Source organism: Apodemus sylvaticus, chromosome 16 (genome assembly GCF_947179515.1).
Source record: "Apodemus sylvaticus chromosome 16, mApoSyl1.1, whole genome shotgun sequence".
In the NCBI taxonomy this organism is placed as follows: domain Eukaryota; kingdom Metazoa; phylum Chordata; class Mammalia; order Rodentia; family Muridae; genus Apodemus; species Apodemus sylvaticus.
The window spans coordinates 54517019-54589107 of NC_067487.1; positions in this window are offsets into that span (position 1 = coordinate 54517019).

Below are 72089 nucleotides of genomic sequence, written 5' to 3' on the forward strand. Positions count from 1 at the left end.
AGGAGACTGGGATTTGAAACGATGTAGTAAATCCGATCCCGCCTCTAAAAGCATCCTGGGGCTCACTTCAACATGTCGCAACACCCAGCACTACACATTTCATTTGAATTTAAATATCATGTTTTAGCAGATCTTGGCAAAAACAGTTTCTTGCTTTATTCCCCAGCACATTTAAGATGGAAATTGTGGAAGCTCACATGTTGCTTTTAGATAATACTGCTCAACACATTGGACCGAAACAAAATCCTGAGAAAACAAACAAAGTTATAGCAGAGGGACCCTGGGCTCTATAACTCTGCCCTCAAAATATGTAATGAAACATTCACAGGGAAAAAGGGCACTCCAATTAGAACAGTGTTATTTTATTCCTAAACTTCAACACAAAAGCTTATATGTTCAGGAAGTGTGCGTTTTGCATTCTGGCACACAGGTAGCTCCTGAAAGACTGGAAATAAATACCAGATTCTAAAAACAGCACTTAGGTATTATCCTATTCCTGCCTACTTTGAAGATTTTTTTCTGTTGACATTTAATGATTCTGGATATTTACTGTCTTTTCAGCATCCTGGAATTCAATCATATTGAGCTGAAATCTTTCAACATGTCAGAAATTCTTCTGCATGAACATAACCAATGGGTTGAGGATGGTTTTATTTTTTTTATTATAACGAGTAATATCATTGGTTAATATTGAAGTCATAACTAGAAGAATTTGGGGAGATGCTCTAGTTTTACTGGCAGTTCTGGTATAAACTATCTAAAATTTTCCATTTTTGAAAGATTGTTGAAAAAAAAAAGATATCTCTGAAGCAGTGGGTGTTTGTGGATTAGAGAGGAACCTCAGAGGCTGCAGAAACTATCTGAGAGAAAAGCTGGGCACACTGGGACAGTCATTTGAGTGATTTATTGAACATACTGCTGCAAGGCTTGAGTTAGCAGAGACTTCTGTTTACTCCAAGCAACCTGCTCAGGAAGCCATGCTCCACTGTGATCACATGTGCCGTCGGTGGGGCCTATTCACCTCCTTAGCACATTGGTTGTCTCCAAATGATTTCTTAGAACATGCGTATTTTTTAAAGTGAGGAGTGCTGGCACATCTTCAAGCTAGTAATTGAGGAGGTTGGAAAGGATGTAGTAGAAAATAGAAACTGCATTTTAAGAGAAGATTTGGGAAGCAACTATAGGCAGTTGCTTGGGACCAAACTTTATTGAAACTATTTTTTTGATTTAGCATTTGTAGATTAACTGGGATTAAAGAATTAGCTTTTCTTCTATGTATTGCATGTGTCTAGTTTAATATACTACTTCATGATAATAGAAGAATACTGGCTGTGACGTTTTTGATTCAATGTTAAAATTGTTCTCCTAGACAGTCCCCTTTTAATCATCTTTGTTCTTAATATAAATATCAATGAATGAATACTACATAACATGTAGTGACAGTGAAGACTGGTGTGTATAAGGGTGACATTTCTCTTTTCCTTTCCCTTGCCATCTGCTAGGCATGGCAGGCTGTGTTTAATGATGCATGTCTCAGGGCAAAAGTGCAGTAACTGGTCATAAGAATAACTCAAGGCAAAAAACACTTTAATCCCATACTATTTCATACATTGCCTGTCACGTAGATGACTCCCTTATATGTATAGACAGGCATGCCAGCCCCATTGATTTTGTTTAGAATCAATAGCAACTCATTGTTTGAAAGCAGTTGAAAAACAGGAACATTGTCAAGTTCTAAAGTATGCCTGCTTTTCAGCTGCATCAGCTAATTGAGAAACACTATTGCTTTAAGCTCAGAAATGTCTAATTTATACCCGAAATCATCAAAATTATATTAGCATCCTGGAGTTTCACCTCCAGCTTAACACCATGCTGCAGCTATTTTTGGAAAGCAAAAGTATCCCTTTAGAGATAAAGGGGAGGTTATCTCACGATGCAGAAAGGAGATAAAGTAACAAGTAGAGGTCAGAGGAGCACCCCAAGACTGAAACTGGGTCTGCGAGCACGGCTTCTTGACTTATTGGGAGAAAATGCTTTTATCAATAGGCACATTCTCAAATAGAAATGCTAAAACAAGCTGACTGTAGAATTAAGAAATAAATTAACTCATTAATTCATCATTAAGTATTGATTAGTACCTGCCATATGCTATTGCTCAGAGCACATTAACAAAGATCGGCAATCTGTGCAATTGTGTAACTTATTATTAGTTATTGATAGAAAAATCCTCAATTAGATTAAGTATAAGATGACATATTTGTCAAGCATCATGTGGAGGTCATCAGCTCTGTACATCATTCCCATACAGGAACACAACATAGTAATTTATAAGTTGAAAGTTCTACAGCCATATTTATTAGGAATAATTTATAGCATTGCTTCTGAGAAAATTGTAAACAATGAATATGTTCATGTAAAATGCAAGCAAAATGTAGAAATTAATAACCAGAAAATGGAAAAAGTGCTAACCATTGTATTTCTATATTTTACATAATTAATTCACACTAGTGAAAATTTTTACTTCAATGATCTATATTTCTGATTTCAAGGGGTTAATCTATTCTTAAATGGATATAATTAAAGATTAATGACCTAGTCAACATGTGCAACAAAGCCTTATGAGGTTTTAGAATGCATTAACAAGCTATTATACTTAGGTTGAAAATATCACTCTCCTAATATTTAAAATATGATCTGTTTAAAAAAATTCTATAGAAATATGTTTCAAGTTATGATAGCAACTCTTGCTTATAAGTAAAAGGTTCACCTTGAGTTTGATTTCAAGTTTGAGATATTTATTCCTTCTCATTAAAATACAAAATAAATGATTCAGATCTAGAATTGTATGAAGTAAACTAATATGTTTCACTTAGCTAGGGCTGAAATTTACATCAGTTAGAACACTGAAAGGGGTGATTTTGATTAGTCCCCAAGAGAAACAGCACTCCAGCATCTGTGTGAATGCTCACATTCACATTTGCATATGTGTTTACATTAAAATTCATAGGTTTTTTCTGACTCCCTGCAGTGCAAGGGATTTAATAATGATGGGGGCTTTCTTTTTGTAAAGGAATTAGAAGCAAATAGGGAAGATGAAACTGTGCTTGGGATGTATTGTAGGAGAATAGGATATATTTCCAATAAGTAAATAAAATAAGAAAAAAGAAACAAATAGTAAAGGCATACATTAAATTAAACAATTTCCCACTAGCATATCACCTATGATGAATGTACAAGTTGAAATAAAATGTTATAACCCAAGACACACAGTACTCTGTTTGCTGATACCCAAAAGATTATTAAAATGGTCAAAGGATTTCTATCAATAATGAAGGTCATTGACCTCTCCCATTGCCACAAACATTCATGTTCTTCAGTGAGAAAAAGATTTTGGATTAAAGCAATTACTACTGAATTGCTTTTTTAATGAAATAACTATCACACAGAAGATCCCAAATTAAGAAACGAGCCATTCATAGTTGTGAAGGTAGCTCAGGAACTAAAGTTCTTGTCAAGCACATATGTGAATATGTACATATGTATACATATACATGCACAATAGATATTTCATCTCCCAGAACGTAAAACTTGGCTATGATAAAATGGATATATTGCTAGTAAGTTCATGTAGTCTCCATATGCTAGGTAGTATGCATGTAGCTGGATTTAAAAATTGACAGCAACTTGAGGGTTCAGAAGATGTTGTTTGTTTATAATGTAGATTTCACTAAGAATGGGAATTAATCCAAAAAGTCTGTTGTGTAAAAATAAAACGCCTGTGATGATCTACCAAGTTTAAGAAATACAGGCTTATAAGACTCCACAGTAGAAAGTTTGAGATAGAATGGTGAGAAAACTTATCATTTGTAAAGTAGCATTTGAAGTGCCCCACAAAGTATATATTTACTTATCTTTGAAGTAAAAACTAGAAGGAATATTGTTGAGTATGATTAAGGAAGGCAGAAAGACTCAAAGATAAAGGATTGAGAGTTAGTCTGGTTACAACTGGAGCAGAGAAATCTATTTAGATAGTGGAGTATAAAATGATAGATGTGATATGAGTTTTGATTTGAACAAATGAAGTTTGCCACCTCCTTTGTAAGAGATGGTCCTTCAGTTTTACTTTCTCTACTATACTGGCCAGTTACATGATATCTTCAGAAATTAAGAATGAGGACATCCTGAGTTTTGCAAAAAACAATGGATGGAACTAGAAAATATCAAGATACAGTCCACAGAACTCAGAAAGGTCAACAGGATGAAGGACCCAAGTGAGGATGCCTCAGTTCCACTTGGGAGGGAGAAGAAAACAATCACAAGTGGGGAGGAAGGGAGGGATCTGGGAGGAAAAGTGGACAAGGGTAGAGTAGGTGAGGGGAACCTGGTCTAGTATTCGGTGAGGGAAAAGGACTGAAGCCCTGAAAGCCAGCAGAAAGAATGGAAACAGGCAACTTCAGGAGGTAGGAGGTTGGGGGAATGCTCCAAAATGCATCAGAGACCTGGGTGGTGAGAAACTCTCAGGACTCAAAGGATTATATGAAATGCCCAAGAGTAGGGAGAGGGAACTTATAGAGCTCCCCTCCAGCAGGAAGAGAGGGCAGCCAATGAGGGAGTGGGTTGCCATCCCACTCTTAAAACTCTGACCTACAATTGTTCCTGTCTGAAAGAACTGCAGAGATGGAAATGGAGAGGAGCCTAAGGAAAAGAAGTTCCAGCAACAGGCCCAAAGTGGGATCCAGTTCAAGGGGAGGTCCCAAGGTCTGACACTATTACTGAGGCTATGAAGCACTCACAAAAAGGGACCTAGCATGACTGCACTCTGGAAGACCCAACGAGTAACTGAAAGAGTCAGATGCTGGTATTTGCCCCCAACCAATGGACAGAAGTTGCTGACCCCTGTGGTTGAATTAGAGGAAAGCTGGAAGAAGCTGATGAGGAGGGCAACCCTGTAGGAGGACCAGCAGTCTCAATTAACCTGGACCCCTGAGAGCTCTCAAACACTGGACCACCAACCAGGCAGCATATACTAGCTGATATGAGGCCCCCAACACATATGCAGCAAAGGACTTCCGGGTCTGAGTTCAATCAGGGATGATGTACCTACCTGTCAAGAGACTGGAGGCCCCAGGGAGTTTAGAGGTCAGGTAGGGTTGGAGGTAGGGGGTAGAGACATCCTTGTGAAGACAGAGGGTGTAGGGGAGGTGTGGGATGTAGAACAGTCGGAGGGTTAATGGGGAAGGAATAAAATATGGAGCATAAATAAATAAATGAACGAATGAATAAATAAATAAATATTTTTTTGGTTGAACTAATAATAGTTTGAAACTAGAGATGATGATTTGTTATTTATTCCTTGCTTGTCCTTTATCACATTCGACCTCTGCACCCAGTTAAACCTGACAATCTTTCTACAAGGTCTAACCCCATGAGACAATCTGACTTCCCTCCATGCACCTTCCCCTGCCTGTAAGATCTGTCCTGGCCCCCCAGATCCAATGCCCTACCTATATGATCTAGCCTGGGCCCCACATCCAGTTCCTTGGCCTAACTGGCCACCCCTTTCTGATCTTTGAGTATACTGTAGGCTTCCACCAAGACCTACTGTGTCTACCTCACAAGTTCCGTTTGATCTTCTAATCCAGTCAGATCTAACCTCAATAATCCAAGTTTGTCAAGATTGCACATCTGCACAGCAACCCAGTCTGCTTTATCAACCTGAGTTTATTCACCAAGACTATTTCCAACCATTAAGTCCATCCCTCCCATACATCCTCTCTTCTGCCCCAACCCACTGTGTCTGTGCTAGGTATAGATCTAACAAAAGAAGTTCATATGCTCAAATGTTATTGCAAAAATAAAAAACAATATTATGATGGTTTGAATGCTTGGTCACCAGGAAGTGAGATTATTAAGAGGTGTGACCTTGTTGGAGGAAGTGTGTCATTGGAGGTAGGCTTTGAGATTTCAATTGCTGAAGTAGACAACCCTCCTCTGTCCTTTCTGTTGCCTGCTGATCCAGATATAGACCCTAAGACAAATATGAGAAATCAAGCCAGCATTTCACCTTTAAAAACTACCAGTCATATGAAAATTTCTGCAGAGGAGAATTACATAGATGAACTAGGACACAGAATCTAAAGACATAATCATCAACTTAATGAAAACATTCAAGGAGCTTAGAGAAGGCACAAAGGCACAACTCAATGGAATCTATGTCTACATGGTCTAGCCAGAATATAAACAGTATAATATCAGTATATAAACATCATTAATTTCTAATAATGAAGATAATGTTATTTTGTAGAAGTAATCCTTTATGTTTGTGAGCAATAGAGACAGACAAAGTGATGAATCAGAGAAAGATTTGATAGAATGAATCAGAGATAGGATGCACCCAACTCTCACAAGAACAACACAGGAAAAAGAAGCTATGTTAGAGCAGTGCAGAGTTAGGAGTTGGGTCAGTTAGAAGTTAGTTTACTTGAGTGGAGTCGAGTTCAGTGCAGTTGAGTGAATACAGTGCAGTGGAGTTGAGTTTACCTCTGAGTTCACACAGAGGCAGTTGAAGCTAGACAATAAGAAGGAGGCAGAAGATTAGAACAAATTGCCAGAGTTAGTGTGAGGAATTAGCAGAGCAATTCTGTGAGAAGCCAAGGGAAGCCATATGGAATCACTCATCTTGGAGAGGAGTTTAAGCCTGAACAGCTGAGTTGACACCCCCTCCCCCAGAATTCAGAAAACTAGAAAAGTTGGTCTTATTCAGCAATAAGCCTCCAATATGACAATTACATCTGGTGAATAAAAGTTAATTTTGCATTTTTAAAACGAATTTACATCGTTGGTTAATTTATTTCATTTTCATGTTGTTTCTGAAAGAAGCAGAGACATTTACAAGAAATCTCGTATATTTAACTGAATGTTTCTGATACTTCTCAGTGGATCTTTACAGACAGGTTTCCATGCATTCAAGAGAGTTGGGTTTAAACCCTAGTGTCAAAATTCCATAGTTTACCTTATTACCTTTTGTCAGACATTTTTATTACTTTTGTTAGAAGTATTAGTCAGATTTCCATGGCTGGGGACAAAATACCCAAGAAAATCACTTTTAGGGAGGAAAAAGTTGCAATAACCTCAGGATTTAAAAGGTTTTAATCTCTGGTAGATAGGTAATGTTGTCTTTGGACTTGTGACAAGACCAAACATCATGTCATTAAGCATGTACTGAAAGAAACTATTCATCTCATGGAGGCAAAGAAACAAAAAGAAAGGAAAGGACAACTGTTCTAACATACCTTTCAAGGACCCAGTTCATTAATGCATCTGTCTTTATCAAGAGTCCTAAGTCCTAATGATTCCACCAGTTCCAAAAAGCACCGCAGACTAGTGACAATCCTTCACATGAGAATTTGTAAAGGGGTCTCCCAAAATCCAAGCTACATTATTGAAATTTCAATAGACTAGCTCATTGAAAGTTAGCAAATTACAATAAAGCAGTATTCTCCTGTTGATATTTGAATCATTATTTTCCCTCTTGAGTGTCATACATATGTCTAACCCCATCTGTTCTCACCATCCACTGAGGTCAATTTGCAGGCCAGGAGGCTTTGTGTGTTGTACACTTAGTTTAGTGAAGCTGTAATATGACATAGAAGCTCATGCATGTAAGCAAGGGCACTGTGAAACCACTAAACTGGATGATTCCACGAACGATTCCATGGTCTAGTTTTGGGGGAAATGTTTATTGGACATCAAACTCCTAAGGATAGTTCATGGGGAGTGGGCAGAGAGAAGAATAAAATGTTGAAAAAGCAAACAGAGGAAACGATTCCTTACCTGAGCAATATATTGTTAGGTCAAAGTATCAATGGAGTTGGGAAAGAGGAAGACAGTTCTAAAGATTGGGATTTATTTTGTGGAGAAATAGGTTTTTACAAAGATAGAATAAGGAAAAGAATTAAAGTAGGACTTTAATTTGTAGGAATATTTCCTCATAATTATCTTGTCATTGTTACTATCTTTTTTGCTTTGTTATGTATTCATGCGTTTCTAGACATGTATTCTATAACATTCTTAGGATATGTCCTAATGATTTATTATTGTCATAGCACTTTTACTTAAGTCTGTTATCAACATTGCAAGCCTTCCTAGTATGTGCAGTAACTCAAACTTTGTAAGAGAATATTTTACATGCTGTCTTCTGCCTTCCAGTTGGTATCACGAGGGCATGTGGAGTTCCTGTCTGTATTCTGTTTGTCTTTCTTGTGTATTAAAAACAGCCACTAATCTGCGTACAATGTACTTAAAACAGAGTAACATAGAGGTTCATAATTTAAGGTAACTATTAGGACAAGTAGGCTGGAGTGTAGTGGCTTTAGCATATACAGATTCTAAGTAGAAGATACCCTAGAAATGTGAGAAAGGAATATGTAAGGTTGAATACAAACCTTATCATCAAAGTGCAGAGCACAAGTACTTGTAGACCAGGGGAACCGTGCCTAAGTTATCTTTTTATCCTTGAAAACATTGGACATGTTAGATATTCAGTAATTGTAACAATGAACAAATAAGGTATTAATGAGGCACATCTTGATGTCAGAGCTATCCCAGAGCCCAGCTATATGGAACTGGGAGAGGCTAGGCAAGAATGACAATTTAAATTTTTCTTAGCATAAGGTATATAGTTATTACTCCAGGAATGTTAGCTTATTCCTCAAGGTCCTCTTGCCCTTGTTGATGATCTGTAAGGACAGTTTTACTTGCAGCATTAGTCATTTTATTTCCCTTCATTTTAAACCATGCTCCAATAATTTCCTTAAATGAGACATTTACACACTGTCTACAGTGGGTGCTGTGTCTGGTCAACATCCATTTATACATTAAAACAGAGAGCATTCTAAGTGATGGATAGATTAGGATATAATTAAAATATGTGTTAGAAAGGTCATCTATTTTATTTATTACAGCTTTCGACTTTGCTTGTAGTTTACTAATGTTGTTTAGTGATTCTTGTACCCCAAGGCTATTTTAATGAAGGACACATTTTAGAAATTCAAGAAAACAAACAATCTAATAAATTGTCTTTGTATGGCTCTCCATCAGAATAAATGCTCATTGCTAGAAGTTCAGTTCTTGCAGGAAGCAAATGGAGTGTTCTTAGTGCCACTAGTACAAAACAAGGGTAGAGTGTGTATCATCAAAACAAAGGAAGTAAAACAGCTGTTTCTTCTATTCAGCTTTTACTGTTTTTTAAGCTAATATTCATTTATTTGCAAAAGAATGACATGATATAGCAGACTGTCTTCCCTATTATTAGAACAGTTTTAGATACCAACTTCAATGGGTTTTTGCAGTGTGTTGGAGAGTGTGCTCAATTATAAATCCAACAATGAAAAGTGGAATTTAATACCCAAAGATCATGTTGGTGGAGATAGTGGGTAGAAATTATAGTGTATGGGTATCAGGGAGGGATTCTGGCTAAACAGACCTAACAGAAACCTTCCTGCCCATGGCAGGCCAGGGTGTATGACTTCACTTGGAGCATGGGAGTAGATAAGAAACCCAGTTATATAGACACTGATAGTCAAATACTAGAGGTGAGAATTTGGATTGAATTGACTGACTTGGCAGGATTCAGACTAAACTGAGATAATGCACAAACTGTTACAAAGGACAGAAGACATGAGCTAGTTGGAAGGACTTAGTTAACTGAAGCTCAAGAGGGAGTTTTTCAACAGTGCCTGTCTTGGGAAGACAAAATTGCAACATTTTTATTCCAACCTAAATCTTCTAACAATCTTACTAGTCAAAAATATGTGTGTGATAATTTTTGGATTAACAGAATTGGTGCATCATTTACAATAATTTCTTTCATATTTTCTCCTCTAGCGTTTTGCACAAAACCCAAGATCAATAGCCTTGCTCACTCAAAGCCATACTGGAATGCCATTAATTTGAGTTTGCCCATCCTGTTACTCTCTTACCTAGAAGAATTAATATAGAGGATGTGCCTCACACAAACACTTTATCAAATTTTAATAGGCAGAACTAAATGAGATGAGTCGAAATGAACGGGAAGGAAAAGGTTGTCTGTGACAATTTCTTAAGTCACCCAGTGTTGATAAGTCCCACAGTGGCAGTCTGTGGGCATATCCGGTTCCACACTTCACTTCCGTAGTTTTATCATTCTCATGTGGCGTTCAAGCTGAATGTCACGTTCACAGGCTTTCACATTGTTCTCTATTTTAGGTTTGAGTTAGTCACGCTGTGACATTCCAATATAGCAGAACAAAACTTTCTCATGTAACTATATAGTTTAGATGGGAAGGAGTAAGATGAAGTTTTAACCCAAACAGAGAAGATTCTGTATTCAGACAGACAGATGGGCTCTATGTATATTTGTATAGAAAGCAATTAAGGTGAGAAGTTCTGAGTCTGCTTCAGATTCTTGAAAGCTTTGCTTAGAGCTATAATTACCTTCCTTGTGGTTCTTTTTGGCTTCCCTCCGTCTGAATTGTGCACTTCAAGCAGGTCTAACTCTTATGCGCATCCCTCCAATTCCACTTACTAATCAATAAGTTCTTGTAGAGCATGGCTATTATTTTCTTTAAAATTACTCACTTTTCCAAGTCGGGGAATGATTCTGTCAAATAATCCACCGATGCTTAAAATCATGTTTTGTGCATTGGTTGTTAATGGAAGCCCTGAAACCCTGTCCAGAACAAAGTACTTGGCTTTATTTCTCTGACATCAAAATGTCAGGCCAAGGACATTGTTGTACTGTCTTTATGCTAGCAATTTGGTTACAATATCAAATAAATGTACTCATTGTAAGTGTTCCTTCTACAAAGAGTGCAAAGACAAGAGCACATGAAGACTCTCTTTAATGTTGAACAATCGTGTTTTAAATTATAACAGCAAAACCATGCTTACTGTCTCCCCACAAGGCTGTGTACCCCCTACATTGCTTTGTCCTTGGGACAGGATCATGGGCCTTGCTAGCCACTGGCAGTGCTTCTGAGACATGCCTCTGAAATATTTTGACAATTAGTTATTAGATCTAGAATCTCTGACCTTATAGGATGGCTATATTTCAATTTAGAATTGAGAAAAGGGTCACTCTGCAGCTCTGCTTGCTCCTTTGGTTTCTGGGATAATCGTGTAGGGGGAATAAAGGACATCTCAAGGTGTTTTTCTATTTGGTTACATAAGTGGAAAGATGAAACACAACAGGCATTGTCTGAGAGCATTTCTCCCGTTTATAATCTTGCCACTTCGAAGTGTTTATGCCTGGAGAGATAGCACAGCTATACTCAGCTTTATCCCTATGATTTACATTGTGTTCAGTAATTTCTCAGTAAATATTTACTGAACGGAGGATAAAATTATGATGATGATTGCATAGATTCTACCTGTGAAGATCAGTCTTTGTCAAGGATCCTATTGTTTTCTTCCAGCCATGGTAGCACATGCCTATAATCTTAGCCCTAGGGAGGCAGACATAGAATGGTAAGTACCAGGTGAGCTTGATCTTCCCATGGAGACCTTGTAGCAGAAACAAAAACAATTTAATAAAGGAACATACCATTAAACTGCCCCCTAGGTACTTATATTTATACCCCCAAATCAGTGCATCTCTCAACCCTCACTCAAAAAAAGTCTCTTTGTTGTAGATAATCATTAATATGAGGCTTAAGACTGAACAACATGAAGATAATTAGAGACTGGGGATTTATCAGTCCTAAATGGAATATTTATATCACATCCCTTCTTCCCAAGGCTCAAGTATCATTGTGGAAGGGGAGGCAGCCAGAAAGATTGCAAGAAGCAGAGACAGTAGATCAATGAAGCAAAAGAGAGTTTTCTAGACATAGATCATGTGAACTTACAAGAGCTGTGAGTGCACTTTGATGATATGCACAAAATCAAGCTAGAGGAAGTTAAATGATGGGGAGGACAGAGGGAGTCATGTTTGTCCCATTCCTAACTGAGAAACCATTGGCAATTAATGCCTACTGGTGTGGGAAGAAGCAGTTTCACTCAAGGATGTGGTCCCTGAGAGACTACTTGTTCTCCAATAGATCACCTTACATCCATGTACACAGGCAACACTATGTCGAAAGTGTGGGTTTAAAGGAAGTGCACATAAAATGGGAAGGAAAAAGTGCTGAGGTAGAATAGGGGAGTATTGAAAGAGAGAGAGTGGAAATGGGGGCAGATTAGATGATTTGCTTTTAAAATAAATAATAGATAATCAAAAATTAAAACTGTTCTGACCCAAATGAACATGTTTACTCTTTGATTACTTGAGAGAAATAGGCATGTGAAGTTTCTTGGATGCATTTCAAAGAGTACCAGTACTGGAAGCTCTCATTCCTTACAGTTCACTATACATAGTTCACTACAAGTCAAATGACTGATACCTATCATATGAAAGAAAAATGACAAGAGAAATTCTTTACAGTTGAACAAAATTACATTTCTTCCAGGTATATTGACGCACATCTTTAATCCCAGAGTACAGGAAACAAAGGCAGGTAGGTCTCTGAGGGTTCAAGGCCAGTCTGGTCTACATAGTTACTTCCAAGGAACTATGGTATAGGACAGCCAGGGCAACGCAGAGAGAGCCCTGACCCAAAACAAAAACATAAAACAATTGCAAAAAGAAAAACTTCAGTGTGTGTATATGTATTATATTTCTTACCTATACATTTTCTATATAATCTCATAAAACAAATTATTTCTCTCACTTATATCTCATTTTCTCCTGCTTTTTCCCTTATATTTCTAACACTTTACATTCTTGGCTCTATCAATTATGCCAATTCTTGAATATCTGTCTTCTTTTCTTCAAAGTATATAAGATATCATAATGGTATTGTTCATTTCAGATGCTCAAAGAAGCCAACGGTTTGTCTATTGGAGTTCCTAATAGCACGATGAAGAATCTCCTATGGTTATACTTGGGCTGTGTTTCAGAGACACAATAACTAGTGAGCAGGAGTAATTCTTCTTAGGTAGCATCTCCTTATGATTTTTAAAATATGTAATTAAAATGAAATTTATAGGTATAATCTTAATATACATTTGTTAATATAATATTTATTAATTTATACAGCTGTGCAACTATCACTTGTTAAAGTTTGGTCTTTTGCTATGCTAAATACTGGTTGCTCCCAGAGACCTAGGTGATGCTAATATGACCTTGTCTCCCAAGTTATCCCCTATTGGTGAATAGACATCCAATAGCTGGGCAGAAGATACATGGGCAGGGTTTAGGGTTCTGAGGCATAGGGTCAGAGGCAAACCACAAGATAAAGGGAGAAAAGGTAGAGAGAGGAGAAGTAAGATTTTTACACCATGGAGTAAACATCTTAAAATAGTGGCCACGTGGGTTGGCTAATTGGAGTTAAACACAGCCCAGATGAAACATGGCAAATTACATAATGGGATTATTGGCTGGGAAATAGACATAATAGCATAGAGGATAGATGCCCAGCTTTTGTGCTGATTGTTATAAATATGAAGGTTTTGTGTGTCTTTTATCTGGGAACTAAATGGTCAAAGGAAAGATAAAAACCCAGTTTGAGATTATATATTTTCAACAAGAATCACTACAAGCCAGTTGAGACCATTTTCCTCACTCTAAAGATGCCTTCTCTATATAGTATAGCTCCACCTCCACTTCTAATTTTAGGCACGCACTGTTTTTTTCTAAAGACTACTCTTTATTTTTAGTCAATATAATGAGAACCACACAACTTATAGCTTTTGTGTATATAGATTCTTTAATTTAGTGTAACATTTGTGAGATTAAGTTAGTATAATAGAGAAAGGATAGACCTATTTTGTTTATGCATTTATCAGAGGATGAGTAATTGAATTTTTCAAGTTTCTAGCTTTAAAACATAATGCTACTATTAATATTGTGATTAAGTTTGTGTGCAGATGTATGTTTTAATTTCTCTGAGTGAATGTGTGTCTAGACTAGGAATTTGTAGATTGCCTGGCAAGTGTATGTTTAGTCTTTTAAAATCTACCTATATCACTTATCCTTCAGTACAAATCACCACTGAAACTTTTGTGGCTTAAACAGCTCCTAATTGTGCTTTCTTAGCTTTTTCTAGTCTGTATGCTGAGCATGTTTTAACTGGATTCTCTGCCTCAGGGTCACTCATAAGGTTGCCACCAGTGGATTGGCTAGAACTGTAGTCTTATCTTAAGCTTACTGGGGAAGAAAGAATCTGTAGCCATCTTCAAGTAGTTGTTGGTAGGATTTAATTTTTGTTTTGTTTTAATTGAAAATAGACTCTCCTCTCATTTGTCCCCTCCATTCCTCTTATCTCTACCCAACCTCCAAGACAGAACAATCAAACACATGACAAAACAAGATAAAATAAAAAGATAACACAAGGCAAAAGCCCTCAAGCCAAAGCTGGCCAAGACAACCCTACAGAAGGAAAAGTCCCCAAAAGAGTCAGACACACAGGATCCCAGAGTAAGGGATCCACTAACAGTCACCACAACACACACACACACACACACACACACACACACACACACACACACACACACACACACTCAGGACCTAGTACAGACCTTTGCAGATGCCATACCTAACCACTCCAGACTCTGTGAGCCCATACATATCCTACTTAGTTAATTCTGTGGGCCTTGGATTCTCTGCTTCCTCTATTCCCTCTTTGTCCTACAGTATTTCTGCCCCCTTTAGAGAGTATTCCTAAATTCTGAAGAGAGAGACCCAAGGGATGCTTTCAGTTTAGATTCTCTCTCTCTCTTTCTCTCTGTCTCTGTCTCTGTCTCTGTCTCTCTCTCTCTCTCTCTCTCTCTCTCTCTCTCTCTCTCTCTCTGTCTGTCTCTCTCTCTCTCATGTCTCGGCGTAGAAATCTGTATCCACTCTCATTGGCTGCTTGAGGAATGCCCTCTGATGATGACTGGACAAGGCACAGATCTATGAGTATAGCACAATATCACTAGAAATTATTTCACTGATATTTTACTATTTTTTTAGAGCAGAATTATTTTGTTCTACCATAGGTCTCTGGGTGAAAGTTTCTGGTTCCTGGCCATCTAAGCAGTGTCAAACATGGATTTCCTATTGTAGAGTGGGTCTGAAGTTAAATCGGACAGTGATTGGCCATTCCCATAAATTCTTCACCATCATTGCCCCTGCATATTTTGCAGGTAGGGCTGAGGGTAAAGATTCTGTGGCTGGGTTAGTTATTGTCTGTACTTCCCATTTTATAGACTTGAGAGTATTTTTCCACACCAAAGAGACTAGAACACAGGGCTGAAGACTCCATGCAGGCTTCTCCATGTTTAATTAGCTGTGTGTATATTTTCCATAAAAATGGGGTCCAATTGTCAGTTTGCTGAGAGCAGCACACTGTCAAAACACCAGCCTGGAGTCTCCACTGGACGCCCTCAACTCAAGCACACTCAACCCAGTTTCTCTTCTGGGAGCCGTGTCTAGCTACAAGAGATGGTCAATTGAGACTCCATATCATTATCAAGAGTCCTTCCTAGGACCTCCCAGGGCATTTATACTGGATTAGGTTTCTACATGACACTCCAAATGCTCTCCAGTTCCAGCTGTCTCTCCCTGCACTCTCTCTTGACTACTCCAACACCCGGTCCTATCTGTTCCTATTCCCATCTGTGCCTGCTCCCTGTCCTCCCTTCCCAGGGAGATCTATGTTTCCTTCCAAACCTTTCCTCTTTACCTAACCTTTCTGGGTCTATGGGTTGTACAAATATGCTTTATAAGTGAATACATCTTATATATGTCTTTCTGGGTATGAATTACTTCATTCAGGAGAGATTTTCTAGTGATAGCCATTCTCCTGTGAATTTTATGATACCATTTTCTTGTTTTATAAAGATGAGTAATAATCCATTGGGTAAATATATCACATTTTTTTAATCCATTACTCTGCTGAGGTACGTATTGGTTGTTTCCAGTTTCTGTCTATTATGATAAAGCAGCAATGAACATAGTTGAGCAAGTGTCCTCACCAGCATGAGCAGTCACTTGTGGTATTGATCTTAGCCATGCTGATATGTCTAAGATGGAATCTCATAGTAGTTTTGATTTGCATTTCCCTTTTGCCTAAGCATGCTGAACATTTTGTTAAATGTTTCTCATCTACTTGCATATCCTCTGTTGAGAACACTTGCTCAGCTATGTTTATATTCTAGATCTATACCTCATTTTAAAAATTGGATTATTATTGGTTTTGGTATTATCTAGTTCTTGAGTTCTTTATATACTTTGGATATTAGTTCTATATTGGATGTGGAGTTGATAAAAAAATGTTTACCCATCATAGAGTCTTTTGCTTTGTCTGATTTACAATGTCTGTTGATAAAAAAATGTTTACCCATCATAGAGTCTTTTGCTTTGTCTGATTTACAATGTCTGTTGCCTTACAGAAACTTTTTAATTTCATGAGGTTCCATTTATTCGTTGCTAATCTTAGTGTCTATGCATTCTGTATTCTGTTCAGAAAGTCATCTGCCATGCCAATGTATTCAAGGCTATTCTCTACTTTCTCTTCCATCAGGTTAAATGTTTCCGGTATATGTTGAGGTCTTTAATCCACCTGGACTTGAGTTTTGTGCCAGGAGATAAATATGGATCTATTTGCATTCTTCTACACACAGACATCCAGTTTAAACAGCACCATTCGATGAAAATGCTGGTTTTCTTTTTCCAGTATGCATTTCTGGCTTCTGTATCAAAAGTCAGTTGCCCAGATGTTGTAGATTTATGGATTTGTGTCTACTTCTTCAATTTTATTCCATTGATTAGCTTGTCAGTTTTCATTTCAATACCATGCAGTTTTTATTATTATAGTGTTGTAGTACAACTTGAAATTAGAGATTTCAAGATGGTGAACTCCAGTACTTCTTTATTGTTTAGGATTCTTTAAGCTATCCATGGGTTTTTGTTTTTTTCATATAAAATTGAGAACTGTTATTTCAAGGTTTGTAAAGAATTGTGTTGGAATTTTGATGACCATTGCATTAAACATGTAGATTGCTTTTGGTCGAATGGCCATTTTTACTATGTTGATCCTATCTTTCCATAAGCATGGGAGATCTTTCCATTTTCTGGTATCTTTTTCAGTTGCTTTCTTCAAACACTCGAAGTTTTATCATATAAGTTTCATTTGCTTGGTTAGAGTTATCCCTAAGGTGTATCATATTATTTGAGGCCATTGTGAAACATGCTATTTCCCTGATTTCTTTCTCAGTCTGTTTGCCATGTGTACATAGGGGGTTACAGATTTTTTTGAGGTAATATTGTATTCAGCCATTCCTCTGTTGAGGGACATCTGGGTTCTTTCCAGCTTCTGGCTATTATAAATAGGGCTTCTATGAACATAATGGGGCATGTATCCTTAGTACATGCTAGGGAATCCTCTTGGTATATGCCTGAGAGTGGTATACCACACCAACAACCCAACTATTTTCTGAGTAGAACTATGGAAAAATATTTTCTCTATCACAGAATGTTAGGTTACTTTGTATGGATGTGCCCATAAAGCTACTATAACTATGATCCTATAATTAAGAGGTTTTGGCACTCCTTTGAGACTTCGGGGTAAAAAAAGCTCATTTTCTCACCTGTGATTTTCAAAGGAGACCATCCAGTCAGCTAGCACAGATTTGAAGTTAGGGAGCCAATTCTAGCCCTTAGCTAGGGGTATTTCTATCATCTTTAATGACAGTGTTTTGGTCATTCCACAGTAACCCTCCTGTGGACAAGGGGAGAAGGGGAACATATGAGGGAGAAAGCATGAGAACAAGAATGAAAGAGCTCAAAGCTCCCTCCCCCATCACTGGGGAGGAGGTGCTCATATGGCTGCATTCAGCAGAGAAGCCTGGGAAGCCGTGCCTCTAGGCCACTGTAGGCAAGATTATAACTCAAATGCTATGGAATAAGAGGGAACAGTTTGATGGCAAGACAGCCATCTCTTTCTGTTCTGTTCTGTTCGCTTTCTGTGTGTTATCATACAGATCTCTCTTTTCTTCATGTTTTTTTATTAGATATATTCTTTATTTACATTTCAAATGATTTCCCCTTTCCTGGTTCACCCCTCCCCAAAAGTCCCATAAGCCCTCTTCCCTCCCCCTATTCCCCAATCCACCCCTTCCTGCTTCCCTGTCCTGGTATTCCCCTACACTGCTGCATCAAGCCTTTCCAGAACCGGGGCCTCTCCTTCCTTCTTGGACATCATTTGATATGTGAATTGTGTCTTGGGTATTCTGATCTTCTCAGCTACTATCCATTTATTAGTGAGTGTATACCATGTGTGTTCTTTTGTGATTGGATTACCTCACTTACGATGATATTTTCCAGTTCCACCCATTTGCCTAAGAATTTCATAAATTCATTGTTTTTAATAACTGAGTAGTATTTCATAGTGTAAATATACCACATTTTCTGCATCCATTCCTCTGTTGAGGGACATCTGGGTTCTTTCCACCTTCTGGTTATTATAAATAGGGCTGCTATGAACATAGTGGGGCATGTGTCCTCATTACATGCTGGGGAATCCTCTGGGTATATGCCCAAGAGTGGTATAGTATAGTCCTCCAGTAGTATCATGCCCAGTTTTCTGAGGAACCACCAGACTCATTTCCAGAGTGGTAGTACCAGCTTGTAACCCCACCAGCAATGGAGGAATGTTCCTCTTTCTCCACATCCTTGCCAGTACCTGTTTTCTCCTGAGTTTTTGATCTTAGCCATTCTGACTGTTGTGAGGTGAAATCTCAGGGTTGTTTTGATTTGCATTTCCCTGATGACTAAGGATGTTGAACATTTCTTTAGGTGCTTCTCCACCATTCAATATTCCTCAAGTGAAAATTCTTTGTTTAGCTCTGTACCCCATTTTAATAGGGTTATTTATATACAGAAAATGTGGTATATATACACAATAGAGTACTCTTCAGCCATTAAAAACAAGGAAATCATAAAATTCTTAGACAAATGGATGGAACTGGAGAATATAATCCTGAGTGAGATAACCCAATCACAAAAGAACACTCATGGTATGCACTCACTGATAAGTGGATATTAGCCTAGAAGCTTGAAATACCCAAGACACAATTCATATATCAAATGATGCCCAAAAAGAATGAAGGAGAGGCCTCTGGTCCTGGAAAGACTCAGTGCAGCAGTGTAGGGGATTACTAGGATAGGAAAGCAGGAAGGGGTGGATTGGGGCACAGCAGGAGGGAAGAAGGCTTATGGGACTTTCTGGAAGGGGTAATCCAGGAAAGGGGAAGTCATTTGAAATGTAAATAAGGAATATATCGAATTAAAAATATGTAGAAAATATTGTATTCAGCCACTTTGCTGAAAGTGTTTATCAGGTGTTGGAGTTTCCTGGTAGAATTTTTAAGTTCACATATGTATAATATCATACCATTTTCAAATAATGGTGCTTTAACATCTTTCTTTCCAATTTATATTTTCTTGATTTTCTTCATTTATTCTTTTATTTTGGATAAAATTTAAAGTATTACATTGAATAGATGTAGAAAGAATGGACAACCTTATCTTGTTCCTAATTTTAGTGGAATTGCTTTGAGTTTCCATTTAATTTGATGTCAGCCATAGTTTTCTGTAAATTGCCCTTATTGTGTTGAAGTATGATCCTTGTATCCCTGATCTCTCTAGGACTTTTACCATGAAGGATGTTGAATGTTGTCAAAGTCATTTTCTACATATAATAAGATAATCACATGGTTTTTATCTTTTAGTTTGTTAATATGGTAGGTGAAGCTTGCTTAACCACAGTGGATGATCTTACTGATATTTTTTATTTGGTTTACAAGTATTTTGTTGAGTATTTTTACATCTATGTTCATAAGGGAAATTAATTGGTCTGATTCTTTTTGCTGAATCTGTATGTGGTTTGAATATTAGGGATAAATCTGGCTTCTTAAAATGATTTGGGACATGTTCCTTCTGTTTCACCTTTTTGTATAATTATTTGAAGTGTATTGGTATTAACTCTTCTTTGAAAGTCTGGTAGAATTCTAAGCTAAAACCTTATAAGCCTGTTTCATTTATTTTGGTTTGTTTTGGTTTGTTTGGGAGACTTTTAAAGACTACTTGTACTTCACTAGGGACTATAGATCTATTTAAATTGCTTATCTGATTTGATTTACTTTTGAGTCCTATGGAGAAAATTATCCTTTTTTTCAGAGTTTCCAATTTGGTGGGAGTATAGATTTTTAAAGTATGTCTCTTTTTTGTTTCTAATTTTGTTAATTTGTATACTGTGTCTGTGCCTCTTTAAAATTTGAGTAAAGATTTGTCTGTCTTTTTGATTTTCTCAAAGAATCAATTGTTTCTATAAGCTTGTATATTTTCTTTTGTTCCTGTTACTGTTAATATCTAGCTTTAATCCTTGGTTGTCTGATAGGCTTCAGGAATATACTTGTATATTTTATCTGTTGTGCTGGATTCCAGCTCCAGTGGGTTTCTAAGACCTAGAATATAGAGATGTAGCAATGGCACAATGAAGGAAATGGTCACCAGCTTGGTGTGAAGGTGATGGCCCCAAATAGCTCGAGCCTTTCTGTATCTATTTCATTTCAAAGTCATAAAGCATACAATTTCAGTTTAATTTCCTTAAACTTGTTCCAAGAAACCAAATCATAACTCTCTGTGGTTTTCTTGGTGTTTATTTTCCCCAGATAGATATTTAACCTTATAGGATCATAATTAAGCATATCTCTATGAATAGTACAGTTAGTACTCTGTCTCTTAAACACCTACAATAAACATTTTGTCTGAGTTTATACTGACATTATTTTTGTTTCTGTCCTGCAAAACCATGGCTAAAATAAGAAAATCCGTTTTATTGGAAAAGAGGTAGTTGACTCTTAGGCAACCTTTTCTATTTTCTAATTACTTGAGGTTGTAGCATCTACACAGATGAGTTCCTTATTCTTGAACTAATAGCTTCATGTTCATGTGTATTCATTAACTTCTGTTATCCATTCTTGCAAGGGCTATTCTCTGAGTTAATGTGTATTATATGCTTTTCTGAGAATGATTATGCGCCCCAAGATTCTGTTATTCATAGAACCTTCTCTAAGTTTTATTTGGTTTATCATTTCAATTCAACCAGTACAGACAAGGTGATAGAAAAAGCTACCAAGAGCATATGCAGTGTTATACTAGAGGAAAGGCATCACCCTGCAGAAAGTCCCAGGAAAGACAAGAGAGGCTACAGATTCTGTTACACCAGTCTATGCCAGGCACACAGCAGTTTTCCTTGGGTGTTTCCCTGAAGGAAACCCATACACAAAGCAGACACTGATCCCTGGAACAAAGGCATTGTTTCCAAGACTACTGATACTTTCTTTGTGTCTGAGTATGTGGAACTTTGGAACATGTTCCACAAAGTTCTAAAAATGCACTATACTCTTTTATTTTTGGTGTAAATATTCTGTAGATATCTGTTAGGGCTATTTGGCTTATAACATCTGTTCACCTTCTGTCTGGACAACGTGTTCATTGGTGTAAGTAGGGTATTGAACTCTCTTGCTTTTAGTGTGTGAGGCTGAATATGTGACTTAAGTTGTAGTACCGTTTCTTTTACAAACTTGGTACCCTTGAATTTGAGGCAGGTTAAGAACTGAAATGGCCTTATCTGGCATTAATGGGAGGGAAGGCCCTTGGTCCTGTGAAGGCTCAATGTCCCAGAATAAGGCAGTGAGATGGAAGTGGTTTGGTGGGTGGGAGAACACCCTCATAGAAGCAGGGGGCAGGAAGATGGGATAGGGGGTTTGCAGAGGGAAAGATGGGAAGGAGGTTAACACTTTAGATGTAAATAAATAAAATAACCATTAAAAAAGGATTTTTTATATCAGTGCATTTTTTCCTTTGCTGAGTATGTAGTGTCCTTCCCCATGTCTTGTTTAGTTTTAGTTTGAAGTCTATTTTATTAGATATTAAAATGGTACATCAGCTTGTTTCTTAAGTCCATTTTCTTGAATCATCTTTTTTCAACCTTTTACCATGAGGCAATGTCTATCTTTGATGTTGAGGTGTGTGTTTTGGATGCGACAGTAGAATGGTTCCTGTATTCACATCTATTCTGTTAGCCTGTGTTTCTTAATTGGTGAATTAAACTATTGACATTCAAAGATCTGAGAGATCAGTTGCTGTTAATTCTTGTTATTTTGTTGGTAGTGTTGGTGGAGTATTCACACATGTGCATGAATGTGCACACTTGCATTTCTTTTTAATTTTTGTGGCTAGAAATTATTTATTCACAGTGTTTTCATGGTTCATTTAACCTCCTTAGGTTGGAATTTTCCTCCTGGCATCCTCTGTAGAAGAGGATTTTTAAACCATTGTTGTTTAAATTTGAATTTATCGTGGAATATCTAATTATCCCATTTTATAGTAATTGAAAGTTTAGTCTGGTATAGTAATCCAGGTTGGCATCTGTTGTCTCTTAGGGTCTGTATCATAACTGCCCAGATCCTTCTGACTTTAGAGCCTCTGTTGTGAAATCTTTATAGGTCTGTCTGCCTTTACATATTGCCATTATGTTACTTGCCTTTTTCCCCTTGCAGCTTTTAATATGCCTTCTTTGTGCTGCATGTATAGTGTTTTTATTAGATGGCAGGGGACTTCCTTTTCAGGTACAATATATTTAGTGTTCTATAAGCTTCTTATATGTTTATAGGCATATATTTCTTTAAGTTAGAAACATTTTTTTCTATGATTTTGTTAGAAATACTTTGTGGACATTTGAGCTGGAATTCTTCTATTTCCATTATGCTTAGATTTCATCTTTAAAGATGAATTCCAGTTTTCCTGAATCTTTTGTGTCTGAAAACTTTTAGATTTAAAATTTTTGACTGATATATCCATGTATTCTATTGTGTCTTCAGTGCCTGAGATTCTCTACCATATTGTATTGTGTTGATAAACCTTGCCTCTGTAGTTTTGGCTCCATTCCTAATTTTTTATTTCAAGAGATATGGCTGTTAGTGTTTTCGTCATTGCTTCTATTTCCATTTTCAAGTCTTAAACAGTTTTAGTTATTTTCTTCAATTGTCTTTATTTTCTTGGTTTTTAAAAGGAATTTATTTATTTAGTCCAATTATTTGTTTGTATTTTCCTGCATTTCAAGAGACCTATTCATTTCCTCTTTATCTCTGAAGGATCTTTATCATCTTCATATAGTTGGTTTTATGATCTTTTTCTTGTACTTCAGCTATGTTGGAATATTCAATGCCTGATATGGTAGGATGGTTGGGATTTAGTGAATATATATTGTTGTAGTTTTATTGATCATATTTTTAAAATAGTGTCTAAACATCTGGAACAAGCTGATAATGAAAGATACTGTAATATTTCACAGTTACCATCAATGAAGCCTGAGGTTCCAAATTCCTGTTAATTTTACTAACATCTAATACAGCCTTTTTATTATAACAGTACCAGTAGGTGTAATGGAGCTTCTCATTTTTCTTTTCTTTTCTTTAATAACTAATAATGTTGTTCATCTTTTATATGCTTATTAGCTATTAGTGAATGTTCTTTGATAACATATCTATTAATGTTGTCTCCAAATTTTTAATTTTCTTGCCTGGTAATCAATTAGTTATAAGATTTGCTTATGCATTTTAGATATAATTTTTATTAAATATCTTTTACAAGAATTTCCTCCTCCTTGATATTGCTTTTCATAATTCCTTAATATATTTTGATGAGTAAACTTTTAAATTTTAATGAATTCATTTTCAATATTTCCTACTGTGAATCATGCTTAGAAGTCCCACTTAAAAATTTCCTATTTAATATTCTTAAAATTTTTCTTAATATTCTTTAATATTTTATACAGAATAGTTCTATAGTTTATCCCATGTCTCAGTATAGAAGTCATTTTATGTTACTTTGATGTATGGGGCAATGTAAAGATTTCAATTTCTTCATGCTATTACTATTTATTATATCCTCTAAGAGCTTTTTTTTTTAATTCTCTGATTTTTTTCTCCATGTTTTAAAGAGTCTATGTCGTTTTGTCTTTTTTTCTTCACCTACTTTCTTCATTATCATATTGGATCTCTAGTCTTTATTGTTTATTTTTCTGCTTGCTTTTCTTTTACTTTGTTTTTATGGCATGACGTAGATTATTTGGTTAAAGTTATTCTTTTTTTTTCTAATATAGGCGTTTAAAGCTGTGAACTCCAATGTCCTCCTGTATTGGCATCCTACAAAATTTTTTACCTGATGTGATTTCATGTCAATTTAACTTAAAAAAATCATTTCTTTGGCTTAAATTTTGTGATTCTAAGAATTATACATTGCTTAGAGTTGTTTTATTTACTTTAAATATTTAACCAACTTATTTCTTTTCCTTTTTAAAAAAGTTATTTTATTTATTTACATCCCAGTCATTGCCCCTTTTAGTCCCACAGTCCCACAGTTCCTCATCCCATTCCTCATTTCCCTTGCCTTATGAGGGTGCTTCCCCCCACCAGACCTTCCCTTTCCCTGGGGTCTCGAGTCTCTCAGGAATTAAGCTCATCTTCTCCCTCTGAGGACAGATAAGTCCTCTGCCATATATGTGCCAGGGGTTCTGACTGTGCCTGTATATGCTCTAAGTTGGTGACTCAGTCTCTAATAGCTCACTGGGGTATAGATTAGTTGAGTCTTCCTATGGGGTTGCCACTCCTTCAGCTTCTTCAGTCCTTCCCCTAATTCAACCATAGAGGTTCCCAACTTCAGTCCAATGGCTGGTAATAAGTATCTGTATCTGTTTCAGTCAGCTACAGGTAGGGTCTCTTAGAGTGCATCCATGCCAGGCTCCTGTCTGTAAGCACATCATAGCATAAAAAATAGTGTCAGGCCGTGGTGCCCACCCGTGAGATGGATCTCAAGTTGGGACTTCCTTTCCCTCATTGTATTCTCCAATTTTGTCCCTGCAGTTCTATTAGATTAGAACAATTCTGGGTCAGAAAATTTGACAATGGGTTAGTAAACCGTGTCCCTCCACTTGAGGCCTTGTTTATCTACTGGAGGTGGTCTCTTCTAGTTCCCCTTCCCCAATGTTGAACATTTTGGTTAAGATCACCCCAAATAAGTCCTCGGAGTATCTCACCTCCTGGATCTCTGGTACTTTCTAGAGGGTCCCACACATCGCCCGCTCCCTGAGGCTGCTTATATCCATTCATTCTCTTGGCCCTCTGGGCTTCTTTCCTCTTTCCCCACATATCTGATCCTGTTCCCCTTTTACCATCCTGCTCCTTTCTTCCACCCAGGTCCCTCCCTCTCTCTGCCTCCCATGATTATTTCCTTCCCCCTTCTATGTGGCATTGAAGCATCCTCACTTGGGGCTTTCTGCTTATTACATTTCTTAAGGTCTGCAGATTGTGTCCTAGATATTCTGTACTTTTTGGCTAATATGCATTTGTCGGCGAGTACATATCATGCAAGTACTTTTGGGTCTGAGTTACCTCACTCACGATGATATTTTCTAGTTCTATCCATTTGCCTGTAAAATTCATGATGCCCTTGTTTTTGTAATAGCCAAATAGCATTCCGTGTAAATAAACCATATTTTCTGTATCCATTCTTCAGTTGAGGGACATCTTGCTTGTTTCCAGCTTCTGGCTTCTACAAATAAGGCTGCTAAGAACATGATGGAGCATGTGTCTTTGGGGTATGGTGGGACATCTTTTGGGTATATGCCCAAGAGTGGTACAGCTCATTCTTTAGGTATAGCTATTTCCAATTTTCTGAGAAACTGCCAGATTGATTTCCAGAGCAGTTTTTACAAGTTTGCAATCTCACCAGAAATGAAGGAGTGTTCCTCTTTCTCTACATCCACACCAGCATGTGCTATCACTTGAAATTTTGACCTTAGCCATTTTGATAGGTGTGAGGTGGAATCTCAGGGTCATTTTGATTTGCATTTCTCTGATGACTAAGTACTTTGAACATTTCTTTAAGTGCTTCTCGTCCATTTGAAAATTTTCTGTTATGAATTCTGTTTATCTCTGTACCCCACTTTTAACTTGGGGTTTATTTGGGTTTTTGGAGGTTACCTTCTTGAGTTCTTTATATATTTTGGATATTAGCCATGCCTTGGATGTAGGGTTAGTGAAGATTTTTTCCCCATCTTGTAGATTGCCTATTTGTCCTATTGATGATGTCTTTTGCCTTACAGAAGTTTTTCATGAGGTACCATTTATCAATTGATGATCCAGAGCCATTGGAGTTCTGTTTTAGGAAGTTTTGCCCTATGCCAATGAGTTTGAGGCTCTTTCCCACTTTCTCTTTTCTTAGATTTAGAGTATGTGGTTTTATGTTGAGGTCCTTGATCCACTTGGACTTGAGCTTTGTGCAAGATAATAAATATGGATCTATTTTAATTCTCCTACATAAAGACTGCCAGTTAGAACAGCACCATTTATTGAACATGCTTCCCCCCACATACCATATGTTTTTGGCTTACTTATCAAAGATCAAGTATACATAGATGTATGGGTTTACTTCTGGGTCTTCTATTCTATTCCAGTGATTAACCAGCTGTTAATCACTGGTTAATATATAACTCAGTTCACAGAGCTCTATCTGCCTCCAAAGAGGCTGGTTCCAGTCAGAGACACCTGGTCCAGTTAACACCAGAGATAACCAGATGGCCACAGGCAAATGCAAGATTATTAGCAACAAAACACAATGCAATGTGGCACTGTCAGAACCCAGTTCTCCCACCACAGCAGGCTCTGGTTACCCTAACATGCCTGCAAAGCAAAATAAAATCCCATCTCATGAAGACTATAGAGGCCTTTAAGGAGGATATAAAGAACTTCCTTAAAGAAATAAAGGAAAACATAGGCAAACAGATAGAAGTCCTTAAGGAAGAAACAAATAAATCCCTTAAAGAAATATAGGAAAATACAGCCAAGAAGGTAAAGGAATTGACAAAACAGGCCAGTTTATTTCTATTTCTATTTTTACTTAATTATTTTGTGGTTCGAGAATATATTTCAAAAGTTTATTAAGTTTCAAATATAAATGTTTTGTCTTTGAAAAGGTGTCATTTTCTTTCTTTCCTTCTTTCTTTCTTTCTTTCTTTCTTTCTTTCTTTCTTTCTTTCTTTCTTCTTCTTTCTTTCTTTCTTTCTTTGTTTCTTTCTTTGTTTGTTTGTTTGTTTGTTTCTTTCTTTCTTTCTTTCTTTCTTTCTTTCTTTCTTTCTTTCTTTCTTTCTTTCTTTCTTTCTTTCTTTCGAGACAGGGTTTCTCTGTCTAGTCCTAGCTGTCCTGGAACTCACTCTGTAGACCAGGCTGGCCTAGAACTAAGAAATCTGCCTGCTTCTGCCTCCCAAGTGCTGGTATTACAGGTGTACGCCACCACCACCTGGCTTGTCATTTTTACTTATGCAGAATGCAGTCCTTACCTTTGCTGTGAATTATATTCTGTAGATTTTGTTTAATAGTACTTATCAAGTTTCTTTATCTATTATTTTCTTCCTTGTGGTTATATTATTAGTTAAACGTCAAGTATGAATATTAAAAATACTATGGATGGAATTATCTTGATTTTGCCTATCATGTCAATTTGTATTCTGGTGTTCTTTTGTTCTGTTCTGTTACATTTGGTAGTATTATTGGGCATTTTTCTCTGATCAAATATCTCCATGTCACTGTGAATGTTCTTGTTTGTCTTTGGTTTTATTTGTTATGAATCAAGGGCTATTATATTTAACATTCACATTTTTATGGTTACAGTTTGTGAAGCTTTTCTCATCCTTCTACTTTCAAACTACTTGACAAATTCCAACACCCACTCATGATAAAAAATACTTGATAAACTAGAAATAGAATAAAACTTCCTCAAGCTGCTAGAGAATATCTACAAAAGCTTATAGCTAACATCACGATTTATGATGAAATCCTGGATAATTCTCCCAAAGATGCTTATTTTCTCCTCTTCTGTTTAAGATCATACTGGATGTTTCAGCAATGGCAAGATTAAGAGGCATCAAGAAAGAAAGAAATAAGTACAATTATTGCTATGGTTGATGTGATCTTTTCTTTATTTGAAGTAGGGTATTATTTTCTAGCATAGACTAGCTTATAACTCACTATGTAGCCTAAGTTGTCTTTGAAATTGTGGCAATGACTCCTGCTTCAGCTTTCTAAGTGCTGAGACTGCAAGTATAAGCTACCATATCAAATGATGATGATGTATCATATGTCATAATATTAGTCTAACTTTCATTAACAATAATATAAAATAAAGTAATAATGAATGCAATTAACAAGATGACTATAAAATTCATTCTCTGAAAATTTATAAAACACCATTGTAGGGAATTCATGATTAAAATAATTGTGAAGACATCCCAGGTTCATGAATCTGTAGTTAGATTTTCTTAGAGTTGCAATATTCTTAAAAATTGAACTATAGATCCAAAAATTTTTCTACCCTAACCTTAGATCAAATCATTTAGAAATTGATGAGCTGATCAATCATTGTATGGAATAACCAAAAATCCCAAATTTATTTTTAACAAAGAAAACACATGTGGGACACTCCAGCTTCTTGGTATCAAATTAATTATGAAACAATGACAAGAAGACATTGTGGTATCAGCAAGTGTAACAAAGGTGAGATACCAGAAATAAGGAAAGAAATTTTGGTCAATGTTCTCAGTAAAAAAAAACACTGACATAATTTAAACAAAATGACTTGGAACAGCTAAGCATCTACAATAAGAAATGCTGATCCTATATATTGACTTGTTGAGAAGTTTTACAAATAAAATATATTCTTCAATTGGTATCTAACATATTACATTATCTTGGATTTATTATTTGTGGAGTCACAATCATTTGGCAGAGTCAGGTAGCAGTGATTTTTTTTCAAGTTTCTTTTTATTTGTACACATGGTGGTGTAGATGTCTCTTAAGTAACTACCGTCACCCAGAGAAGAGAAAACAACCAATGCAACAGCACTGAACCAAATGAGATACAGAAAAATACTTCAGATGCATTAAATAACTACTCTCCCAATGAGTATAGAAAATAGAATGGAGAGAAAACAGAAACTATGAAGGTAAAATTTATTTAAGCTAAAGGTAGAAATAATAGCAGACTAAAATAAAGAAAGAGGGTAGGGAAAGGAAAAAGAAAAGACAATCTACATTAAATAAAGAGGGATATAAGCAGATGATAAAAAGAAGAATGTTAAAAAGCTGGAGAGAAAAAAGAAAAGAAAAAGAAGTTAAAAACTTGTACAGTAAAGGAATAAATTATAGAAAATTATATAAATATTATAAAATAAAAATTAAAATCTATAAAGTTAATTTTAAAAATAAAATAGAAATAATAGAATTAGTCAGGAGGAAAGCACACGGGATCTAAAACATAAACATGTAAATTCACTAAATACATTTAAGCCATTTAGCTTCTTTTTCGTTTCCCAAATATTAGAGTCTAATATGTTGTCAGTTGAAGACTATTTCATTTTATGTTGTTTAAACAAGTGTTGAATCTGGAGTGGTTGAGGATCATTTATTCTTCAGATATAAAAAGCCCTTTAAATCCTTCCCTTTATGTACAAGGAGGGAGTTGTTTCTGACCAACAGTAGCTTGGCAACCAGTACTAGTTACTTTTGTATTATTGTAAATTCTCATGACTAAGGAAATTTATAAACATTCAGTTATGATTTCAGGAGTTTTAAGTCTATGATAGCAGAGTGTTGAGAGAGAGAGAGAAAAAGAGAGAGAGAGAGAGAGAGAGAGAGAGAGAGAGAGAGAGAGAGTCTTTTGAAACCTCAAAGCCTGCACCCATGTATATATCTCATCCAAAAAGGCCACACTTCCTTATCCTTCCCAAAATAATTTTACAAAAGGGAAGCCAAATATTTAGATACAATAATCCTATAAGGGGCTATTATTTAAACTATGACACAATCTAAGCATCCCCTTCTGGATATCTGTCCAGGTAATCTGAAATTGTGGTTTTACCCCAGTTTTTCTTCTGGATTTAAGATTATTTCATCTATGGTCAATGGTATTATCATTAAAATCTGGACAGTGCCAGGGAATCCTCTGGGTATATGCCCAGGAGAGGTATAGCAGGGTCCTCTGTAAGTGTCATGTCCAGTTTTCTGAGGAAACACCAGATTGATTTCCATATTCGTTGTACCATCTTGCAATCCCACCAGCAGTGGAGAAATGTTCCTCTTTCTCCACATCCTCACCAACACCTGCTGTCTCCTGAGTTTTTAACCTTAGCCATTCTGACTGGTGTGAGGTGAAATCTCAGGGTTGTTTTGATTTGCATTTCCCTAATGATTAATGATGTTGAACATTTCTTAAGGTGCTTCTCAGCCATCTGAAGTTCTTCAGGTGAAAATTTTTTGTTTAGCTCTGTACACCATTTTAAATAGGGTTATTTGGTTCTCTGGGGTCTAACTTCATGCTCCACTATGTTCATAGCAGCCTTATTTATAATAGCCAGAAGCTAGAAAGAACCCAGATATCCCTCAAAGGAGGAATGGATACAGAAAATGTGGTATATTTACACAATGGAGTACTATTCAGCAACTAAAAATAATGAATTCATGAAATTCTTAGGCAAATGGTTGGAACTGGAAAATATCATCCTAAGTGAGGTAACCCAATCACAAAAAAAAAAAAAAATACACATGGAATGCAATCACTGATAAGTGGATATTAATTAGCCTAGAAGCTCTGAATTCTCAAGACACAATTAGCATATCAAATGATACCCAAGAAGAAGGAAGGAGAGGGCCCTGGTTCTGAAAAGACTTGATCCAGCATTGTAGGGGAGTACCAGGACAGAGTAATGGGAGGGGGGTGATTGGGAAACGGGTAGAAGGAAGAGGGCTTATGAGACTGATGGGAAGGGGGGCCCAGGAAAGGGGAAAGCATTCGGAATGTAAACAAAGAATATAGAAAATAAAATTAAAAAAAAAAAAGGAAAGCAAGTTGAGCAAACCAGGGGAAGCAAGCCAGTAAGAAACATCTCTCCATGGCCTCCGCGTCAGCTCCTGCTTCCTGATCTGCATGAGTTCCAGTCCTGACTTCCTTTGGTGATGAACAGCAATGTGGAAGGTGTAAGCTGAATAAACCCTTTCCTCCCCCACAAAAGAAAAACAAAAAACAAAAACAGAAACAAATCTGGACAGTAAAGAAGTTTGCTTTAAATGTCAACTAGCATATTGAAGTGGAGAGCATTTGGATTTCACCATTTCCTACTCTGGTGCTTTACTCGACCTGCAAACAGAAGAAAGTTCAATCAAGAGATAAACCATCCTGGGTTATTTCTTACATACCCTCCTGTACAGGCCTCACATTTGTAACTAGAAGCAGCTACAATACAGCTTTGTTATAACTAATTTTACTCTGCTGAGTAGAGTTTTTAGGTTACAATAAAACTATGCCCTCAACGAATACCAAGAACATATTTTAAAATTTTTGTCAATTTTCTTCAACTATCCCTTAAATTATGACAAAATTAGAAATTGTACCTCAACTTAGAACTAAACATTTTAAATCAGTAAATAAGATAAATAATACTTTCACCTGCCCCATGAGTTCTCTTTTATAACACACACACACATACACACACACACACACACACACACACACACACACACACACACATACGAGCCTCAAATTATAAAAATTCATTTTTTTACATGTGAGGGTTGGCTAGATGACCTCTCAGTCTAGGTTAGGACATGTGATCTTACCTGCAGTGGTTCACATTAATGTACCTGGTATGTTGGCTGGTTGATCTAACATTTTATGGGATTGACTATTGCTCAATCTAGGATTAGCTAAAGAATAGGTGCTCTCATATTTCATCATCTAGGAGACTAACCTGCCTCATTCAAATAGTGCCTAGTCATATTTTAGAGTCTGAAGAAGGGCTAAAGGCCTTCTAAGATATAGGCTTGGGAATGAAATTTGAATTTTGGGACATTCAACTAACCCAAGAAAATTACAAGATAGTCTAGAGTGTAAAAGTGGGAGTATTCACCTCCAATTTAGAGTATCTACAAAGATCAAATGACATGTATGGTAGATAGAAGATAGGGAATGATTTTGCTTATACCATTTGCAAATAACTGTCACAACAAGAAATACTGTCAGTACTCTACTTTGTTAGTGCAACCCCCTTTTGGGTGGCCAAATCTAGTCAAGTAAGTGACCTTAAAATCTTTGTCATCTACTAATTTATAATATTGCCAACATTTTTTTTAATTTTTAATGAGTTGGAATGTGCTATATTTGGAGACATCAAGCTGCAGATATTCTGGAGGAAATGTATTCCCATGAGTAATGGCCAATGATTCTAAAATTAATTATTTTCAGAAGCTTTCTCCAAAATTATATCAGTATCAATTAGTAATGTATCCACGTTGATGTTTCTTGAAAGAATGTCATATGTGCTTTTATGTTCCTTTGTGTTTCTTCATTGTCTTTGAGTTCCAAACCAACTGTACTGTCACTTTCAGAAACTGGTAGACTTGATCAATTCCTAGCAAAAATAGATGTACAAAACAGAGAAATTCAATCCAGATTTTGTCTTCAAAAGAAATTCCTGGAAGCCCCTGATTTTTAGTTACTGGCACTCCCTCTGGCATTTGAATATAATGCTGAAAATGGTTTAGTCTTAGTACTATAATTTGTTTTTCTCTACTTTTTGGCTAGTTCATCAAAATCTTCATATACAACTTGATAAATCAAGATACACTGGTAGGAAACAATCAAAATTAATTCTGGTACGCTTGGAATTGTAGATAATGTTTCCTGAGAATTGGAATCTGTAGATTCTTTAAGGAGTGTTACGAAAAATATTAAAATTTCTGCTTTTAAACTGTTGCTATTATTATTGTTGTTATTTGCTACTCTCAATAAGATTAATGAAGTATGAGTTTGATGAGCTCCTCCTGTCCTATAATGAAACTTTACACATTAAAGAAATGTATGTCTCCAAGTGTCCAAAAAAAGGATGTCTTAAAATTTGATTTCTATTCCCATAAAATTATAGAAATTTCAGTGCATGTTATTCCACTTTTAAGTGATGAATTTAGAACCCATCAAATTTAATATTACCTTAAATCCCTCAAAGTCTTTTGTCTAAAGCATCAATTTGCCAACACCTCCTCACTCATTAGCAATTCAATATTTCCTATTTGTGCTTCCAAAGTAGATTCTATAGTTTTTTTCCCCTTCAAACAAACAATGGCTTATAACTAAAAATACCCTCAAAATGTATAAAACAGCTTATTTTATGCCTTTTCTTTAAAGCAGAGGGAAGCATGGTAATTATTATTGATGTGAGCTAAGATAATTTTTCCTCTACAAACTATACAACATAAAATGAAGCTTAAAAGTTCTCAGTTCTGAGACTAAAGTTTGTAATTATTAAGAATATACATGGGATGTCTTTAGATAGTTTTGAAAATTATTTGTCTGGAGAAAGTTTGGAAGCTAAGAAAGAAAATGGTGCAGGGGCTAAAACCGTGCCTGGTATTTCAGCTGTTTCCCAGTGTCAGAAGCAGCCATTGTACCCTCCTCATATTCATTGCCAGGATCATTTAACCTCTATCAAAAGTTTATTCTTCACTCTTTTTCCTTCCTCACAATGCAATGGCATATTGGAGTTTTACCTCATACCAAATAGGTAAACATAAATATGGTTAGAGTTTCCAAGGTAAATGCCATAATAATAAAAAATATTTCCAGAAATTAAAGTAGGCAGTTAAGTTTGTGGTATTTAATATATCAGTTATACATACATTGTTTTTGCATGATATAGCCCAGACCTTAGTTTTTCTTGTGGCTTACATAATCCAAATTAGAAAGAAAACTTACAGCAATCTCTATTCTATGATCTATTTATGTCAGTAAGTAAAGAAAATATTATATATTTCCCCAAAGCACATAAAGAAGAAAAGCTCAGATGAATGTATTTTTAAATATAGTTATATTAGCAATATGTATCTATATTTTTATTAGATCCTGCATGTAAATTATGTCTTAACTCTCAGTGTTTTGGCTAAGATCAAGTGAAGGGTAGCCACTGTTCACATTTTTTTCAGCTAGAAGAGGCTGTTTTCCTTTTGTTCCTGTTCTTTTGTATTGATTTACCTCTTAAATTAGTCAGACAATAGAGCATAAAATTGATATGGAGATAACAGAATAAAGGAATAAACCCAAAGCTTCTTTAGTGAGACATGGCAAATGCTCAAAATAATCGAACATGGTAGTACTGTTGAGGGTGATGCCAGAGAACAAGTGTGGAGATATCTGGTCAAAGAGAGAATCAGGGCTGAGATGAAGAGGCACTCATGGAAAAGAATGAAATAAATATTTTCACATAGGTTACATTTTTAAAAGCTACCACATGAAATACAACAATTCATAAACTTTATGCATCTTTACATTCCTCTTATTTATCACCATAACTTTCTGCCCTTCCTCTCTTTGGCTGTTCCTATTTCTTCCTCCAAATAGCCTTCCTCCCTACTCCTTTAAGATCTTTTCCTACCCTCATGGTTCCCTTTCTACTCTCACAACCTATGCACATATGCACACACACACACACACACACACACATATATATATGTATATATAACATATATATAACATATATGCACATATAAACTTAATCTGGAATTTGCATATGTGAGACCACAAACAGCATTTGTCTTCTTGGATCTGGCTTATTTTGTTGGACTTAATGATCATCATTGTTTTCCTGCAAATGTCATTGTTGCATTTCTTATGACTAAAAAAGAAAATTGCTATAATTTTGAACCCATTCTGTTGACATATCTCTAGGCCATTTCAATCTCCTAGTTACTATGAGTACTTCAAGAGTTTACACGGATGTGGTATGTTGACTCAGAAATCTCTGAGTCTATACCCAGAGGTCCTCTAGCAGAGTCAAATGGTAGCACTAGATTTCTGTTTTGAGGAATTAATTTATAGTACAGACCTCCATGGGCTGGACAAGTTTACATTGTTAAGAGTATGGTGAAGAGTTTTGACTTTACTCATATCTTTGCTAGCATTTATTATGATGTTTTAATCCTTTATGGCAGCCATTCTGATGTGGGTGAGATGGGATGATTTTCCCCTGGTTGCTGTTCAACACCTTTTCAAGTATTAAATAGTCATTTGTGTTTCTTCCTTTGAGAAATTTCTATTCAATTTATTTGTGGATCGAATGACCTTGTTTTGTACTGGCTGTGGATCATTTCTGAAGGTGTTCATTCTAGATATTGCCCTTGTCTGAAGTATAAGTTAGCAACCTTCTTCTCATTTTGTACACCATTCTTTGCTTTGGGTATTGTTTTCTTTGCAATGCAAGAACATTTCCATTTTATAAGCATATTTGCCATCTTGAAAAATTTTTATATTTTACATGTATGGATGTTTTATCTGCATGTATGTCTGCACACCAGTGCTCTTAGCCACAGAGCCATCACTATAATGCTCATTTGTCAAATTTAGGTATTTATTTGGAGTTATTGGGGTCCTATGCTTATATCTTGAAAATGTTAATATTCTTTATCTCTAGCAATTTCAAATTGATCTTGTGTTTCATTTCTTTTCTTTCTCTTTGTTACTGTCTTTCCCAACTCTATTTATTTCTTATTTGTCTTGATGGACATGATATATAAAAATTGTAAAGAAAAACAAGAACCACAGTAGATGATTACTTTTGTTTTACTTATCAGGGGTGACAAGCATCATCCCATGGTCAAATCCAGTGCTCTGGTTTTGTTCTTATGTATGATTTATTTTTATTTACATTGGTGCCAAATCCAGTCTTCTGTATTTTGTTTTTGTTTTTGTGATTAATTTTTAGATACATTGGTGGTTTTGCCTACATATCTGTCTGTGTGAGGGTTTCAGATGCCCTGGAACTGGAGGTATACACAGTTGTGAGCTGCTGTGTTGGTGCTGAAAATTGAACCCAGGGCCTCTGAAAAAGTAGCCAGTACTCTTAACTGCTGATCCATGTCCCCTCACCCCAAGTGCTCTGATTTTTTTTAGATTCTTCTATTTAATATTTTCTTTATTTGCATTTCAAATGGTATCCCTTTTCCCTGTTTCCTCCCTTCCCCTGAGAACCTTCTATCCCATTGCCCCTGTATCTATGAGAGTGTTTTCCACCCACCCACTCCTGCCTCCCTGCCCTGGCTTTCCCCCTTGACACTGGAACATTGAGCCTTCATAGGACCAAGAGCCGCTCCTCCAATTGATGCCCAACAAGGCTACATATGTGGTTGGATCTATGGGACCCTCTGTGTGTAAGCTTTGATTGGTGGTTTAGTCCCTGGGACCTCTGGGGGGTCTGGTTGCTTGATATTGTAGTTTTTCCTATGGAATTGCAAACCCCTCAGCTCCTTCAGACCTTTTTCTAACCCCTCCACTGGGGACTCCATGCTCAGGCTTATAGTTGGCTGAGAATATCCGCCTCTGTATTTGTCAAGCTCTGGCAGAAACTCACAGGAAACAGCTATATCAGGCTCCTGTCAGTTTGCACTTCTTGGCATCTATAATAGTGTCTGAGTTTGGTGACTGTGTATTGGATGGAGCTCCCCGTTGGGGTAGTCTCTGGATGGCCTTTCCTTCAGTCTCTGCTCCACACTTTGTCTCTGTATCTCCTCCCATGAATGTTTTGTTCCCCCTTCTAAGAAGGACTGAAGCATCCATACTTTGGTATTCCTTTTCTTGATCTTCATGTGGTCTGTAAATTGTATCTTGGGGATTAAAGCTTTATTGGAATATAGCTTTCATGCATTTTCTGTGACTATTTTTGATTACTACTAGATAATAGAGGAACAGTATGGTTGAAGGAGAGATAACATATTTACTATTCCATCCTTTAGAGTAAAAAGCATATGGAGTCATGATCTTCACTGTAATATTCAGAATGAAGGTTTTCACAGCAAAGGCTATTTTATAGTTTTATTTATTTTATAAATTTATTTTATTTGTTTTATATTTTATACTATTTTTTAAATTCTTAATTTTTACATGTATTGCATTATTTCATTTAAAATAATATAGAAAGAGGATGGAACCTGTTATATATGCACAATATACAATCTTTTTTCAATTATGATTACCAATTTCAGATATGTGGTAACTTTCCATCTAAATAATTTAGACAGAAGGGGCATAATTTCAATTTAAATTAGTTTAACCAATATTAAGTTATAAAATACAAGAAAAAACAGTATATGATGAGAAATGTAGACAGGGCCAACAAAATATCAAATACAACCTAGCTGTAAATATAGAAGATACATTTAGCATATGTAAAATATTTTTTCTTGTCCACTTAATTATTTTCATATTTTTTCTTTTCTTTTTAAAATTTCTCGAGATTATATTATAATTATATTATTTCTTCATGCCATTTGGTCCTTCCAAATCTTCCCATAGAACTTGCTCTGTTCTTTTTAAAATTCATAGCCATTTTTAAAATTAGTTGTTATCACATGCATATACATATATGTATCCAGTTAGTTTGCTCTTCCCCGTGGAAGACTATTTTCTTGCTGTCCTCATTTCTAAGTTTCCTGTAGTTCTTTCTGTGGGGTTGAGTCATCATGGGCTTTTTCACATTGGCTTTGTCCTATCTCACTATGATAAACGAAGCACAGCAATGATCTGTATGGCATGGTAACCCTGTGGGCTCATTAGTGGCACACATATCTCAATGGTAACTATGATTGCTCTCCTGTTGAACCTAAGGACCTCTCAGCAAGAGGAAAAGCATGCTTGGCAGCAAACTTAACCAACTACACAGTGCGAGTGAAGTCATAGATATTACAGGACAACCTACAACTACCTATTTACTAAATCAGCTGAATTTCCAACAACAATCTAAACATTTGTCCTTATATCCATAGATGAGTAGTCTTTACACCAAAGAAATTTCTTTTCATAACAGAGACCATTACCAAAAGTCAAAACCAACCAAAATGGAGCCTTGTGGGCACATTCCCAGTAGATACATCTACGAAATACTCTTGTACCTAAGGCTCAGGGAACATTGTACAAAAGAGGGCAGATTGTAAGAGCCAGAGGATCAAGGAGTTTTCTGTGAGATTGAGTCTCTTTGTAGTGTCAGAAGCTATATGCATAAAGATTCACTGACATTGCTGGTTAAAATTAGCTGGACAAGGATGATACCAATAGACATGTCAGTGTAAAATAAATTTAAAAGTGATCTGATAAATGTTGAGGAGAACAGTGATTAGTTACTAGAAACTGAAAAGAACATGAGACCAGGAGAAAAGAGAAAATATAGTCTTATGGTATTAAATCATGACTAGTTATTTGGAAGAAACACTTTCTAGAAAAATGAGGGCTTCTCGTGCCTAGTATTTTTTTTTTTTTTTGTTACATCTTCATTGCCTCTTGGAGGGACTATTATCAGCCCAGATGGGAAATTCTCATTTAAACTCTATAGTTGTACACTGACTTACCTGTATTATTGGTATTTTAGGTAGTTAACACTATGATTACTTAGGGTTTTTTCAGACATCCTTACTCTTACTTTTGCCTTTCCATCTTTCTATGCTTATTTTTCTCTTCCCTTCCTTTCTCTTCTCTAGCTCTAAGCTCTGCTATTTCTCTCTTGTTCTGACACTCCCCACTCCTGCAATGGTCCCTTTTCTTTGTTCCCTATTTCTTCAAGTTATAGATGCACATTTGGGGATTTGGGGATAGGATTCACAGAGGAGAGAGACTATGTAACCCTTGTCATTCTGGGTCCTATTACTTCATTCGATATATTCATTTTTAGTCCTATCTATTTGCCTAAAAATTTCATGTCTCTGTCCTGAAATCCTTAAAACAAAACCCTATTTACTCTGAGGTCAGCATAGGGATATTTTATCATTAGGGACATACAGGGAAAGAGATGCTCAAGTGAGAAAACAAAGGGTCCTACAGAATAAATATAACATAGTTCATCACACTTTGGTTCTTAAGAACACTGAAAAGACTTTATGTTCTGGACCAGCATATATTTTGTCACATATGCTCAGTGTTTCCCTGTTGCATATAGGAAGATAATAACAATGACAAGTTTAAGTCCAGAAGTGAGTGGTCAAATGAATTGTGCAGACAGGGAAATGGGAGACCTGCGAACAGTGGGTTTTCTTGTCATTTGTTATCATTTGAGTCCCACTTTTCAGTAGTAAGAATACTTTTGTCATACACACTACATAAAGTAAGTGATAAAATCTGAGGTTGTTAAAAATCTGTTTATACAACCTAAGTATACAGCTAAAAATTGGTGGTTGTGAGTAGTGTGGTTTGGAGTGGGGATCTTGCAGAGATGGTTGAGTGATTAAGAGCACTTATTGTTATCCTAGGTTCCAAGTTTGGTTCACAGCATCCATGCTAGGTGGCTCAGAAATCCCTGACTCCATATCCAGGGCACATCCACTTGCATGCACATATATGCCCCCCCACATGACATATATAGCTAAAAATAATGAAAATAAGTGGTTAAAATTGTGAGAACATTAAAATGTTTCGAGGAAGTAATGGCATCATTCATTTGAAATGTTCGCCACATTTTCCCTACTCTGGTAGGGTTAGCAGACTGTAGGAGACCATAAGCAAGTGGATGTCATCCAATGACTTTAAGGTTCCCTGGGTGAATAGTTATCTTTTAGCAGGCTGTAGGCTTTCCATCATTTAAAACCAAGTCTGTGAACCTTATCAAGTCAGTAAATTGAAATCGATAGTGGCTGGGGAGTTTCACAGTTGGATAGATCTATGCACATCTCTACGTTGCAAATAAATATGAACCACAGAGGGTAGGAAATTGTATTCTATCTCTGGAGGGTAGATATGCTCTACAAATTTCCTTTCTCTGAAATGTGTGAAGTAATGTTTTTTTAGCATACATTTATTCAGGGCTTCTGGACTATTGACTGTGTTTTATTTGTTAAGTGGACTATAGGGATAAAGTCTGTGATTTTATTTTTTTGTGTGTGTACTAACCATAAACTGGCAGAAAGAAAATTTACAATAAGGATGAATAGTAAACATGATAATAGACATTTAGGTTGAAAGTCCATCTTCTACGTTTATCTATAAAACTGCAGTTAAAAAAACCTGAGTGGTAAATTCAAATTTTCTTATGTGAAATTTAAGTCAAAAGCATTGGCTTAAGCAATACATGCTTTCTGTAGCTCCAAGTTAAAGCAAAGACTGTTTAAGTATTAAGTGAATAATGGGTTTAAATAATTATACACAGTACTGTAAAAGATACTAAGCAGTTTTCATAGAAGTGTGTTGCTGCTGATATGGTAAAGCTTCGATCCCAAGAGATTCTTACTACTACTGAGCTATTTACTTAGAAAGACAATACAATGAATTAAAATCCTTTTAATTCACCCACATGAATGACCACTGAGAGATGCTAAGTTAATTTAATAGTACTAGGTAACCATTTTTTAAAAAATAGATTCAACTGGTCTTTCAAATATTTTTATATATTAAAATTTTTACATATTAATTCCATCTCTAGATAGAATCTGGGAGGACTAGTAGAATAGGAATATTACATTTTGAATGTATAACAATTGAAAGTGATATATACAAAACATTTAGGCTTTAATTTGTAAGAACGGTTTATTCTTGTTACATAGCCTTATTAACATTCAAATAAGTTAACCATACCAATGATTTTAATTCTATTATTATATAGTTCTTTTGACAGTATAAGTATCTGAAACTTGATGAAAAAACAAATATAAACCTATTTACCTGTGTAGTCTGTTTTTCCTTATAATATTCATTTGCATGTTTCTCTTGGTATATTAATTACATATTTGTGGTACTTATTGTGGATGTGATAAAATGTGCAATATATTGTGCTATACCTTATGAGATTTTAGCTTAGTAATAGATTATTATAAAGTATGAAGTTCTTATATGTTATTTATATTTTGTAAGAAGTATATGATGCAAAGGAGAACAAGGTGCACACATAAGGAAAGAAAAGTACAAAGTGTTCAGAAAGTTCAGAGGAAGCAACTGTTATCAGTTAGGGGACCCAGAAAACAAGAGGGGTATGGCACCTTGTAAGTGGTGTTTTATGGAGACTTTAGATTTCACTAGAATGATGGACAAAAAAGATCTCCATTTTAGGGATAAAGAAAAGCATGAAGAAAATGAAGAGCTGACAAAAAGCTTATGCGAAGTTAGATGCTCAATTCAAAGGAGAAACATGATGGTAAGGAAAGAAGAGTTCTCAGAAAACCTAGTACCTTGAAACCTGAGCTTATCAAAAGTGGTAGGAAGCTACTGAAAGTATAAGGAAGATCCATGATCAGCAGGGCGAATGGAAGGGAACAATGACTTGGTAAGCACGCATGAATGTCTACGTAGGATGCATGTAGTACTGACAGAAGGTATTTCCAGAAAGCCTGTACTGGGCAGGAGTAGGGAAGGGTCAGAAGTGTTTTATCACTTCTCCTTCCCTCTCTTCCTACAAAGTTTCAGATGTCACCTGCCTCTAATTCCTCCATTGTACCCTGTATTTCCTCTCTAATTTTTGGCTTACCATCATTATTGTTACACACACACACATACATACACACACACACATACACACACACACACACACACACACACACACACTTTTGAATATAACCTTCTGAGTCTGTTTAGTGTGTCGTGGGCACATATTATTTCAAGGCTGACCATTTTGTATTGAATGACCAATTAGGTGACACTAATTTTTTTCCCAGCAGTCATTGTTTCCTATTGTTCTTTTTTTAAAACTAGATAAGTGTTTATCTTCTCTCACTTTTCAAGTTTCACACTTTAAAATTTGAGCAGAGTAGGAAAAAAAATAAGATGAAAGTTACATATCAAGTTTTTTTGTATCTTGTTTTCTCTACTAAACTCCAAAAGTGACTTTGCACACATAATACAAATAATAAAACATTTTCTGCCAAGCTTTACAATGTAAGCTAAAAGTTAATACCTGAACATACCTATGCATACAAAAGTTATAAAATCATATATATGGAACATCACATATGAACATTTTATAAAACTGACTTTATATCCTCACAAAGTAGCCACATGTGGTTTAAGTAAAGAAAAGAACTGTAGAAATACAATGCTTTCACGTACCAGAGGCCAAAAAGAGGGAACTTAGATGAAATGCTCTACACTGGGGAGAGGGAACTTGTAGAGTCCACCTCCAACAGAAAGACAGGGCATCAAGTGAGGGATAGGGTTGCCATCCGACAGTCACAACTCTCACCCATAATTGTTCCTGTCTGAAAGAACTGCGTGGATGGAAATGGAGAGGAGCCTGAGAAAATGAGGGTCCCTCAACAAGCCCAAAGTGGGCTCCAGCTCAAGGGTAGACCCGAAGACCTGACGCTATTACTGAGGCTATGGAGTGCTCACAAAAAGGGACCTATCATGACTGCCCTCTGAAAGACCCAACAAGCAGCTGAAAGAGTCAGATGTGGATATTTGCACCCAACCAATGGACAGAAGCTGCTGACTCTTGTGACTGAATTAGGGAAAAGCTAGAAGAACTTGGGGAGGAGGGAGACCATGTCGGAGGACCAGCAGTCTCAATTAACCTGGACCCCCAAGATCTCTCAGATACTGGAACACCAACCAGGCAGCATACACTAACTGATATGAGGCCCCCAACACATATACAGGAGAGGACTACCGATTCTGGGTTTAGTCAGAGAAGATACACTTAACCCTCAAGAGACTGGAGGCCCCAGGGAGTTTAGAGGTCTGGTGGGGAGGGGGTAGAGGTGGGGACATCCTTGTGGAGACAGGGGTGCATGAAAGAGGTATGGGATGGGGAATAGTTAGAGGGTAGACTGAAACAGGAATAAAATATGGAGTTTAAAATAAATAAATAAATAAATAAATAAATAAATAAATAAATAAATAAACAAACAAATAAAACTTAAAAGTGCTCATTAATAAATTCTAACTTACCTGTATTGTTTATCAATAAATTCAGTATTTTTCCCCATTTCATATTGACTATTTTATTTCTTTACATTTCAAATGTTATCCCCTTTCTCTGTTTCCCCTCCAGAAACTCCCTATCCTATCCGCCCTCTCCTTGCTTCTATGAAGGTGCTCACCCTCCAGCCCAAACACTCTGCCTCCCTGCTCTGGCATTCCCCTACAAGGGGGCATCCAGTCTTCTAAGGACCAAGGGCCTCTCCTCCCAGTGATATCCCCCAAGGCCATCCTCTGCAACATATGCAGCTGGAGCCATGGGATCCTCCAGGTGTAATCTTTGGTTAGGGGTTTAGTTCCTGAGAGCTCCAGGCAGTCTGGTTTTGCTGTTGTTCTTCCTATGGGTTGCAAATCCCTTCAGCTCCTTCAGTCTTTTCTCTAACTCCTTCATTTGGGGCCCTGTGCTCAGTCCAATGGTTGGCTACAAGCATCTGCCTCTGTATTTGCCAGGCTGAGAAATAACCTCTCAGGGACAGCTGTATCAGGGCCATGTTTTTGAGGCTCTTCCCCCACTTTCTCTTCTATCTGTTTTTATGGCCCTTGATCCACTTAGACTTGTGCTTTGTACAAGAAAATTAGAATGGATCAATTTGCAATCTTCTACATGCTGACCGTAGATTGAACCATCACCATTGGTTAAAAATGCTGTCTTTTTTCCACTGGATGGTCTTAGTTCCTTTGTCAAAGAGACAAGTAACCATAGGTGTGTGGGTTCATTTCTGGGTCTTCAATTGTGTTTCATTGATCTAACTGCCTGTCTCTGTCCCAATACCACACAGTTTTTATCACTATTGCTCTGTATTGCCTGAGGTCAGGGATGGTGATTGCCTGGGAAGTTCTTATATTTGGAGAATAGTTTTTGCCATCCTGGGTTTTTTGTTATTCCAAATGAATTTGCAAATTGCTCTTTCTAACTCTATGAAGAATTGAGTTGGAATTCTAATGGGAATTGCATTTAATCTGTATATTGCTTTTGGCAAGATGGCCATTTTTACTATATTAATCCTTCCTATAGTTTTTTTTTTTTTTTAGATACATCTACAATACAAATCTGTAGCTAAAGCAATGGTTCTCACTGTCAGTCTCAATCCCCTCAAGGGTTACATATTAGATATTTACACTATGATTCAAACAGTAACAAGATTACAGTGATGAAATAGCAAATAATTTCTTGGTTGGGAGTCACCATGACATGAGACACTGTATTAGAGGATTGAAGAATTAGGAATGCTGAGAACCACTGACCAACCTATGGCTCAGGGTACATCAATGAGCAGTAGGCAGAAGGAAGAAGCTTCCAAGTCTGTACTAGCTTGATTATTTAAATACTCTACATTCTAGGATTCAAGTATGTTTTATGGTCAACCGGCAGGGACTATCGGTTTCTGGATGGCAGCCAAAAACTTTAGCTATATCATATAATTATTTTGTCAAACAACTACAGATGAGGTAACATATTCCTGTAACTGGGATATTTGTTAGACTGTGGTGTCTAGAAGGGTCATTGCTTTCCTTTTTATATATTAACTCCATTTTTTCTTCATCTCACTGTGTTTCACTCTCTCTCTCTCTCTCTCTATGTATATGTATGTGTGTGTGTATGATATATATGTATATGCATATATATTTGTATATGCATATATATATGATGTATATGTATATGCATATGTATATGATGTAATCTTCTATCCTTTGTCTATATATCTATGTATCTATGTATCTATATCTATCTATCTATCATCTATCAATCTATATCTATCCATACACCTCTCTGTGTCTATATGGACAGAGATAGATATAGGTCATAGGAAACTTTTATAGTAGTAGGATTTCATATGTCACTTTAAAAATATTTTTAGTAATTCCTTCTTTTTGTCTCTTATCTACCCTTCCATCCATATTAAATTAAATCCTACATTTTACACTATTTCTATTTAAATCTTTATACTATTGTGTTCTACAACCCCTCCCTCAAAAAATCATCCCTCTATGGTCCCTCATTAATTTATGACCTATATAGATATTCTAGTATCTGAAAATTCCAGCCAAAATCAACAAATGAGAGAAAACATATGACATTTCTTTTTGCATATGGGCTACATCACTCAGAATTACTGTTTCTAGCTTTATCCATTCATCTATAAATTCCAAAATTTCCTTGTGAATCTCTTTTTTTCTCTTAATAGGTAATCCCAGCTCTTGGAAGGCAAAACAAACAAACAAAAATCCCGAGAACAAGCAAGATATTAGCCATATTCATGTCAACATAGCACTCTGGATTTAGAGAGAGACATTGCCTAAATATATACATTGTAGCATGATAGAGGAAGATGTTTGATGTCAAACTTCAACTTACACACACATCCGCACACCTCCCACAAAGTCCCCAACACATGTATCTGCATCAATGTACAGGTACACCTGCATATATATGAGGCTTCATGCCTGCAGTCATGCAAATACACATGCATACCAAACAAAAAATGCCTTACCCTGCTGAGTATCTGCAAACTAGACAGATGTCACTGTGCCTCTAGGTTTATCTAATTTAGTGTCCAAAGGCAGGCTCCAGTGTCCTTTTAATATCTGGTGTCAATTCTTTAAGAGAATCTTAGCACAACCCTTCAGAAAGATGCAGATGATGAACTGCTGGTGTGACCTCTGAGACTAGCAAAAGGCACATGGGATAACCAGAGAAAATTAATTTTATGGAAGAAAAGTTCTTTTTCCAGAAAATTCTTCCAATGAGTTATTACACTAAACACTTATAAGAGAATATTTCTAACTTGACATAATATCAGCTATAAACACTTTATGGGAAAATAATGTGGTGTCAAGTAGATATTTTATTTGGCACATTATGTCTAGAACCTTCAGAAGAAAATACTCTTTAGTTTAGTCTTCAGGTAGAATAACAATATGAGTAACGCAATGAATCCACATGTACATTTTTAAAATCTGGAACTCAGACTTGAGGGGAAGCCATGAGTAGAATGATGGGTTGGCATTTTCTTTTTCTTTTTCCTTAGAGGATCAAGTGTGTAAATCAAGTAAAAATCAAGAAGATTGACTTTAAAGCCAAGTGTCTTTATTTCCTCTGCCTATTTCTAACTTTCCCCTTTAAGTTCTCTGAAGCTGCTATAGAATTAAAGTAGTTATCAAACAGTGGATTAGTTTGAAAGAATACTGAATGTATGAAAAATCAATATGGTGGTCTCAATGTGCTATTACTAAATAAGAATAATTAATGAAGAAATTATTTACACTACATACAGTGAACCTTGATCATTGTGCTAAGAGTTTGAAGCCTGGCATGATGGGCCACATAGGATGATTCCTCTTTTATGTGATTTCCAAAACAGGTAACTCCACAGGTTATATAGGCTTAGATTTTTCAAAACCCACTTTAATAATAAGGATTATCAAAAATTTCAAGTTCAAATCACCACATGAGTCTATATCATAAGACACAAACAAAAATTTCACTTCAGAGGTAGAAGACAGAATTTTCCAGAAACAGATGGAAAGTAGAGGTGTAGAATGTTTGCTGACAAACACAGGGTTTCTTTTGAGGGTGCTAGAAATGTTCAGAATTAGACAGTGATGACAGGCACAGAACTTGCGCATATACTGAAATCCACTGAACTATACATTTTGAAAACTACTTTTCAGATATTGAGTGCAGTGTTATGAAATTGAGTAACCTTTTCTGCTCTTATGATTCAAGTATTATATATACATTTCTTATATATATATTTATCAGATTATTCTCATCTACATACAAACATATTTTGAAAGTTTGGCTTAACTTCTGTCTTTTATGGCTTCTGTATGTATTGCTGAATATAATTTGATGCTTTCATTTAGGTCTGCACATATTTAGGATATTTTTTCTTCTTCTCTTCCTCCCTCTCTCCCTTCCCTACTTTTTCTTTCTTTCAATTAAGCTTGTTCATTTCTAAAACATATTTTATTTTAACACATTCTAATAAAATTTTGTAGAAACTAGAGACAAAGAAAATATTAAAGTATTAGAGGAAGTCAGGCATTGGGGTACATGACTGTAATTTCAGTTTTTAGAAGTTGAGGGCAGTAGAATCAAAGTTTTAAGGCCAGTCGGGACTAAACAGTAAACATGATGCCAATTGGAGACCAGGTCTCAAAACAATAAATCCCAGTCCTGATAGAAGCAATGCAATGCTCACAGAGTGGGATATTTTCCTTTTTTGTCAAAACCTTTGTAGCCTTCTCTGATTGGGAATCTTCCTTATCCCTTTTATTTAGCCTCTAACTTACATTGATATTTCTGATTTTATTCAATATGTTTGTTACCTGTTAGGGCATATTTCTATTGTGCTTTTCACATGTCTTTGCTTTTATGTTTAAAATGTACTTCTAACACACACTTTACATTAAGACAATCTATCAATCTGGCTTTCTTCTTGTTTGTTTGTTTGTTCATTTGTTGGTTGGTTGGTTGGTTGGTTTGTTTGATGGTTTATTTGTTGGTTGGTTTGTTGGTTTGTTTGCTTTTTTGCAGTTTATCTGAGTATTATATTTAATTTTCAAAAACTTTCTAACTGAAAATAGAGTTTTCTCTCTAGTAATACGTATATCCCAATGACAGTTTATATTCCTTCCTCTCCTAGTTCCCTGCTACCTCCCCTTTCCTTTATATCTATAATTCCTGTTTCATATCCTAAAAACAGCAACAACAAAAAAGAAACAATGGCCAAATAGGACCAAAAAAGATACAATAAGATAAAACGAAAGAACTCACATGATATGAACTCACTGATAAGTGGATATTAGCCCCAAAGCTCACAATGTCCACAATACAGACCATATGGAGATTAGGAGGAAGGAAGACCAGGATGTTGATGCTTCAGTACTGCATTGAGAGGGGAACAGGATGATCAGGATCACAGGAGGTGGATGGGAGGGAGAACCTAGGAGGAAGAGAGGAGGAGGAGGCAATAAGAGATCAGTATCAGACACTGGATGGGAGAAGGCAGAGGAATAGAGGGTCAGGAAATAGAATAAAATATGTAGCAGTGGGGGAAAAAGAACTGGGAATAACCAATGAAGACTTCCAGACACAGGGAAGGGATAGGCTCCTAAGAACCAACAGGGATACTGAAATAAGAAATGCACAGCAAAGGGGAGACAGACCCTGTAGAGACCAACTCCAGTAGATAGGCAAAGCCCGTTTTAGGGTCGGAGCCTCCCACCCATTTCAAAGTTTTTAACCCAGAATTGTTCCAGTACAAAGGAAAGACAGGGACGAAAAATGAAGCATAGACTGAAGGAAGGGTCAATGGAGACAGCCCCACCTGGGGATCCATCTTGTCTGTAGACACCAAGCCTGACACTGTTGCTGTTGCCAAAAGGTTCTTGCTGATAAGAGCCTGGTGTGGCTGTTCCTTGAGAGGTTCTGCCAGCGACTGACCAATCCATATGTGGATGCTTGGAGCCAACCATCAGACTGAGCTCAGGAACCTTGATGGAGTAGCTGGTGGAAGGACTGGAAGAGCAGGGGGGATTGCAACCACATAGGAAGAACAATGTTGGCTGTCCATACCACCCAGTGCTCCCATGGACTATAACACCAACCAAGGGGTATACAGGGAGGGATCCATGGCTCAGGGCACATATGTTTGACATCAAGGGGAAGGGAGGGGAGGCCCTTGGTCCTGTGGAGATTTGATGCCCCAGTGTAGGGGAATCCTGGAGCTGTAAGGCAGGAAAGGGTGGGTGAGGGAACAACCTCATAGAGGCAAAAGATAAGGGAGAGAGGGAAGATATGGAATGGTAGGGTTGTGGAGGAGTAACTAGGAAGGGGGGTATCATTTAAGATGTAAATGAATGGAGTGATTAATACAAAAGAAAAGAAAAAAAAAGACTCGGTAAAAGCCCTCATATTAAGACTGGACAAGACAAATCAATAGGAAGAAGAAAGTCTCAAGAACAGGCCAAAGAGTCTATATACAGGCAAAAAAGAGATATACATTTTCCCTCTCTTAGGACTTTCACAAGAGCACCAGACTAACAGCCATAAAATACATGCAGAGGACCTGGTGCAGACCTATGCAGGTCCTGTTTTTGCTGGTCCAATCTCTGGGAGTCTGTGTGAGCTCTGCTTAGCTCATTTGCTGGGCCATGTTCTCCCTGTTTTCCATTCCATCTGACTCCCACAGTCATTCCCCTCTCTTTCTAAGGGTTCCTTATCTATGAGGGGAGGGACCTGATGGAGACCTCCAGTATAGACTATATTGCTCAGCATAATGTCTGGCCCTGTGTCTCTAGGCCAACTCCCACATCTGAGGCCAAGGAAGCCTCTCGTATGAACACAGGGCAAGGCATAGATCTTAAGTCTCTGGATTATCCAACCTCTGGTTCCTGGCCATCCAGGCAATGTAGGGCATGGACCCTATCTGTTTTTATTTGTTGCATTGATACTGTTTTCATTTTTAAATAATTAAACTTGAATGGGATTTTTCAATAAAGTTGGTTTATGTAATTTGTTTCTATCTGTTATTTTGTCATCCTTATTGTATGTGTATAGTTTTCTTCTCCCCCTTCTTTTTAAAAGCTTTCTTAAGGGTTAATTCAGCATATTTTAAGTTCCCATTCCATTTCCAGAATTGAACTTATTAATTTTACAAATTTTGCTTTATTATAACCTTGCTAAAGAAGTAATCCTTAATGGTTCTCATCTGCTCTTTTCTGAAGAGAAAAGGGAAGATCTTGAGGAGAGGGGAGTACCTGAAAGAAATAAAGAGAGGGAAAATTGTAGTTGGATATACTGTATGAGAGAAGAATCTGTTTTCAGGAAAAAAAGTAATGAAATAATTTAAAGCAAGAAATACACTGAATATCTTGGTACATTTATAATTATTGTCATACTAATACTCTCGTGTAGTTGGTGTAGTTGATCATGACATGCCACCAGGTTATGTAAACCAAATTTGCTGTCTCTAAATTTCATCCTTTGGACTGTTGCTAATAGTTTTAAGAGTAAAAATACAGGTATTAGACTTTATATTTTGTTTTATTTTCCTTTTATTGAAAATAGATTTTTCTTATGTAATATATTATGATTATGGCTTCCCTACTCTCTTTTCCTTCCAGTTTGTCCCTCCCTCCCTCCCATCCAGATCCACACCCTTCCTGTCTCTCATTAAAATCTAACAGGCTTGTAATGTGTAGTAATAAAATAAAATAAAATAAAATAAAATAAAATAAAATCTAGGCTATTGGAATAAGACAAAAAACAAAGAAACAGAAGGAAAAGCTCTTAACAAAAGGCCCAAGAAGTAGATAGAGATGCAGAGACCCGCTTGTCTAAACACTAAGCAAGTCCATAAAAACACCAAACTGGAATCCATAATATATAAGCAATGGACTGGTAGGGTAAGATAAGAGAAAATAAATCTGTTTAAATAAAAATTTAAAAATACAAATTAAAAAGAAAAAGAGAAGCTGTGACCTGCTATGATATTATGATAAGGAGCCTCCAAAGATGCCGTCGGGTCCATTTTCAGTTCTCCGCCTACTGCTGGGCACATGGCCCTTAAAAGTAGTTTGTTTCTTGCCAATCCACGAGCATGGAAGATTCCAGGTCTTCTTTGATTTCCTTTTTCAGAGACCTGAAGTTCTTGTCATATAGATCTTTCACTTGTTTGGTTAGAGTCACACCAAGATACTTTATATTGTTTGTGGCTATTTTGAAGGGAATTTCCCTAACTTCTTTCTCAGCCTGCTGGGAAATCATTTGGAATGTAAACAAAGAATTTAGAAAATAATAATATATAATAAAAAATAAAAAATAAATTAAAAATGAATTTAAAAAAAAAAAGTAGTTTGTTTCCACAATGAAACTTCCTTGGAGAAAAGAAAAAATTCATTTGCAAATATTTACCAGTTGAGGACAGTTTCTGGGTTAGATATAGGGTTTTTTCATCTCTAGGACGTTAGATGCACGTTTGGTGCAGACCCTTGACCGTGTGCATGCTGTCTCAGTCTCTCTGAGTTTTTATGTGTTTTGATTCTGCTGCTTTAGACAGTGTTGTTTCTTTAGTGTCCTCTGTCCCCTCTGGCTCTGACACTCTTTCTGTCTCCTCTTTTGCAGGATTACCTGAGTCCTTAGTGAAGGGATTTGATGGTGATATCCTCTTTAGGGTTGAGTGTGCCAAAGTTTCTCATTCTCTGCATAATTTCTGGCCGTGGGTCTGCCTTTGTTCCCATCTTCTCAGGACGAAACATCTCTGATGATGGCTGAGGACACCGATCGGTGAGTATACCAGAATGTCAACAAGGACATTATATGCCCCCCTAGAGGTGGCTACATAGTCCATCATTTTTGGCATATCTAATAATTAGTGATTAGATCCCAGACATAATAAATATTAAGTCACCAGCAACTGGAGTATGCCATATTCTTATTCATTTTTCTTTTAATTTTTGAGTTTTTATTTAACAATCTTGGTGATATTTGTTTGAATTCTGGGCATTTCCCTGAAACCTTGCAGTATAATTTGAGTCTCAAAGTCTTGTTATCATCTTCTACAGAATATTTGCTACTGCTTCTGGCAGATGTTCAAGAAAGAGTCAGAGCACCGATTAAATAAGAGACCGGGCTTCAGTTTTTGTGCATATTGAGCAGTTTCTTGGTTTAAGTGTTTCCATGGCACATGTAAGGCAGAATTTTATGTCTCTAACTCTGTGAGGTTTACCAGGCTCCTCTTATCTTGTTGGCTAGTCCTCAGAGACTCTCACAGCTGTAAATGCCTCAACAGGAACACATGAACTTCACATAGGGACTGCATAGATTTCAATTTTTTATTTCATCCACTCACATTCTTGTTGCCATGGTAATTGTCCACTGCTTAGACAGACGTAGTTATTTTAGTTTTTCACTCCAGAAAGGCTTAGCTTGAAAGACATTTGTCTGTAGATTCCAGAAGTACTCATGGAGATTTTTAAATTTATTTGAAAATAAATTTATAGATTTTCTTTTCTATCTTTAGTGAATTTGTATATACTTGCATGTAAATGTTATTTGGTCAAATTTAGTAGTTTTATACACATTTTTCTACAAAATGTATTTTTTTAAAATAGTCATCAGTCCACCCCTTTTCCTAGTCCTTATATATTGATTTTGTTGTCTGTTTACAGATTTTGTACCATCTTTTTCATGATGACTTGTTTTTCCTTTTGTGTATTTTAAAATGTGAGCTTGTGGTTTGTGTTGGAAAATTTCAGCGTGGTTTTTAATTATGACTGGAACCCACCTTTTAAGTTGAGTAGTAGCTTCAGAAGACCTTATGTTTCTGTTTTCTTTATTTTTTGTTTTTTTACATTTCTTTTTTATTAGATATTTGCTTTATTTACATTTCAAATGGTATCGCCTTTCAGTGTTACCCCTCTGAAAACCCCCTATCCCATCCCTTTCCTTATCCCCCTCCCCCAATTTCCTGACTTGCAATCCCTTATACTGGAAAGTGGAGCCTTCACAGGACCAATGGCCTCTCCTCTGAAATGGTCATCTTCTGCTACCTATGTAGCTGGAGCCATGGGTCCCTCCATGTGTACTCTTTGGTTGGTGGTTTAGTCCCTGGTAGCTCTGGGGGTACTGGTTGGTATGTACATATTGTTGTTCCTCCCAATCACAAAAGAACACACACAGTGTGCACTCACTGAGAAGTGGTTATTAGTCAAAAAACTCGGGATACCTAGGATAGAACTCACAGACTACATGAAACTCAAGAAGAAGGAAGACCAAAGTGTGAATACTTTGATCCTTATTGGAAAGTGGATCAACTTTTCTGTTTTCTTTTCTCCCTCCACTCCATCTTTAGACAAAGCTGAGATATAGAACACTGATTTTAGCATTAATTTTCCAATGTGTCATTCTTTAGTACCTTTGTCTAAGTGTCTTTAGTCACTCTCAGTCTTCATGTGATCACTTTATCCTCCAACCTAGACCACAGTGGATCTCAAACCTTCCTAGGGACCCCAAAAGTCCACATCTTCCATAAACTCTCCATAAAGTTCTAAAATTATGTATTATTCCATCTAACTTTCCTTTTTCCTACTTAAATCTACTTACTATACTGTATGTTTTTGAGGTTCATGGTAATTTTTATTAATCCTGACATTTTTCTAAATACATGCATTTTAGTATTGTCAAATTGATTCTCATAGGTTTCAAGCAGAATTACTAGATGCATTTCTTGAACAGGCAATGCAGCATTAAGTGTGCTCTCATGGAGAATGATCTGAAAATAGCAGTCTTAGTCTTCATCTTGGCAAGTAAATTGAGCATATTAAGTAGAATATAGGAAGTATATATTTAGCTAGAGTGTCTCAGTGCTAAAGTTTGAGGGGTTGAGGAAGGTAGCTCATATTCAAAATGCTTATATAGATTAACCACATGACAACAACATGAATTGAAATATATACAGCAGTCTAGCAGATGATAGGTGGGAATTTCAGATATAGAGGGAAGAAAATTTATTCCAAAATCTATAATAAGTAATCACTGAAAGTTATCCATTCTGCTTTTGAATTTTATTTGAAGATTCTAGAACAAATCTTCATTGTCCTTATGATCTAGTACTTTCTGCCTTCGCCAGTTCTTGGATGCAGTGTGAATACATAACTAATAAATTATGCAGAGAAAAGTGGATCAAAATGATTTCTGTGATTTTAAAAAGTCATTTGGAATAGCATTGCAATTAATATCTTGCCTAATACAAAATAAAAGGGGAAACTTGATTTCTATCCAGAAAACCTGTAATGCAAAAATCCATCAAGCTTCAGTTTTCTTTAAACCTTCTTCAAAGCTGAATGCTAATAATATTGATAAAATTTCAAGAAAAATGTATCTCGTGAGTGCCATGTCCATTGTTAGAATACGATAGAATTTGTGGAATAAAGCATATATGTGCAGGCGACCCCTTAACATAGACTGAACGAAAGCAATTTAAGAAAGGCAGAGCTTATTTTGACTCACAGTTTTAGAGAATAGCATTCCTCATGCTGGGGAAGATGTGGTGACAGGGACAGCAAATGGATGCTCACAGTCTTCAGAGAGGGATGTTCGCTCCTGGTCTGTGCCATTCTCTCCAGCCCATGGTACTTGTACTGCCCATGGTCTCATTTAGGGTGACTTTTCCTATGTCACATAACCTAATCTAGAAAATTACTCCCAGGTGTGCCCAGAGATTGTTCCCACAGTGATTCTAAATTCTATGGTTGGCAACTGAGATTAATCATCACAGGGGGAAACAGCACGGGCCCCTGTCAGTAATAAGCTGTCACCATGGCAATTGTAATAACGTCCCTTTCTCCAATGTACTTGGAAGCAAATTAATCCCAAATCATGCTTTATTTACATGATCTCAAATTGTTCCTTTACAGTACTTTTAAACACAAACTTGTAACGTTTTGAAAAATTACATGTTTTCAGAGAGCAACAATTTTGCCACTTTTAGTATTAAGGGATATAATTAATCAAGTTCTTTAATTATGTTCACTTAGAAAATTAGCAGTGCTAAAATGTCAAATAATAAGAATGCAAATAATTCTAAAGCAGAATCCACTGACATCCAAAAATTCAAAATTTGTAAAATCACCCTGATCTTAATTGACAAATTCTGCTCCTTGATACTCTGTATGTTATGTCAGAGTTTGACTAATGCTCATAGGTTAGTTATATGTCACATGTAAAGAGCTTCTAAAGCTCTTTACTTTTATGAGATAGTGCTAACATAATCGAAAACTCTCTTTTAGTTAAAGAGGAACAGGAGCAGCTCTCATGAGGATCTCTTTTTTATGTAAAAGAGATAATAAATCTGTGGAAGAGTTTTCTCTACAAGTGACTTAAAAACCACCTGTTTAGAACTGGTCTAATCTGTAACCTTATTCTAACTATCCATAGCTTTTGGTGGAAATAAGTATATGGTGATGATTTGAGATGAAAACCTGTTCACGGTTATGAAGAAGTTAAAATGTATCAAACTGTCTTTAAAAACTTTATTCTATGTCTTCTGTGAAATAGCACAAAGGTTTTTTTTTTTTAATGTTTACAACTGCAGCAAGCAAAGTCTTAAAATCAGCATTATAGAAATTGTTGAACTCTTTTTTCACATAGAAAAGAAAACTCAAAAGAAATTTTCAGAATTTTTGGTGAATGAAGTTTATTTGTGGACAGTTCAAATAATGTTGTCATCTGTCCATTGACAGTGACTGAGTATGTATATCACACTTATAGTGTGTTTATTTCCTCGAATTACATTCAGGCTGAGAAATTCTGCATTTGACCAGGTTTTTCATTTCATTGTGCTTTAAATGATTACTGAAAAAAAGATAATCTAATAGAATGCTAATATAGTAACACACATAGAATACATGGAATTATAATTTATAATTTAGTGCTATGGAATATGTAAAAGGAACATTTATAAAGCATCTTTAGAAAGTTTAAATATCTGAGATATAAAGGTAAAAATCCTATCATGCAGAGACTGGTTCATTCAATGGAAATGTAGATGAAGATAAGCATTCTAGTGAAAAGTCTGAATATTCATTTCAAGATAAAAGAAAAGAAGTATCTTTCTAGGGCTACATGTTGGCATGTTCTTATCCTTAAGTATTTCAAAGTATGTATTTGAATGAATTGCTACCATTTACTTAGCCTCATTTCTTCCATGAATTCTTTCTTCTTTGAAAAATGTCACCCTTGTGATTTTTTTGATGAAAACAAACCTGGATGTTAAAAAGAAAACTTCAATATTAAGATAACACAATGAAGATAGACAAAGGGAATGAGCTTGAAAGGGCTAACAGAAATAGGAAGGGGTAATTAGGGCACTCAGTACCTCATAAGTGCTCTTCACATCAAACACAAGAATATTAGAAAGAAGAGGAAGGAAGGAAGAAAGGAAGGAAGGAAGGAAGGTTGGAGGGAGGAAGGAAGATAAGAAGGAAGGTAGAGGGATAGAGGGAGGAAGCAAAAGAGAAAAGAGACAATCCTTTTGGAAGCTCAACACCATGGCTTTTGACAGTATTCATCCAATCAAAGCCTAAAGTCAGCTGATACATTTTTCATTATACTGGGCAGAGTTTCAAAGACACACTATAATGGACTAGATGCAGAAGCAAGAGGCAATGGGCCACAGTAACTGGCTGAACAATGTGACTGAATAATGTACAATAAATTTGATCTGGGATGTGAAGCAGAGGCTTAATGTCTGAATGCTTGCTCCTCAATGGTGATGCTCTTTTTAGAGGGTACAGCAGTTCTAGGAGGTGGTGTTTTACTAGTGCATGTATGTCTTTAGGTGGGAATTTGAAAGTGAGCCCTCACCCCTCTTCCTGCCTTCTTCTTGCTTCCCTTTCTCTGCTCCACCATATGTGACATACCATGATGAACTAAAATTCTCTCAATCTATGAACTAACACAAACCATCAAACCTTCATTCTGTTTTTTGTTAGGTATTACAGTGATAACAATGTTCTAGTAACAAATAACATGTCTTTTCAAAATTATAGCTTAGTTGTTATGTGGTTTTTGGCTTCTCATGATTTTCAAGAGATTGTGTTGTCTCTAAAGTATCTGTCTTTTTTTTTTTTTTGCCTTTGTGCATCTGGGATAAGATATCTTTCTTCTTTCTTCTTGTACAAATCCTGCTCAGTTTGCAGTGAACATCTTGAATAGTTGGCAATGATTATTTTGTCATTTCTGTAATTGTCTTGAGATAGTTCTCTTAACAGTCTCTTACAGCTGTTTTATTTTCTGCATAGATTACTCTTTGTACTGATAAATTACTTTTTGGTTTGCTCTGAAACTGCAAAATTGTTTGATGTTTGAAGATCATCACTTGGTTTTTAGTTGAATCTCTGTCTACTTATCATGGTTTATATGAAGATGACCACTTCTTCTTCATTGTAGTCATTTTCAATTTCTTTTAATTATAAAAAATTGAGGATGAGACTGATCAGATACTTGACTCAATAGCTAAAACTATTATCAATATCAGCAATATACACAGTAATATATGTTTCTTACATATGTTCTTTCCAGATATTCCTGGGAGAACAGTTCTCTAGTACATTGTAAGTTCTCTAGTACAGGCCATGTAAGAATTGGGGCAAAGAGTAAGAGAGGATGGAGAGTTTCTGTACCAAGGCCTGAAGATTCTAAATAACCCATCAGATGTCAGATGAGAGAGTCAGGGAGAGTGAAGTTGTTCTCCTTGGAGGAAGAAATCAGGCACTGCTGCAGAACTCAGACGCTGCTTCTAATTGCCTTGATGTTTTCTAGTTCTGCCATGTGTAAGACCATGCAGAAAGCAAGTGTCTCCGTGGACCAATGCCAACAGACAATAGAAAGAGCACCCCCGCAGGGAGCAGCACAGAGTATAAAAGCTAAGTTACTGGATAGTCTACACTTCAATCACACTACATAAAAAAGGCAGATAAAAGTAAGAGATTTACAAGTATATCCTGCATGGAAGCTCAGTAGTGTGCGGAAGTTCATTACTCCAAATTAGACCCAGACTGGACTTACTATTTTGTCAATTATCTATAGTCCATTTTATGATGTCTTCAATTCCAAATTTTGAGAAGAGCTGTGTATATGAACATAATCACCATATAGGCTTAATTCATTGTGTTGAGATTTATTTCCTTCTAAAAGACTTATAATTGGTTTTAAAAGTGCAATTATGGATTATAAAAAAGGGATACAGATTTAATGGCATCACCAGAACTGAATCTTGGGTTTTTCTCTACCTGATCTACTGAAAAAGCCCCTGTCTCTGCTGTGGTCTACCAGCAGTATCAGCTTCAAGGAGATATAATCTCTGCTATTAAGCTCTCAACAGTATTAACTTCATGGGGATATAGCCTCAAGACCACTTCTTAACAGTGAAGAATATTTTTATTGTGGTGAATGTGGCTCAGGGCCTGGGTAATATTTATATATACTCGAACTCTTAGAGTCCTGAAAGTGTGGTAGAAAACCACTACAATTAAGTCCTGATCTTAGGAAGTTGGGTAAATAACACTCATAACAATGAGAGTCAGCTCAGTTCACCGTTTCTTGAAGAACACTAAGAATTAGCATAAGGACTTTGGAAAGACTCACTTTGACTTCAACGTTTTATAATTTCAATTTCATGAGAAAAATTGTTTTGCTTTATACTGAAAAGCACAATTAATATTTGGAATTTAAATTTCTAGTAATCTCATAGAGGAAATATACATTCAACCTTGGGGCTTGATATTTTGTCTTTTTTAAAATTAGAATTTATTAATGTTGAAATGTCATCTTTTTGTGGGCTCCATTGGGAAGCATGGGTATATATATATATATATATATATATATATATATATATATATATATATATATATATATATAGCAAGGAAGAGTATTTAGCTACTATTAAAGAATAATAGAACATGGAATTGATTTTACTGTTTTGTGACTTACAATAAGAAAATGTGCATTGTCAGTTGGTTGTTCCTGAAGAATGTAACTGAAGGGCTACGGTAGATATTGATCATGTGACACCTCAAAGTGAGCATGCATCTCTCTCTCTCTCTCTCTCTCTCTCTCTCTCTCTCTCTCTCTCTCTGTGTGTGTGTGTGTGTGTGTGTGTGTCTGTGAAGATACTTCATCATTTTATGGAAAATAGATGTGTCTCTGAATGAGTGAAATTAACACAAACTTGTACCTAAATTTTGAAAACCTGAGGAGACACAGGTTGGTAGGAAAGGGGCTACAAATTTAAGAGTAGCAGGGGGATATGATCAGAATACATTGCATGAAATTCTCAAAGAATTAATGCAAATATTTCTGTTTTGTTTTGTTGAAAATAGTTTCATACGATATATCCTGATTATGGTTTTCTTTCACCCAACTTTTAGATTTCCCCCCATCCAAATCCACACCCTTTCTGTCTCTCTTTACAAAATAAACTTCTAAATAACCGTAATAAGATAAAACAAAACTAAACAAGTCAGAATAGGACAAAACAAAGAAACAAAGAAACAAAAAGTAAGAAAAGGAGCCAAAGAAAAAGCATAAGAAACACATTTAGACATAAAAATATAAGCATTTGTACACACAGAAATGCCATAAAAATGCAAAACTGGAAGTCATAATATATACACAACAAACCTGTAAGGTAAGTATAAATAAATAAACACATAAATAAATAAATGCCCTTACTAAACATTGTGATAAAGAATCTCCAAAAATGCCATTGAGTTTCCTATGCCTTTTCTATGTATCGCTGGACAGAAACTATTTTTAAAATTTTATTTAAATCCAATATATTATTAGAATAAAAGCTGGAGAAATTTTGCTAGAAATCCCTACTGCCTTCTAGCATAACCCTTTGATGGCTACACTCAGTGGTGTCTCTTGACTGTCAAGGTGCCAGGGAGCATGCTGAGAAGAGAAAACTGGCTTACATGGCCAGGTCACCTCCTCCTATGAAAAACAGCATGACTGCAGAGAATTGAGCACTTTTTTTCTGTTATTCAAATGGCTGTGTGTTTTTCAGAAGATATTCTTTCATTGTTTTCTGGTCTCTATCATCTCTATTGTACTTTCTACTCTAGGTGGATGAGCTTCTGGAATCCTTTGTAAGACAACATTTGTTGCTACCATCCAGGTGGATCTGGCCAGGATGAGAGGCTTCTTCAAGGAACTTGCTATAGATCTAGGAGAATGAGGTCAAGGAAATTATTCCTTGAGATCAGTCCTTGTTAGGCTGCAGTGGACCTTGTGATCCCTTGAGTGGTCTTCCCAAGGGAGCTGTCCAACAGGCAACTTTCTGGTCTTTGGTGATTGTCATCTCTTTCCCTTTTCCTTCTGGTCCCAGGGTGTTCAGATATAGCTCTCCTTGCTCCACATGGTGGCTCTTATTTTTTGTTGGTATCTCTACACGGTAACCACATCCATGCAGGATGCTGATAAAGACCTTTTTTTTATTTTAATTAGATATTTTTTTATTTACATTTCAAATGTTATACCCTTTCCTGTCCCCACCCCACCAAATCTCTCTATTCATCCCTCTTCCCCCTTTTTCTATGATGGTGTTCCCCCACCTACCTACCCACTTCTGTCTTCTTGCCCTGGCATTCCCTTACACTGGGGCATTGAGCCTTCACAGAACCAGGGCCTCTCCTCCCACTGATGCCCAACAATGCTGTCCTCTGCTACATATGCATCTGCAGCCATGGGTCTCTCCACGTATACTCCTTGGTTGGAGGTTTAGTCCCTGGGAGCTCTGGGGGCATCTAGTTGGTTGATATTGTTGTTCTTCCTATGGGGTTGCAAACTGCTTCAGCTCCTTCAGTCCTTTCTCTATCTCCTCCACTGGGGACCCCATACTCAGTCCAATGGGTGGCTGCTAGTATTGGCCTCTGTATTTGTCAGGCTCTGGCAGAGCCTTTCAGGAGACAGCTATATCAGGCTCCTGTCAGCATGCACTTCTTGGCATCCCCAGTAGTGTCTGGGTTTATATGGTATAGATTCAGGTGACTTTATATGGTATAGATCTCCAGGCAGGGCAGTCTCTGTATGACCTTTCCTTCAGTCTCTGTTCCACACTTTGTCTCTGTATACCCTCCTATGAGTATTTTGTTCCCCCTTCTAAGAAAGACCAATGCATCCAAACTTTGGTCTTACTTCTTGAGCTTCATGTGGTCTTGGGTATTGCGGGCTTTTGGGTTACTATCCACTTACCAGTGAGTGTATGCCATGTGTGTCCTTCTGTGATTGGGTTACCTCACTCAGAATGGTATTTTCTAGTTCCAACCATTTGCCTAAGAATTTTGTGAATTCATTGTTTTTTATAGCTCAGTAGTACTCCACTGTGTAAATGAATCACATTTTCTGTACCTATTTCTGTATTGAAGGGCATCTGGGTTCTTTCCAGCTTCTGGCTATTATAAATAAGGCTGCTATGAATATAATGGAGCATGTGTCCTTGTTATATGTTGGGGCATCTTTTGGGTATATGCCCAGGAGTGGTATAGATTAAAGATCGTTTGAAAATTAAAAAAATTTAGAAAAAGTCTGCTTAGTTACATTTTATGTTATATATTCTAATCTAAGCCTTCAAAAAATCCACTGTTATATTGACCTATTGAATTATACAGATAGGAAGAAGAAAGCTAAAATTCCTAAGCTAAGAAGCAAAGTATTTGTCAGTGAAGCTCACATTGTAATTAAGGAGAAAAAAAAAAGAAAGAATTGTATTAGGAATTTTGGGAATGTTTTCATGTGTACTTTATAATATTCCTTTGAGTTATCTGATGCACCCACTCTCTTTTCTTGTAACTAGTGTGTGATTATCTGAACTGTCTGCTGTGAGTGATATCTGTATGTATTAACATACCTTACAGGTAAAGGTGTGAGTGATATCTGTATGCATTGCTCTACTTTGCAAGTAACAGTGTGAGTGCAGGGCAGCAGGCATGTGGCTCATTCAGGTTACTCTTGCAGGGAATTTGCTTTTGATGCTGGTAAAAAGCCTTTTCCTTTTGTATCAGAAATATGTGTTGACCATGTTCTCCTGTATGCTCATCAATTGAAAACAGACAGTGATAGATAAATGGGTCAACTTTAATCAGAAACTCTTTTATGTTTCACAATGCATTATAGCTTCTAGCTGAAAATATTTTAAAAGGAGGCTTTATATTCTCTTCCTTGCTTCCTTCCTTCCTTCTTCCCTACCTACTTACCTCCCACCCTCCTCCCTTCCTCCCTCCCTCCCCCTCTCCCTCTCCCTTCCCCCTCTCTTTCTTCTTACCCCTCAGCCCAAGTTGGCTGAAATTTACTATGAAGCCAAGGCTAGCCTCCAAGTGTTGGATGCTCGCCCTCCTGCTTTCGGCCTCTCAGATGCCAGGACTGACAGCATAAGCCTCAATACTCCGCTCATTCTTTGCTTGTTATATTCTAACATCTAACAGAGAAACATATAACAGTGAACATCTAACAGAGAAAACTTCATCACCAGTGAGAAAATATGTCCATGTGCTACTGATGCAAAGTATTTAAATAGTTCAGTTACTGTTCAGTGTGTTATAAAGTCCTACGAATTACTTACTGAGAACTTACTCATTTTCAATAGAATAATTATCAATAATCACTGTCATACTCCTATTGCAACTAAATACCATTTAATAAACTGGAGTCATTTTCTAAAAATGTAAAATAACGTACACTTGGTTATTTTTCTTTTTTAAAACCCAAAGTGTTTTTATAAACATGAATTGGCAAACATACTGTTTTCTATGATAATGGCATAATTAATACAGCAGCACCAAAAATGAAGCTATTAACAAATTAAAATTTTAAAATGATAAAAGTATACCATTTGCTTTCAGGATAGGACATACATCAGTCTGAGGTTTGTTGGCATAATTCCCCCAAGAAAGCTATCTATTGTCACCTTGTTTTATGTCTGAAAATGTGTACTCTGGGCCAGGACTGTTAGAGATCAGCAAGAGTCTATACTGGTACCTGGATTAGTTATCTTCAGTCACTAATCTTGAGACTGTAATACACACCCTTGTGCTTCTAAGGTCATTTACTTTCTGAATGTGAATGTCACTCACTTTCATATTATTGTCTACAATTATAAAGCTTGAGTTTTATGGGGATTTTAGTGTAATGGAAGTAGGCATTTTATAAACACCTTTCTGATGAGTATATGCTGATTTGTTCAAGTGAGAGTTGATTGGGCTGGTGTTCTCTGATAGTAGCATCTGGCAGTAAAATTGTCACAAACTCTTTGTGTATTGACATGAGCTAAGACGCTAAACTAATGGTAGTCTTAACTATTTTAATGTTTTAGTCTATGAGCTACAACACATGTTCAATGTACAAGAAGTACCATATATTTTGCATTTCATAATAAATAAAAATTCCTGAGACTCTCTTCCACATTGTCATTGTAAATCTTTTTAACTTGTGTGTTACCTACTTATGTTTGAGGATCACTGGCTTTTTTCTTCATGTCTAAATCCCATTTGCAAAATTCATTGTAAAATGATTGCAAAAAATCTAGACTTTGAAGCTTTAACCACAAAGAAAATATATTTTATTCATGAATTCATTTTGCTTTGCTTTTTGCCCCTTTAGGGTTCCCTGATGATTTTCTTGCCTTCTTAAAAAGCCAACCATATGATTACATGAATTTGAATATTCATGTTTCCTGTGGTGGAACAGATAGAAAGCTAGACAAATAGATGTCCCAATTTTACAAAAAAATCATTTAAAAAATTCTGAAAAATCGAGTATTTTCCTGAATTTGCTGGTGATGAACTGAAGTTCCAGGAAAGAGAAGTGATCTGGCATCTAAAGGAAAACATTCCTCCAAGGAAAGAAAACAGGGGCCCATCATAACCTGGAGCCAGATCTTGGCACTGAAGCTCACAGGATGTTTTAGAATATTTTAGGTGAGTTTATTAAACTCTTAGTTAAATCACTTAGCCAAAATAATGGCACGCTTGCACAAAAGTTGTGCAGAATGATAGGAACATTCTGTATGTTCTTTATTGTTCTACTTCTGTTAACAGCTTTGATAAGTACCGCACCATTTTATTATCACCAAAACTATAAAAAAAAAAAAACAGTTCTGGCATAATAACTGACTATAGACTTTATTTAGATTCTATCAGCTTCTCCTACACATATCCTTTCTGTTGCATTGGATATTATATTTAGTTTTATATTTCCTTAATTGCCATTTTTTTTTGTCCACCAATCTCTCCTAGTTTTTCATGGTTTACAATACATTGATGAGTACTGTAACTTGGTAAAATGTCCCTCAGTTGGACACATTCTCACAAGTGCAAAGAGTTAATGTAATTTTTCAAGAGTCACAGGTAATATCATATATGTATATATTTTTTATATTTGAGGGATCACAATGTCATGAGTCTTATTAGAGCATTTCTGGAGCACTTCTTTAGTTATTGATACTTGAGTTATTTCACTGAAAATTTACCGTGTTTTTTCTTTAAATAATGGAAGTATTTGAATTTCTTAGAAGAAGTGTTTAGTAATTTGCAATTCCTTTATCCCTAATTTTGCTTGTGAATTTTAGCAATCCTTGGAGGTTATGGAGCCAATAATTTTATTTGGTATCTGACCAATGCGGATTCTTATTTTATTCTTCATTTCTGCATTTAATTTAATCACTATTTCAAAGGAAGACTGTTTTTATTCATCCAAACATTTGTCTATATTTAAGATTATTTATTTTGATTTGAAGATAAAAAACTTTCCTATGTTTTATTTTTAGTTTACTTTTATATATGCACATATTTTAGAAAGCTTCTTCTGTATTTGGTTTTCATATCACCCCTCAAATGGTGCTTATTTTTAGCTGTTTCTTCCTGTATTCCTTCCCTCATCCTCCCTCTTCCTCTTCTTCCCATTTGATTCTCCACATCCAGTCCCCTCACTTCCCTTTATAACTGCTTATTTTATTTCCCTTTTCTAGGGAGGTCTATCTTCCCCTCTCTAGTGTATTACTCTATATCTAATCTCTCTGTGTCTACACATTGTAGTTTGGTTACCATTGTTTAATAGCTAATACCCACATATAAGTGAATATATACCATACTTGTCTCTCTGGGTCAGGGTTACCTTACTCAGGATGATTTTTCTAGGTCCATTCCATTTATCTGAGAATGGCATTAATCCATGTTCTTTAACATCTGAGTAATAATCCATGTGTCGATGTACATTTTCTTTATCGATTTATCTGTTGAGGAGTATCTAGATTATATTTCCAGTTTCTGGTTATTATAATAGAGCAGCAATAAACATGATTCATCAAGTGTTTCTGTGTCAGGATGAAGCTTTTGGGTATATGCTCAAAAGTGGGATAGCTAAATCTTAAGATAGATCAATTCTCATTTTCTTGAGGAACCATCACATTGATTTCAACAGTAGCTGTACAAGTTTGCAGTTTCACCAGCAATGGATGAATGGTCCCTTATTCCATATCTGAAAGCATTTTAAATGAAATCACCAACTAATGGACGAAATAGAGCCTCATTTGGACATCTATCTTTCCAGTATTGGGATTGGTTACATCTATTTGAGATGTTGGCCAAAGGAGTCTCATGGGAACCTTCAAACAACCAAGGCTGATGCCAAGACTACAATTTTTTTTCCACAAACTGACTGAAAGGCATCATTGCTGAAGACAAAACCTATACAACTTATTTAAAATGGAGATTTTCTGTAGTATCCGGTGCAGAAAGATACTCTACATGCTACCAAAAGATAATCATAAATGCTACAAACCCTTTGATGTACAATAGAGTCATGCCTTGCAGGATATCCTCATGCAATGGTGGTACAAAGCTATGGGAGTAATGAGTCAAATATGTGATTTGCCTTATAGTCCACTGTACAAGATTTAGTCTGCATGGGTGACCAAGTATCTGAGACTGGATAGCCAATGGACCTAGAGTTAAACAAAATACTACATTTTTTTTTAAAGTAGGAATAAAATGACATTCTGTTATATCCATAGATCAGTACCTTGCTCAGCCATCTTCAGAAAAGCATCCTCTTGCAGAATCACAGCCAGACAATATGCAGTGAGAGACATTGGAACATTCAACTCCAAAGAGGATGTCTCCCTCAAAATCCTCCCCTAGGAACTCAGGGAACTTTATTAAGAAAGAGGAGGCAGAAAGAGCCAGAGGGGAGGACATCAAGGAAATAAGACCCTGTGACTCAACATAATCAATATTCACAGAGGCTGAGGTAGTTCGCACAGGCCTGCACAGGTCTATACCTAATGGGTCCTAGAACTGAATAAAATGCACACATGTCCCCCATCCCTAATGCAGAAGTTATCTATCTTCAATTACAGCTTTGTCTGGGAGAGTTTCAGTGGGGGAACAAGCTATTCTTATGGGCAGACTGCATATGCAGCAGTATATAGCCAACAGAAAATGACCTCAGGGACATCTTTGGAGGTTTTGCCTCATACTGTTGTCCCCTTGTCTCCTCTCACCTCCAGTCTCCTCTCCTCTCCTCCCCTCCCCTCCCCTCCCCTCTCCTCTCCCTTCCTCCCTCCCTCCCTCCCTCCCTCCCTCCCTCCCTCCCTCCCTTCCTTTCTTCACCTGTCCTTGCCTTCCCTCCTTCCCTCTCTTTCTCTCTCTTTCTTTTATTTTATTTATATTCAATTTTCCTTTTCTCTTTCAACCCACATGTCCCCTACATATATATTATACCCACCCAGTTTAGTATATTTATGGGATTCCTGAGTGGGTCTCTGTGTCTGTGTTTTGTGCTTTTCCTTGGGCCCTTTTCCTTCTGATTATTTTGTTTTTTGTTTTGCCACATTCCAATATGTTAGTTTTTATTTTATCATTATCCCCTAGAAGTCTATTTATTATCTAACAGAGACAGAAAGGGGGTAGACCCCAATGGAAAAGAAGGTAGTGAAAAAATGGAAAGGTGGGGGGAAGGGAAACAATAATTAGAATATATTTTCTTAGAAAAAATGTATTTTCAATAAAAGGATGAAAAAGCACAAAAATTTATTTATGTCTCTGTGTATCTATTCTCGTGTGTGTATGCATGCATGCATGCGTGTGTGTGTGTGGGTGTGTGTGTAAAGAACGCTCCTGGAGCTGCACTTATAGGCTTCTATATGAGTTTTGGGAACCAAATTTTCATCCTCTATAAGAGCAGCCTGTACTCTTAACTGCTCTTTTCTCATGATAAAGTATTTAATGATGACTTCTCAGTGCTTTCTAAATGACCATATTGTTAGCATTTCATTTATTTTTGTACAATGGAGATATATAAAACTCACCCTGTATTTTTCCTGCTCTAGGCCTGGAACCACTAGATCTTCTGAGGAACCGTGCTTTGGTTTTTTTCTTCATAAAATGGTTTTTCAGTGCACACAGGGTCGTTGCTTCTAGGTCATCTGGCAGATAGGGCGGAGAACATGTGCACTGATACACATTTTTATTATTGGTCCCCACACGAAAAGTGCCAAGTTTGTACTCATACTCAGATTCCTTTCTGACATCACAGGGACTTTTCCCTTTCATGATTTGATTCATCAAAGCTGTCTCCCAAGGTATGGAATTACAATCTCATGACTGACACCATATCCTTTATTGATTCAATAGGTCCTTGTACTCCTGGTAGGAAACACTTTAAGCACCATTAAATATTTAAGTTGCAACCTTTGTCTACTAGTTTTATTCAGCCAAGATACTGTTTTTCCCAGTTGCTTACAGTGATGATTTGCTCCTGCCAATCTGAGTGTGGTTGTATTACTCAGCCCGAAATATCTAGGTTGATTAGTCAGTGCCACTTCCCAGCCTCCTCTCTAGGCTTAGATGAGCACCTTTGCATGGGAGGAGAAGTATCACAGTGATTTCTAAATCAAAGAAACAAGAAACACTGTAAGAAAAGGGTCATTCCTCTCCAGATATTCTAGTCCCCTTTCTCTTTCATATCCATCAACTCCCCACCTGCTACACGCAGCATAACAATCTAATTTCTAGTTTTCTTCCTCATATTTCTATTGTACATGTACACTGAATCTGTGCAGCCTCATTTGTTTGTATCTCCATATTACAGAGAGTTTGATTATAATAGTCATGCAAGCTGTGATTTTTTTCACATAAATGATAAAACTCTCACTCTTTCAAATAATAGTTTATGGTTATTATGCATGGTTAATTCTAGAGGTTATATATGGGCATGTAGTTGAGTTATAATAAATTTTGAAGTTGTAAACTGTATTGCATTGTTAACTTTGTGATTATGTTTATATATTTGAAGCATATTTATGAGACTGATTCTGGTAACTTGCTGATTGGGATTAAATGAATGAATATGTAATTTTATTATTAAGTATAATTAAATTTCTCTAACATTGTATTGAATTGGCTCCCTACTAATAATATTTCAGTATTTGTTTTCTATGGCCTCAGGAAGAGAATGCATTTTATATTTTAATTTTATAAACGTATGACATTTTAGTGTTCATAAAATTTATGTTGATGTGATTATATATGTTTGAATATTTTTAAATATTTGAGTGTCATTTAAGTCTCAAAAGAATTAACTGTTCGTATGTTTTTACTATTGCTTTTTCAGATTTTCCCATCAGGTGTTTGGTTATTTGTTACTTGGTATATAAAATTCCTTACATAAAAGTACTATTAATAATTTTGTGACATTTTGTACAAATATTTTCTACTGTGTTGTAGTTTTGTATACTCTGAAACAAAAATGATTTGTTGACATAAAAATTGCACAGCTAAATCTATTTGGTCCTCATTGGGTTTTTAAGTGTAAAGTTTTATTAGGAAGCCTTAAATATAGTTTAAAGAGGAATTCAGGTTTCCTTTTAGAAATCATATGGCTTCAAATTTTTGCATTTTTATCACTAATCCATTTTGAGTGCATTCTGTGAGATGTGGATCTAATTTTGCATTTCCCAGATGGCTACCTAGTTTCTTGAGCATGACTTATTAAAAGTCCCCTGTCTCGTGGTTTGAGATGCTGCTGTTGTCACAAATGAAATTTGCACATGAGTTTGAGTCTGTTTTTGAGTCATATTCAGTGGGGTCTCTTGTCTGTTCATGTCAGTGCAATGCTTAGTTTTATGGCTTCTTCTGTAGAACTTGCAGGTTTTGCTTTTTGAAATGTTTTCTACAATTATTGTTCAATATTGATTTTTGTGAAATTTAGGATATCATCTGTATGTTCACAACATGATCTGCTTTTATTGAGATGTCATAGGCTTACACAAAAAAGATATTCTCTCTCTTTTAGAGGACAAGATAATATAACCTATATCCCAATATATCCTTAATAGTCAATCATTTTCCATATACATTTTACTGATAGGCACATGATCTCCTGTATAGTTTTAAGCAAGGTTTTCATTGTCAAATTTCTTTGTCTATGAAAGGGTATTGATTTTCATATGAAGAATTTTTAGTTAGAAATTACTTTATTGCTGGATATTGTAGTTAGGATTTCCATTGCTGTGATAAAACACTGTGACCAAAATCAACTTGAAGAGGGAAAGGGTTTATTTCATCTTACTACTTGTAGTCCATTATTCAGGGAAGTCAGGGAAGGAACTCAAGGAAGATATCTGGAGATTGAAACTGATGCAGAAACCATGGAAGAGTGTTACTTATTGCCTTGATCCTCATGGTTTTCTCAGCGTACATTCTTAATCCCATTCAAGGCTACATATTCTGGATAGCACTTCCCTCCATGAGCAGTGTCCACCCATATCAATCATTAATCAATAAAGTGCTTTACAGACTTGCCTACAAGCATATGTCATAGAGACATTTTCTCAATTGGAGACCTTCTTTCCAACTGATTCTGGCTTGTATCAATGATACAAACTAATTGGCACATTAATATGAATTTTAACCAACTTTTAAATTAGTTTCTACTAACATACTATTCTCAAATACAGATAGTTATATTAAATTCTTTTTAACTAATTTTTACTATCCAAATTATATTTTTTTCAGTATTTGCAAAACTGGCAATACCTGGCATTAATCAATGCCTATAGCAATAAGCACTCTTAGTTTTGTTGCTGTGAGTGTATGTTGATGCATGTGGTAGGAGATGTTATTATTTTTAAAAATAATATGTACTTGGAAACACATATGCAAAGGGTAAATAGTAGCCATATAAATAGTACTCTTTATAAATAATGGGATCATTAGAATTGTTTTGAATATTGGACAGAAAATGAATAATGTAGCTAACACTTAAGTACTATATGTGGAGCTTTCTGGGCTGGCTTGAATTAGATTGGCCCCCTTAGGCTTATTTGCCTTAATTTCTCCAGTTCATAGAGTTGTTTGGGAAGACTGAGAAGGTGTAGCCTTGTTAAAGGCGGTATACATGGTGATGGACATTGAGGTTTCCAAAGCCAACCCCATTCCCAGTTAGCTTGTTTCTCTCTGCCTCACAGTTGTCTTCTCAACATGGAAGCTCTCAACTACTGTTCCATGCCATCACTGCCTCTTTTCCATATCTTCACTATGATAGTCATGGACCTTTTCTCTAAAACTGTAGACCCAACAAATTCTCTTTTCTCCAAGTTGCCTTGGTCAGGTGTCTTAAAACAACAATAAAAAGTAAATAAGACATTCCCTCTCCATTTTTTAGTTTTTATATTAGTTATTTCTTTATATTTGGCTTTACTTGCAAGAAAGACATGTATGTAATCTCTAGAAGAATTATTGTCTGATAGAAAAGCTGCACAAAGGGATTTAGAGAAGCCTTTGTAGAATATATAGTATTTTACTTCATTCAAGATCTCTTATAAGAGGGAATATTCAAGAAAAGTGTCAGTCCAAAAGAAGGCATGACAGTACTGTGGCCATATTCATCAAGGTCTTACCAAAATTATAGAAATGTGCTGTATTCAGTCATATTTTGGTTTTGGGTTCTGTAACAGCTTGGTAAAGGGATCACTAAATTTTTACTCTCATAGGATTCAGGTGTCCAAAGTCCAAATTAAAATTTAGTTTATGCCCTTGTATCTGCTACAACATAATCACAAGGTGTCATGAAGCCACTGTTCATTTTCTTGCTTTAAATTTAGACTCTCTGACCTTACTCTTGTCATGGTCAACCATTCTTTGGTTCTGAGGATACTTCTTCCTGGATTTCTCTAAGATTATCATAAAGTTTCTAGCTTGATTATTCATTGATCCCAAACCTTATAGATTATATAGCTCCCTGTATTCTGTAGGACTCACTACATTAATTAGCTTAAGGGAAAAAGGAAAGTTTATCTGTGAAAGCAATTAATCTGCTGGGAATAAAAGGACAACACTCACTTTAGGGATATGAGACCCAAAGGACTTCAGTGATCAGAACTCTTTCTTAATTCCATGTCCATGTTTTGATTTCATCTTCTCTATAGGAGCTTATGTCATGTGATAAGGGGCATGAGGTTAAGTTTCTCCATACACATGTTTACCAATGTTATCTCCACTAGGGAAGAACCTTTATATCTATTGTCCGTTCTAGCCGTAGACAATATATGTGCTTTAATCAAAAGACATTCCACAGAGAAACAGTTATGTTAGAGGGATAGAACAATAAATTTGGGGCTTCCATTAGAACAACCGAGTGGGTAAGAAATAGTAGAAATACATTCAAAATAGAACAGTACAGTACTGAGACATACAACGACAAATACTTGTTCAGGTTTGGTCTCTTGTTATGAATTGTAATGCTAAGTATGGCTGCCAAGACCTGGTTGCCCTAGAGATGAAAGAGTCTGTACGTAGACCCAAGTGTTGGTATGTAACCTTGCTCTAAGCTGATAGCTTAGCAGAAGAGACTTGGGCATGATTTAGGCTTCCTAGACTTGGGGTCAGAGGAGGAGGAAAAGAAAGGAATAAAGGGGGAGACGCCATGGGGGTGAGAGTCTTAAAATAATGGCCATATGTTAGCTAGTTGGAGTTAAGAGCAGTCAAAAAAAAAAACATGACAAATTATATAATGGGATTATTACCTCAGAAATAGACATAACAGCATAGAGGATAGATATCTTCCCAGCTCTTGTGCTTATTAAGGGTTATTATAAATATAAAGGTTGTATGTAAGGGTTATTATAAATATAAAGGTTGTAAGTGTGTTTTATCTGGGAACTAAATGATTAAAGGTTGAGTCAAAACCCCAAATTGGGATTGAGTAATTGTACAAAATAGTTTAACATCTCTCTCTAATCCCCAAATAACATCGTTTAAACACAATCTCAGCCAGGCGCTCCCCATATGCAATCTGACTCTTCTTTCCTAGAAATCACATCTGCTGCCAATGGCTGTCTCCAATTCTCAAAATTATTAATTGCCTAATTAGGGGTTCACACTAGGCTATCTGATTTATTAGTCACCTGATCTTAGTCAA